The following is a 72,089-nucleotide window of genomic DNA, read 5'->3' as shown; positions in this document are numbered from 1 at the left end:
TAAATGAGTGTGGATGACCAACTTGGGGGGAAATTGATCTTTGTTTTGCCTTGCGAATTATTACCATATAGGAAATTTACCTTCAACAACTTCTAAGAACTTTTATCCATTTAGTTGAGCTTGTCTTTTATTTCACTCTTGTATGTGTTCAATTTCCGAGTTGATATTATGATTTTCCCTATCATTCACCAACATAGAAATTAACATGCCCATAGTTGTCAATCGCACGTAGCGTCTTGTAGCGCAAAATTTGACCGTGGCTAAAGCGAATAGTATAGCGAGGGCTATTTGAAAGCAAATCACCATAATTATATAAATATATAATATATGCCATGTAGAAACATCATTTCAATAGTTCATGCTTAAATAACAAAAATATAAGTTCAAAGCATATAAACTTTCAATTCTAAAACTAGAAAAACATAATCTAATTTTCATCTTTTCATCAAGATCGAGATCTTCTTCTTTTGAAATTGCGTAACACTTAACGTCATTTTCTTCTTCACTTTCTTCATCAAAGTCGAATTCATCCTCTTTCATCTACAAGATTAAGTGTAGCAGTCTAGTAGATATTCCAATTGACAACGTTGAATTGAAATAGAATTGGACATAAAAATTGTGCAAAATGGGCCTACAAAATATGCGTTACTTTAAAAAAATGTTATGTAGTTTTGCTTTCACCTCAACCTCTATCGCGACGATAGCGCTTGCTACTTTGAAGTGCAGTGCACGTAGCGCCCCGTTTAGCCACGGGGTTTGCTTCGCGTTGCTACGTGCAATAGCGAGCGTAGCGCTCGCTATTGACAACTATGAATGTGCCCATGTCGCATGGTCCTTTATTTGACGCCACTGTTATTCCTTTGTTGTTGGCACAACTCGTATGGCAATTATTTCTGTTCCACACGTTTGCTCTGCTGAATGAAAACCCTTATGTCACTTGATGAATGTTGGGAAAAATGTTCTCTTTCCTAAAACAGCCATATTTTTCAGCAAAAAGGTGTCTTCGATTTAAGTAATTATTTTGAGAAAATATTCGAAGGTAATTATTTTGAGAAAAGATTCAATGAAAATTTTACTGTTTTCCCCTCATCTTTGGCTTAAAAATTGGTTTACTACTTTCATATCTGGGTGAAGCCATGGGAGTAGTATCTTGTGAACAAGTTCGTTTTTCTTTTTCCTTAAATGAAAATGAATTCAACGCTCCATTTTCATACGACGAATATGTTTATAGAGTATTCCTGGATTGCCAATATAATCTCTGCCAAAATGTAAGACTTGTGCGTATAATGTGTTATATACATTGAAGCATTAGTTATAACATGGTTAATTACTTGAAAGAATTTCTATTTATAGATTGCTAATATAAGTTCTGCATTGTGATTTATGATGTTGAAAAGTGGCACATGCTTTCTTTCGTATGCAAGGCATGGAGGTAAGAAGTTAGTTTGAACCTATAAGGGATTGGTGCTTGGGTTTGAACCGCATGTCGGTTGTTGTCAATGTGCTTAACTTAATCTTCTTGCGATGATGTGGATGGATTGATAAACCTTGTGTACTGCATGCTGGTAACCTCGTGTAAATATTTTTGCATGTTCAGGTCACGTTTCAAAAGATCGGTGTCAGACGGGAATATTCTTCATGAGAGCTCCTCACCCACATCTACATCAAACATCAATAAAGGTTTTTCTAATGGTCACTTCTCCAAGGAGTCAAACAGAGGAACCATAATGCTTTCTGAGTCAACACCAGAAATATCAACTTCTGAAAGCGAGCTAGTGTGTCCAAGGTGCTTCCATTTCCTATTCGTAAATACATTATTTTAGGGCAATTGAGTTTATGATGACCTGAATACTTTTGATTTTCTTAACTGATTGGATGTATTAGATTGGTGTAGCTACATTTAATTGGGGGATCCTAAGATTCCTAACAAAGAGCGATAGAACTCTTCGTTAAGGGACTCTCTTTTCCATTTGTCCCTTGTTTGCAGAGAAGATGGAATTGTTGAGGTTAAGTTGACAGATGATGTTATATGAGGTTGGATTGATAACAAATAACAAATCCATCCGTGTGGGTTTCTCCTCACACTGGCCATCTGTCGAAATACACAATTTCTAGCAATAAAGTGTGCTCTAGGCGAGTATCAACAATACTACACTACTTATAAAATCAATATAATGACCAAACCGGGATGGAAACTAGTTATTTTACCAGGCGATACTGATTTACTTGTATATACAGCTGTTGCCTACATACTTATAGAATATTAAAAGATAAGAATACAAGGGAATTCTAATAACAGATGAGAAGTTTTATTCTCAACTTATTTCCATAAATATTGTGAAGTGTCTCTGTTGTTTAGATTAATGAAATCCTTAACAACGGTGGGGAGATCAGTATTTCTAAATAAATTTTTTATCACGGATATGATAAAATATAATATTAAATAATAGATTTATGGATAAGTATAAAAATGAATATGTAGTTTTAAATTCTCCCAAATGTACACACTGCTGAGACCCACTTAAATTCTGAAGATCCAAGGACATAGCAAAACCCCACTTGTAAGATTTGAACTAGACCAAATTCAGATGATTCATATCCTTCTTTCTTTTCTTTCAGTTTCCGCATCCCATCCTTAATTATTCTGCGAATTCCAAACTACATGCTGTATTCATATAATATTCACTAGCTTATGCATTTGTTTGTGTTTGTGTATATTGCAATCTCAGTAGGCGTATGGAAATAAACATGTATTAGTAAACAACATGCATAGAGAGCGAGGAAACAGAGAGGTGAGTGTGGGAAATAAACAAGAGTCCTCGGATGGTAGGGACTGGCAGTGAGAAGCATGAAGAGGTAATTCGCTGTAGTGATCATCTTTTGCAAGGGTTTGGGCTGCTTAGGATGCATGAATTGTGGGATGTTGATCTGATATTTCTTTAAGTATTTTAATGAGACTTATATTTATAAGTTGGATATAGCCATATATGTGATCCAGACCCATCATATGAATTTGTGGGTCTGAGTTGGGTTCTGGGTCCTGAACAGTTAACTAATATAGTGATTTAACTGGGTCAGGACTTGAATCTCAGATGCAAGGTCGGTCTGGACTACCTAGTCAGTCTACAGGCTTCTGCCTTTTATCTGATCTGACAGTTATAATATTTTCTTTTGTTTACCATTGTTTGTTTCCGTTCCTTGCTCACCAACTGGAACATGCTCGGTGGTGACCTTTGGAGTGAGTTTTTATTTACTGAGTGTTATCAGCTGTTGTGCTCTCCAAATAAACGAACAGAAAGAAGAACACAAAGGGAACTGAAATAATCGTATTGCAAAAATGAAAACAACCCAGAGTGAATCACCCTGTACAATGGTTTTCTCCCTAGCTAAGTGCTAGTCACTCTTTCCAAGTAAATCTCTAACTGAATGCTCACCTATACAATTCCTCTCAATTATATACCCCCACCCACTTCACGTGTATTTCTTTTGTGATCTCCTAACATGCACATTAACAATCTTGGGCTTCCCATGTCCACTTCCACTTGGGCTCTCATGACTTGATATCCCTGGCCTAATGACTCCCTGTTTTTCTCAGTTGGATCTGAATTCGTAACATTTCTAGCCTCCTCAAAAAACGACTTGTCCTCAAGGCGAAAATCAGGGAACTGTGCAGAAAAATCAACTAAGGTTTCCCACGTAGCATCCTCCTCCAATCTCCCTTTCCACTTGACCAATAGTTGCTTAGCATGCTCTCCCTTGATCCATTTAATTCACTCTGCTACCATGTAATCTGGTTCAAACGTCACAAACATGTCAGAATCCAGCTCCTGTGGCAGTCTTGCCTCCCCAAAACCCATACCCACGGCTCTTTTCAAACACGAAACATGAAAAACCGGATGCATCTTAAACCCCTCAGGTAACTGTAATCGATATGCCACTTTTTCCACCTTTTCGATCACTTTAAAGGGATCATAAAACTTGGCTGCCAACTTCTGAAAGACTCGTGTACAAACTGATGTTTGTCGATGCAAACGCAACTTTAAATAAACCATATCCCCCACCTGAAAATGAACCTCCCTTCTACGCTGATTAACATACTTCGACATATGTTGTTGAGCCCGCTGAAGATTGAATTTTAGCTGCTTCAAAAGCTCATCTCTGTCCCACAGTGCTTGTGAGACAGCAGGTACCATAGTTTCCCCAGGGAGAAAACGGATTATAGCTTGTGGTTTGCGCCCGTAGACCACCTCGAAAGGACATAAACCCGCAGAAGTCTGGTAGGAAGTGTTATACCAGAATTCTGCCCAATGCAACCACTGTGCCCAATTCGTCGGTTGCTCCGAACAAAAACACCTCAAATACGTCTCAACGCACTTATTCAATGCTACACTTTGGCCATCGGTTTCAGGATGGTCCGTTGTACTCATTTAAGTTGTGTACCTTATGGACCAAAAAGTTCCGACCAAAAGAAACTCATAAACACGGGAATCGGATATTCAGCCGCTACTGTAATCTCATTCAATGCTCTGTGATCCACACAGAACCGCCAACTCCGATCCTTATTTTTGACTAAAATAAATGGGCTCGAATAAGGCTATTGCTGGGCTGTATCACACCTGACTTCAGCATATCCCCGACCATGCGCTCAATCTCATCCTTCTGCCAGTGAGCGTATTGATAGGGGCAAACCGACACTGGCCCACAACCATCTCGAATAACTATTGCATGATCCTGGCTGCGATTCGGAGGTAGTCCTCGGGGTTCACGGAATACCCCTGCATAGGTATCAAGAATTTGATTCAGGACCTTATTAGGGGCTGGTGCATCAGCTGAAGGCTGCCCCTCATCTTTCTTCCATTTCACCAACACCGCCCCACAGAATTCAAAATCAGTCATCTTGACAATTGATTTGAGGGATACCACTAATCGATTGAGTGATGGAATCCCGTGTAATATCACCGTACGCCCCTCCCAGCTAAACTTCATCTGCATTTTCTCCTAGTTCAATAAGTCATCTCCCAAGGAGCGTAACTTATCGACTCCTAAAATCAAGTCGATCCCTCCTAAATCAAACATATAACCCTCCCAATTCAATAAGACATCTCCCAAGGTGCGTAACCAATCGACTCCTAATATTAGGTCGATCCCTCCTAAATCGAACATATAACCCTCAATCTTCATTGGGCACTGACCCAAATCAATGCTCAAGTTCTTGCACACTCCCTGGCACTGGCCCAAATCAATGCTCAAGTTCTTGCACACTCCCTGATAGGAAATGCGACCCCCGTCACCAAGGCACACCGTGAATCACACCTCCTCATCAACCACCAGGCCCAACTCCCTAATCAACCCCTTCGAAACAAAATTATGGCTTGCGCACTATCCACCATAGCGACCACCTCACGCCCCGCCAATCTCTCCTTCATTTTCAAGGTCTGAGATTGGTTAATGCCATTGACCGAATGTAAGAGCAATTCCAATGTATTAAATTCAACATTTGGAGTCCCCGCCCAAACCTCACCTTCCCCCGTCGGCTGCTCACTCTTCTCCTTCCCTGGCTCTGGTTCACATCCATCTCCTTCCCCTTCTTCTTTGGCCAGAATAGTGACTTATAGACTTTTATTTGCACAGATATGCATCGGATGGTAAGGCCCGCTCACATCTGTGAAGAAACTCTTTGAAAAAAATGATTCTGCCATCACGAGCCTTAAGAGCTGGTCTGCGCCATCATTCCCTCCATAGGTAGCCCGCCACCTCCACCAGCCGGTGTTGGGATGAGAGGTTTATGCGTGACTGGTTCTCTCAGATTCATCGTTTCAGCACTCCCAGGCGACGGTGGGTAAGTTTTCTTACGGTCTCTGTCACTGAATTGGGCCTGAGAAGCCCAACCCAATCCTGAAGATGTCTTTTGCTCTTGGCTCACACCCAAACCACTTCTGTGTCTTCCCCTATCCATAACCGCCCCATACAACTCCATCTCTAGGCCTCTCGCCAATATCATGGCGCGATCCACAGTACGGGGATTATGGACTATCATCCGCCACCATATCTCTGCTTTCAACCCACTCATAAAGTACCCAAGACATTTCCCGGGCCACCAGCATCTCGAACTTCTCGATGTAAGCATCAATCGACAACTGCCCCTGCTGCAGCGAAGCCATAATCTCAAACGGCTTCACATCATACCCACCATAACATTTAATGAGCTCGTCAGCCAATCTATTTCAATTCATATTTGGGGCCCTTGCTTTCATCCATCGGTACCAGTGCACCGTGGAACCGTGCATACAGATGTAGTCCAATTTGAGCTTACACTCCCCTGGTGTATCATGAACCTCAAAATATTGTTGCATCTTTCCCAACCGACCCATCGGGTCATCACCCTCAAGCAACTTAATCTTTTTCAATGCATCCTTCATCTCTTCAACAGCCCCATCCTTACCACCACCACCACCAATACCCACGGCACTCTCTCCCTTCTCCTTTATATCCTCAATTCGTATGTTATTGACAGTCTCCCCGCCCTGTCCTTTGATCATCTGCTCCCTTAAGGCTCTCAAATCCCCAGACCCTTTGAGAGCTCTATCGATTTTCTCCAATCTGCCCTGCACCTGTAGCATATTTTCCTGCAACCCACACACCGACCTCTCCATGGCTTCGAATTTCTCTTCTGCTCATGTGCTGGCCATCGGGAATCATCGCTCCTCGATCCGGCAGGTCGGACCACTGTTGTGCTCTCCAAATAAAGGAACAGAAAGATGAAGAACACAAAGGGGTATGAAATAATCGTACTGCAAAAATGAAAACAACCCAGAGTGAATCACCCTGTACTATGGTTTTCTCCCCATCTAAGTGCTAGTCACTCTTTCCACATAAAAATCTCTAACTGAATGCTCGCCTTTATAATTCCTCTCTATTATATACCCTCACCCACTTCACGTGTATTTCTGTTTTGATCTCCTAACATACACATTAACAATCTTGGGCTTCCCATGTCCACTTTCACTTGGGCTCTCATTATTTAATATCCCCAGGCCCAATGACTCCCTAGTTTTCTCAATTGGATCTGAATTCACATCATCAGTCTTTTTCTATTAAATTAAACTTGTTTCTCTGGGTTCAGTTTATTTAGTTGTGAGAAAATCAAGTGCTAGATCAAAGCTGTTAAGGTTGGTTTTTGTGACTTTTACAATGTACCATAATTCTTTGGCATATGGACTTTGTGACATGGAAAATGAGATCTATCAGTATGACCAATCAACTAGGTGATTGATGATTTATGCTGCCTACATCATAGATTGAAGCAACCAGGTTCCTTCATGTATATATTTTTTAATTCGATGTGTTGGGGCATGCATATTGCATGATAGAGCATTTTGATTAAAATATGGATTTGATGAGGGCAGTAGGCTACAGATGCGAGAAAATGTGATTTTTGCTCAGGAAGCATTTTCAATGTGTTTGACTTGATTTTTGATTAGAGATGCTTGTGAGTGGTCAATGGCTTAGAGTGGGTGAACTTGTGACACTCATCCTGATTCCTGGACTGGATTCTGGAGGATGAATAAGAGACCCTTGGATATTTGGTTAAGAAGCACGAGCCCCCATGACTATTTTGTTCCTGTTGGATGAACTCCAACCTTGTGGACAGGTTATGGTTAAGCTCAATTCCTTAATTGAAATTCATATTGCTTGCTTGCAGACATTGGTTACTCTAGTATCAAGTACTGGTTTTCTATCTTTTTAACATTTGACTGCTTATCTATGCTTTATGTATTAAGTTATTTATCTCTTACCTGTTAATTTGTTATCATCTGAGTGAGTTGCATGACTTGGCTGAGGAAGCTTTTATTTGGAGAGTAATTCCTTACCCTTATCATTTTCAATATTCGTGTGTGCAGAGAGACTCCAATTCCTACAAGAGTGCTGTATGCTGCAATGCAGAGAAGTAAATACATAGAACATGAAAATGGGGAAGCAATTGATTGGTCGAACTTTGTTGACTTGGATTGGCTCTCATCATCTACAAATTCATGCGAAGAGTTGTTGGATAGGTAATGTTTTTACTGACAGTTGAATTCTGTTTACACTATTATCTTAGAGGGGGAATTACAGAACTCAGTTACCTTTCAAGAATTGAGCATCAGGGGTTTCCTTGTTCTCGACAGAAACAGTCTCCAGATTTTTTTTCTTCAGATGTGCAGTGCGACACACTGGTTACTAATGAATGAACTCTATGTAATCACAAGGGTTCTTTGAATTTAATCTTATTTTCTTATGTTTTTACTTGTATTCAGAGCATCATAGACTTCACCCACCCTTGCACGCACCTTGCACACACGCAATGGCACTGAATGAATGACAAGAAATTTTTGTATGACTTGGGTTTCTTTGGGGAAGATTTTAATGTTTTTGTTTGCTGTGGCTAAGTTTGTGTACTTTTTATGCCTAGGTCAATGCTGTCAGCCTCTCCAACTGCTGTACTGTCTTCAGACAATGTTATCAATGAAATGGCTAGAGACACAACTTCGTCCGCCAGCGAATGTGGATCTAGCAATTGGGTCAGTATATGTTTCTATCCATCTTTTAGTCCTTGAAAGAACCAAGTGAGATACCAACGGTGCATTTTCCATTCCGAAATATACAAGATATTGTCCTTCCCCCGTGCCTTTTTATTTTTATTATAGTCCCAAGCATATTTTAGAATTTGTTTTGGTGGTTCAGTTCTTAGTATGGAATCTTTTTTGATAACCACTCCGTGCCAATTCTTGATACCATGCTCTGTATATGTAGGGAAGGGTGCACACTGGGTCTGACTTGCGCTACAGTGAAGCACGGAAAACTGAAGTTGTCGAGGGATTTTCAGATATTTTTGTGCATTGGGTAATGAATGGTGAAACACTGTATCATTGAGGAGCTCAATTCTGCCACCATACTTTAGAAGCAATAGGCTCTTGGCCAATTTATTGAGAGGTGATGCTAGGATTCTGGGGAAATCAAGGCGATGAGGAGAAACAAAATGTTTCTGCTCGGTATTCTTCGGATTAAAAATCTCCAAGTTAGAGCCACCCTCTGTTCTGCGGGATGATTTGTAACTATCCTGGATATTTCCTGCCCTTATACCACTAACGAGTAAATAGTCAACAGTTTAAGATTGGCTCCGGCCGCCTTTTCTTAGTCTTGTCCTTGTATTCAACTGTCGCCTGCTTAATGGAGTCTCTGAGTTTCTATTATGAAAATATGTATGGACGACGATCGGAGCTCGACTCTTGTAGAGACTTGTAGTAGTAGGCCATTGATTCTTTACATTTATTTTGCAGCTTCAAGTTTTGAGAAATAGTTGAATAAAGTACTTTAAAGACTCATGGTTACCCTTCGGGATAATTTTATGGTTAATTTTGGGATCTCAATCAGCATTTGCAATCTAGGTGTCTTTCAGGCAATATATAGAGGCTTCTAAATACGTACTTGAAAATTTGCGAAAAATTAAAAATTTTTCTTTTTAATTAATTGAAATGCCTCATTCATAAATAAATAACTGATAAAAGTTTAACCATTCAAAATAACAGCGGAAGTAAATGTTTGTTTGCAAGATAATAATTTAAAACAATTCAACAACGAAGAAATTTGTTTGAGTCAAAATAGTAAATGCTAAAAACATGAGGTCCTCGGGTTCCACTACTGTCGACCCAAGCTAGCTCACTGGTCCCTGCCCTCGGTCCTNACCCAAGCTAGCTCACTGGTCCCCGCCCTCGGTCCTTGCATCATCGGTACCTACAATAATTAAGTCTAGTGAGTCTAAAGACTCAGCATGCATATATCGTAAATAACGAGTAAATAAATAATAAAATTGCATGCAAGTGAAAATATCATGTCGTGAGGCATAACGTAAAATATCGTGTCATGATTAATTATAATACGTGCATAACTGAACTGAAAATCATAGTGAAAATGTTTGCTCCTTAGAGTCCTGTAGTGAAATAACTTGTAATAATTTTCTTGGTGAGATTATGGTCTATGCAAGTGGCCCCTAAACTGAATGGTAACTGACGACCAGGTGAAATAATAATCCCATGACCGGTAACTGACGACCGGGTGAAGTAATAATCCCATGATAGTAAAGTGGTCACAAGTAATATCGCATAAATCTAAAAAAAAATGAATATTTTGCACGTGATATAAATAAATAACATCATTAAGTATGAACAATTTCGATCTTCTTGCATTAAAATCATGTACTTGCGATATTTAAAAATACCTATATGGTTTGATTGAAGAGTGAAAGAAGATATAAACATGCCTTGGTTTGTTTTGACAGAAAACAAATGAAATAATGACGTGACGCGGCGGAGACGGAGTGCTCTTCATTTCTTACTTTTTCTCTCTTAATTCCTTTAAACCAACCATGCACCATAATTATTATAATAGCGAAAAAAAATCGTAAACATGATGCATGAACATTTAAAAATATCATGATTTGTGCTCAGGACGCTGCCATGACCGAAATCTCACCCAGGGTGCAAAATGACCATTTTACCCTTGAAAACCCAAAAATTATCGTTTTTCCACTAGACTTAAAATTTCACGTCTTTGACATTTTCTTAATCACATTGATCCTAACATGTCCCAAATAATTATTTAAGCCTACATTAATTTTCCCATATTTTTATTTGGCATAAATCGATGACTTTTAAATTAATCTTTAAATACAACATATTAATGCGTTTTAATCCCGAATTAAACCAAACATCATCATAAAATTCCCAAATTAAAAACTTAGACTTCTAATAATTATTTGAGCTTAAATATAATTTTTCATAATTTTATTAAGTTTAAATCTAGGCGTTTCAATTAATTTTTAAATTAACATTTCGTGCGGCGATTAAATCCCGAATAAATCCAAAACTCATTATTTTGATCCGAAACTTACCAAATTCTTAAAAATGTCTCAAAACATATTTAAAAGCATTCCCAGACATAAACTCGAGCCAATTTTACAACTTAACTGATTCTTTTTAAAACTTAGATCGGGGTTCCGGTTTTAACCCGAATCGACCCGAAACTTAACTAAATTTCTCCCAAATTTTTACCATATCTTAAAAACACTGTAATGATCCTAAAACATCAACCTCGGGCCCCCAATCCCTTGGCTGAAAATTCCAGAAACTCACCTAAAATTTGGCCCCTTCCTTATTTACACTCTAGCACCCTCATCTTCCCAAAAACTCACTTCCCTAGCCTACCCCGACCGCACCAGCCATGAACCGACCTTCCTTAAACCACCTTAGGACTCCACTGGACCCAATGATATAACGGCTACACTCCCATGCCACAAACGCAGCTCGCCTGATCGAAGGGCACCTCAAACGCACGCATGACCAACTTCCAACCCCTCGCTCGTTCGGCTTCGTGGTTGTTCCCAGCGATGGCCGACCCTTCCTAAGCCGTGGTTCAGACCTCTCAGGGCTGTTCCGTGGCTTGGTTTGGCCCTTGTAATGCTCGTCCCTGTCCCTCCACCGATATCCCCATCTACAAGCCCCAAAACCTCAATAACTCGGCCACACCTTACTCAACACTACAAGCCCTTACTCCCAGCTTATAAACCCTCTATTTTATGGTGATGGCAGTCCCTCAATGCACAACACAGCAGCCTTCTTGCATAAATTCAGAAAAACATGAGAAGAGAACAAAAGATGCATGTATTTAAACCAAAAACCGAGAGATTTCCATGGTATGCACCGGATTGAGAATTCCATTAACAAATAAACATATTACAGCAGGTATATAGCATATATGATGCAGCAATAAAAGTATGTGGCGTGCCTGAATGATGCAGAATGCGGGAGGGAATCCAGCCGAAAGCCGAAGAAATTCTTTATTGCAAGACAAGCCAGATCCGAGACCTTAGCTGATGGATTAAAATAATGAAACGAGAGAGGAAAGGTGGTGGGGAAATGGTTGGAACTGAGAGAATAAAGAGGAATGAAGAAGGTGTCGGTTGGTTTAAAGAATAATAGATATAGGGTCACCACTTGTACAATAAATAAATGGTTAAAAATTCAACTAATGCCCTTTATTTGTTAATTAAAGTTTAAAAAAATATTTAAGCCTGAAAAGTTTAAAAATAGACCCATTAAATTTAAACATAATCTCGAAAAATATTTCGTGTTGGAAAGATTTTGAAAATATTAGCCGAAGCCTCAAAAATTCTCCCGATTCGATAAAATTTGCATACCGTTAAAATTAAAATCCTGCGAGTAAAAATACCCAATAAAATCCCGTTTTTGAAAAATATGCTTAAAAACACCTTATTTTAATTAATAAAAATAAATTATGTAATTAAAAATAATTTTCCTGAAAATTCTCCGGTCTTCGTTCCTCGTTCGAGCGCGAAATGAAACTTAAAAATCTTTAATGCATGAACCTTTAAAATTCCCAAAATAATTCTACCATGCATGAATTATGCATAAAATATTTAAATACAAATTAATGAAATAAACATGCATTTAATGCTTTAAAACCATTAAATAAAATACCAAAGAAATTTATCCACTACTTGTCTTTAAATAATTAATTAAATTCTTAAACTTTCTTTTACATAAAAATTAACTTATTATTTAACTAAAATAAATTCTAAGAAAGTTTTCTTAAATTTTATCTCAATACTCCAACTCCAGTTCGGCCTCACTTATTTCACTGAAAAGGTGACAATTAAACTACTACGTAAAATACATAAATTTAAAGAAAAGAATTTAAATACTCATGCAATAAAAATCATTTTAATTTAAATACTAGAAATTATGAATGGCTTATACGCAGTCCAAGTTACGAGTTCTACACATTATGCTCGATTTTCGATATCCTCATAATCCTTTTTTTTTTTCCTTTTTTGGTATCGAGTAATCCATTTTTTTTAGTGAAGATTATTTTATAAGGGCAAACTTTCAATAACTCTCCATTTTCATTCTCAACTTTCTTCTTATTCCCCATCCCTTTATTTCTTTGTTTTAACTCCTCAATTTTCTAAAATTTTTAAAAACATCTTTAATCTTCATGGATTATAGCACGTGGTATTGTTATCGAGCTTGTTCTTAAAGCATATAACATCAAGACATACAACTATGTAAGATTTCTAGCTTATATATCATGATCAAGTTATCGATTTTTATATATATATATAAATGATCCATCATGTTTTCGTATAATAAATTGAACAGTTTACCTTTTTGACCAGAGTGTTGTCGGGTTATATCCATCGAGTTTTACAGACTGCTCCTCACAGTCCAACCACACGATCGCAACCGATGGTTTCTGACGTAGATTCTTTCAACCACACTTAGCACAACCCTGTTTTGTTTTCTACCTCAGGGTGTATAGTAAAGTAGTTCAATTTGAAAGTAATAAATGAGAGGGGCAAAAGCCTTGATCTTTTTATTCAAACATAACAAATTATTATTTCATAGTAACCTCCTGTAGAGGAGGATGAACTTGTTTAGCTACTTATTGTAGCTGAAATTAAAAAACACATAAACTAGATAGAAAATATTACAATGTTTTGAAAGAAAATGAAGAGGTTGAATGATGTCTTCATCTTCATTCTGTCTTGTTATTTATAGAAGCCCTTTGTGGATTTGATTTACGGACTTCAAACTCTTGCCATAGCTTTTTTTTTATTGTCATCCAGCTGTGTTTGGCACTATCTCTTGACTGGGTTTAGTGGGTGGTTGAGTGGTCCCTCGACTTTTCTTGAGTTGTCTTTTTCTAGATTGTTAATCTAGAAACATTTTGTTCTTCCAATTTTATCTCTTGACATAACCAGTAGATATGTGTTTGGATCATATCAGCTGAAATTTCATTCTCAGCTTCTTTTAACAGTTTGTATAGATCTTTGAAGATTACAAGCTGCTTTCTTATCACCTTAATCCGTTTTTTTGAAACTTGAGATATTTAGAATACATTTTCTTGGGTTCCAAACTTCGTTTTAATTCTTGAGTGATTTTCTTGTTCCCATTTACTCTATATTTATATGTTTATTTTGGGTCCAAGTCTTTCAGTTAGTGGGCAAATTGCATGTTTACTTACTTTTATCGGGGAATCTTTATCTTTTGTTATCCCAAGAAAAAGCGATGGTAGTCACATGTCCACTTATTTTTGTCGGGGAATCTTAAACTTTTGGTGTTTTCAAGAAAAACGTGGTTGTGGTCCTTCACCACTTGGTCCTGTTTCTGCAAGATACTTCTTATCTAATCTAGGTCTGAAGCCCTTGTCAAATTCTGACTTCTTTTGATTGGGCATTCTGGGCAGATCTGTTCTGATCATTTTCACACATGAGCCATGTTGCAGAATTTTCGACGAGTTTCTTTACTCCCCGGCAGCTTGCTATTCGACAAAAGATTTTTTTTCTTTTCAAATAGTTCTTCTGCAAAACTTGTTGTTTTTCCTGTCATAGTATTTAAAAAGAAAGATCTGTTCACTAAATTATGATAAAATTAAAATGAAAACTTGACTTTGTCTATCTCGGTTATACAGACCTATAGACTCCATGCTCTTCTGGTGGAAATGTCATCTTCAGTTATTGAAGCAACAAAAGGCGTTTCTTCTGTCGGAGGATCTTTGATTAATTTTTGAACATTAACATCTGGCCTCCTTAACTTGATGAAATGAAAGGCTTCCTGAGAGCCATTTCCTGCTTGTTCTGGTGCTGTAATAAATAGCTCCAGAATGTCTCCTCTGGACAAATAATCGTTATTTGTCCATGTCTCATGAACCGCTTCCTGAATCCATTTAGGTAGTCCTGAAATTTCGGAGAAGTTAGGTGATGTAGTATAAACCGAGGCAAGAGCCCGAATTCATACCAGGATTTTATTTCCTTTGGATATGAATTTAGTTTCATCCATATCTTAGGATATTTTTATGAAACATCAACCCTGATTGTGGCGGGGTTAATGCATATTCTTGTTTTTAATTTCTCCCACATTTGTTGATAGACCTGAAATGGAGAAATTGTAGCTTCATTAGTATCAACCTTAGATTTTCCCCTATCTGTATTAGGTCTAAGGTTGATCTTTTCCTCTTCGATCTCCGAGGTGAAGGGTTAACTTGAAGACTCGAGATATGAATCTGGAGTTTCAATTTTTGTTTCAGCCGACTCATTTGGAGATGATCTCGACTTAACACTTGTTCTAGGGGTATTTGAATCCCCTGCTCCAGGTATAGAGTCCTGTACTCGAAAACTCTCTATTTCGGAAACCAGTTGCTTCTCAATACCTTGGAGGATAGGTATTACAGACTATAGCTGAATCTAAGCCTGTAAACATCCTGTGATTCGATCAGAGACAATTCTCTTATCGGCTTGTTATAGCCTGCCCCCAACTTCTGCATTTAGAGCAAGCTTATTGAACTCGTTTTGAAGCATTTCAATGTGTTCCTTCAAATGCCTCTGCATTTTTATGATGGCATCAATATCACCACTGTCCATATCTTGTTAAAAAATATGCAAGAATATTTTCATGAGATTTAATGATCACAATATCAAAAATATAATTTTGACATAATGCTTGCCATCTTAATAATTTGGCCTTCTCAGGTTTAAATTCTATTATATTCCTCAAGAAAGCTTTACCCGTGTATTATCAATTTTTAAAATAAATTTCTTTGTAAGTAAAAATAATAGTAATTTTTCAAAAGCCTTTTTTACTGCATAAAATTCTTTTTCGCTGATATACTATCTTATGGCTTCTGCATCTGAGAAGAGTCCAATGCAATATCTGTATGGTTGTTCTCCTTCTGGTGTGAGCTTTGTTAAAACTGCCGCCCACCAATGATCACTGACATCTGTTTATAATACCAGATCATCTTCGTCCTGAGAAATAGCCATTTTCGGAAGATTTTTACAAATCTCTTTTAGTTGACTAAGTCCTTGTGTGTGTTCTTTCATCCATATAAATTTTGCATATTTTTTCAGTAATGGACTGAACACTTTACTGTGTTTTGCTAGGTTTTTAATAAACATCCCATCAAAATTAACAACTCCCAGAAAACTTTGAAGTTGTTTATTTTCTTTTAGCTCGTTTGGAAAATTTTGTACTTTTTCTACTAGATGATCCTGCAAAATTATATCAGACTCATCGATTTCTATTCCGAGGAATTCAATATTTCTTATGGCAATGACTGCTTTCTTTTCAGATAGAACTAGTCCTTCTTTTCTACAAACATTAGAGAAAATCTCTAAATGCTTAATATGTTTCTCCATATTTTTAGATGCTATTAAAACATCATAAATATAGATAAACATAAATTTGAAATAATCTTTAAATAGATTATCCATTTTTCTTTGAAATATCTAGGTAGGATTAGCCAATCCCATTAGAAATACTTCCCATATATAGTGTCCTTGTGGTGTGGAGAAAGCTGTGAATTTCTTGCTTTATTCCTGCATCCGAATATGATAAAAACTAGACTTACAATCAAATTTAGAGAATATCTTCGCATTGCGTATGCAACTAATTAGATGTTCTCTACTAGGTATAAAAAATCTATCAAACTTCAGAATCTTATTAATTTCTTAGTAATTAATAACTAATCTGGGTTTGTTTCTTTTTATTTCACTATGATTTCTTACAAGAAATCCCGGGCTATTTTATGGTGAAATTCCTGCCTTGATTAAACCAAGGTCCAGATGTTCCTTGATTATAATCTGGATATCCCTTTGATCTATTATATTCATTGAGATAGGCTTGCATCGGACAAATTCATACTCTTTTCACTCAATTTTAAGGCAGGCTTTGAGTTGATTTTTATCCCACCATGCCAAGAGATCTTCATTGTAATTTTCTTTAATCATTTTCTCGACATCTTCTAATGATACCCTTAATTCAAACCCTACCTCATTCTGATGTGGAGCTATCTTGATGCATTCTATTTATTCTTGTTGGAGCTGCTTATCTGTTCTTAATTGGAGCATTGTTTCTCCAAACCGTCTAGAATCTTTCATTTTTGGGTTCAGAAGCTTTTTTTATCACCATGCTTGCTGCGAAACTAAATTGACAATTTTCTGTAAAATGCCTCTTTTAGTCTCTGGACTATGATTTTGTGATCACAAGGTGTTGTGAACACTAATTGTCTAGTTTCATTTTCTTGCGTATAGGACTGAAACATTTTTAGGAAATTATTTCCGAACAAAATGTCAGCTCCTGTATCATGAAATAAATTGGTGGTGTTTTTACCTTATACCAAAGTATTTGTCAGCACCTCCAATCACGATTTCTGTCATTTTAATCCCTTTACATAAGATTAAAATCTTTTTAGAGAAATCTCTCACAGCAATTTTAGGTAGATCTTTTTCCAAATTGTTTAGAAAAACTCCTCTTTTTGCTGTACGGATTCTAGCGCCTGAATCAATATAAGCAGCAAAATATTCTGCCTTATATTTTTCGTACAACATTCCTACTGGAATGTATATCGAGAATGGGCTTGTGGTCACTGAATTTTTTACATTTTATCCTCAGCCATAAACTCCATTCCAAATTCTAGACGTTTCCAAGGTTTATGTTCCTCAAGAAACTCTAACCCAAGAACCAATCGATCTGATTCTTTTCCTGAAATTCCTTTTATATGAACTTCCAATTCTATGATGTTGATCATTATTTGGTAAGTTCCTATCATATGTTGTTCTAAATAGTATATGACATTACAAGGAAATTGATTCCTTTGTTTCATAATATCAAATATTATTTCTACTTCCTTCCACCCTTCTGGACATCTAAGCTTTCCTATTGACGAAAAGATTTTTAGCGTCTGTTGGGTTTCTTGGACATGTGTATTTCGCCACCTGTAGCTCGTAATTCTATCTCCTTGAAAAGATAGTTTTCTTGATTCCAATCTAAGACTTTGATTCTTCTGTAAAATCGATTTGTCTTGTATTTGGATATCTGTTTCCTGTATTAAAGGAAACTCAGCTCTTTTTGGATAAATTTCCTGAGCCAATTTTCCAAATATCTCCGGTATTTCAATAAACTCATTTCTAATAAATAATTATGAATGATGTGTATTAGATAGAGCATATGAAATTTGATAGGTAATAGAATATGGTCTATTACCCTCTTTCATCAGTTTTTTTCTTTGAAGTTCTGATGCAACGTCAAAGCTCGGCTGGTCTCGATCTGCCAGGTTGTAGGCAATTATTGGATAAATTACTCCTACAATTTTTCCTGCACAGAGATTTCCCGAGATTGTTCCTAGTACTGAATCTTGAAGGTTACCCATTCTTTTATCGCATATAGCGATATCAATCGGTAAATCTATCCCTTCTTTAAAAGTAGCTTTTATCATAATCTGGATTGCTCCTATATGAATCCAGGACATGGTTCGTGCTACTTCTATCTTGAATTTTTATAGTTCCTCCTTAATTTTTTCGGAAGGAATTAGTCGCGTCTCCATTGTATTTCCTGTAAGTTCCATTGGAATTGGCATTTCTCTTCTGGAAATTTTATAGATTAGATGATGCTTTATATTTCTTAAGCCAAGACTTCCTAAGAATTTTTCTACCTGTCCTGCAGAGAATCCCCGATAACTCTGAAGACTAAGATTTTGTCTCATGATCATTTGGATCATGTTATGGGATATTGTTGTCTGGCTAACGAAACAAGACAAATCTTCATATGTTTCGTGTCGAAACGCCTCGTCTTCAGTCAGATTCTGATTTAGTTTAATCAGATTTTTTCCTGACTTTAAACTTCTTCTTCTTCTTCTTCATATATACTTTCGTCTGAGGCAATATCCTCAAACTGTTATACTTGAATAAGGTCCTTATAATAAAATGCTTCTTCAATAACCGGGGTTGGATCGAAGCGTTTAATACCTCTTTTTTCATTTTCTGCACAGTTGATTAGATATGACCTCTTGCTCCACATGTCCAGTAGTTACAATCCTTAAAACTTTCATTAGCTCTTGTATGAGCTCTTCTGAAAGTTTTCTTTGTAGATTGTCTTCTTGTGCTTCGAGACGTACTCGATGCTTGAGATGATATCCTACTTGTTGATGGTCCACTTTTTTGCCCAGATTTATAAGATCTGGCCTTTTGTCTTGACCAAATAGTTCTTGGTTCCCAAGAACTTTTTCCACTTTTAGCATAAGGATGAGTCCTAAAACTTTTCCTCTTATGCCTATGTGGTTTACTTCCAATAATTGTTGGAAGATCATTTTCCTTACAACACAAAGGAATACGTTTGTTAATACCCCGTAATCGTTTGCAATTCTTTTGTAATGCTGCCAGATGACATCATTCTGTCAATTTTCCTTTGAGAAAAGAGGCTCTTCGTGCCAATGTAACTGGATTTCCAGGGACATAGTCCCTTATTAGCATTTCTCTCCAGGGACTTGACATTTTGGCGAAGAAAAGTTGCATAGCTATATCTTCTTCGACCCCTGAATTCCATCTATATTTAGTTAATAACATAATATATTCATCCACTAAACATATATCATGTAATTCAAGACTATACAGAGCTTGAGTATATTTCTTTTTCTTCTCTGTATCTTAACAGTTAAAATAATCTACTCCTATAAATTGTGCTTTTAAAAGGGTATCCATTCTTCCGGCTATCTCGCTAAGAGATTATTCGGCTATGACTGATTCTTTGGTTTCTACCGAACTCATGTCCCAAGCTATTTTAACTGATCCCATAAGACTCATTTCCAGAAGTTTAATGAATCCTTCTCTATTTAGATCGAGTGTGCCTGCTGCGATTCTCATAGCGGATGTCTAATCATCTATGAGATCTTCTATGTTTTTAAAATCTAATACATCTAGGTTAAGCATAACCCCATAAAGATGTATATGTTCTAAAACAGATTTCTCATAGGGTGTTTGATGTAAAAGAATTTGATTCTTCTTTGACCTTGTTCCCGCTGGGTGTGATTCTCCACCAGTGTAAAGGTCTGGTTGGGATTCTCTCCTATTTATATTCTGAGATCCCACACTTTTTCTTGGTGGTTCTTGCGAAGATGACCAGGTTATGGTGGGTTGTTCGTCTCCAGTTGTGTTCATCTTTAGATCTACAACCTTGAGATTCGCAAAAAATTCTGCAAGGTCTTGGAGATCATCTACACCAATCCTTTCTAAAGTTGTCATCAAATTAATTTTTTTTTCTCAGACTGTTTTGATTAGATTGATCATTTTTTCTTCTTCAGTTAAAGGTTTTGGCATCAATTTGGCATTTTCTCTTTGATGTGATAAGGGTTCAGTACCAAATGATGGTTGTAATCTTCTTTCTGAACTCGTCTTACTAGAACTTGGTTGTTGTTCTAGGTATTGAAGTCTTGTTCGAATTTCTTTTAATATTCCAAGAATTTCTTCCTGGTTCTCAAAGATTTTATCCACGTTTTGTGGTACATAATACTACATATTTCCGTACTATCTTTTGAACTTCTCTAAGATCTCCGAAAATTTTAGAGGAATCCGGTACTATTTCTAGGAACATGTTATTTTGAATCATAAATTTATCTTAGGACTCTGATAAGTTCTTCTGTTTTCTTGATATCTAACATTGGTTAGATCTTCCTGCTTCGAATATTACAAAGATTTGGAATATGTTCTGTAAATAATTAATCTCGAACATGGGTTCAGATTCATGTTATTTGAGAAAATTCTCCTCAAATATTTAATTACTTCATAATTATAAATTTGTATGTTTGAAATAATTTTACGTTGGCTCTAATGCCATTCTCCTAGGAAAATCAATCATTAAATATATAATGGTGCTTAGTCAATTTTTTATTTTTGAAAGAGTTTGGACAAAATTTTTTTAGGTGTAGGGAGTTAGGATAATTTTAGGTGTAGGGAGTTAGGATAAAATTAAGTTTGGGTTTGGAGATTTATTTCTAATTTTCTCTTATTATAATTGAGTCTCGAATATAATTGATTGAATGTAATAATTAATAATCAAGGAAGAGGGATGAATCATCTAATTTGAAATTAAGCCAGGCAAACCCGTGGAAAATACCCTTTTTGCAGTAAAATTATGCGCTATAAAGACAGTAAATACTCGTAGGACATGAATGACTAAACTTAATAAATTTATGAATCCTATTTTTGAACAGTGCAAATCCTCTTGGCACACTCTTTGATTTCAAGAAATAATAGACAAATATTTTTATATTTTAATTTGATAGGACAAATACATCCTTTTTATGTCTTAAAGTTAAGTGGCTGACGCTTCCTTGTATATAAAATTTCCTTCATCGAAACTTTATGATTTTGTTCAAAAAATGGAAACTACCATTTCAAATTCTACTTAGAAATATTTATATTACTAATATTTAAATATATAATATAAGAATCACTAATTTCTAGCACCGTATATCATATGCTTTAATCTCTCCATCCCATTTCGAATTTCTTCACTTTTATTTTCCCTCTGAATTTTCTCGTTTGGAGGAAGATACAACCCAGAATTCGTGCGTACATAAATATTAATTTGCGTATATTTCTTCTTTGTTCTTGTTTATTTATTATTCTAGTAATCCATAGCTTTTCTACGTGTTAATCTTTACAATACCCTGATCATATTAATTTCAACAAAAATTAATTCTTTAGTCCATTATTATAATATTTTTTTGTGTCTAATGCCATTTTTGTCAATCAGTTTTTATATTTCCAATTTGTCATCCTAAAATCTAGAAAACTATATATATTAAGAAAGGGGCCGAAATTTTGTTATCAAACTCATATTTTTCATCAGGACAAGGAAATCACCACCTCAACGTGTCCAAATAGGAAAGTGAGAAAATATTATTCATACATGATCTTTGTAGATCCCATGTGGAAACTTTATCTTATATTTTTAGAAATCAATTTGCATGCATGGATTTATGATACCACATTCAGAAATATTATGTGAATATGAGGTAACTTTCAGATATGATATCTCCGATCCCTCTTCCAACAATAAAAGAAAGCACTTGTTGCCCTCCAAGAAAACTAATTAAGAATTCGAGCGTATTCTGATTCTAAAGGTTCATTCAATTCTATTAAAACAATCGAGAAAAGCCGGAGGAGAGTGATTTCTGCCTGACGATTCGGCTTGGGTTTTGGTGTCACTGTTGGTGTACCGTTTTCTCGTATCCATGATGTAGCGAAAGTTTAAAAATTTTGTTTTGACATTCAAAATCTTCTTGAGCGTCGTATGATTTAAATAAACATTCACACAATATTTAGTTCAATTTACCTTTGTTTATATAAAGCCGACTCTTACTATTTTGAGTTTTAAGCATATATAGCTCTTCTTATAAATTCCTACGAACGGATCTCCTCATTTATTCGATCGTCTAATTAAGTTCACGATCAGAGACTGAATTCTCCATATAGATCGCATCAGAGATCTAAACGAAATTTGCGTCGAGGTTGAATGTCTGGAATTTTAGAAACATGATAGCTTTACGGTGCCGTCGGGGCGGCAGCGCGGTGGAATAGTAGTGGCCAAAATTTTTCTCTAAANTTGTATATTTATGTTTCTAATTAATTTAATCAATTAATTAATTAATCTATTCTAGACTCTTATAAAATGTTTAATAAGAATTTTTCACTTAGCATTCATCACTAATAATATTATTATTTAATTAGTAGATTCTAAATTTACAAATTAAATAGTTGTGATAATCATAACCCCAATCGAAAATCAGATAGCGCTGATGTGTCTAATGTACAAATCTCGTTCATATAATGAAAAATGAAAATTTCGAAGGACAATTTTTCACTAATCCATTTTTGGCAGCTGTCAGTTTTGTGAACTCCTTCACCAAAACATGTGGTTCCTTCAACTCTCATCACTTAATTAGCTGTTGAGCAAACTTTCACATTCTCTTACATGGATCAACTTATAAACTTCTTTATAGGCTATCTGTTTGATCTCTATCAAACACAATAGCCAAATTAAACATATTGAATTTGATTATCGTAACGGGAACACATAATCCAGTACTTGTGTGACTATCAATAGTTCATAGATACAACTAGTCGTGAGTTCACAACTTCATGTGATTCAGAACAATAGTTGTTCCTATTCGGGCTTACCCTAATTAGTCCCATTATTTTCATCAACCTTTGATCAAGAATGTCAGAACTCAAGTCTTATTGCACCCATCGGATCAGGATAAGAGCATATAGTAGAATCGCCTCATTATCCCCTAGGTATATAATTGATATGTCTGCAAGAATATTAAGTTATGGTTAGCGTACAGTACGGTCCCTTTAACTTATATATCCCCGATCGAATCTTCAACCATTAGTATATCAAGAGTTGCAAATGATTTTGATAAAGATGTGATATATATTTGAGTAATAACAATGACATGGTATATACAAACAAGGAAACACATTTCCAAAGTGCACATGTCTTACTCTGACCAAAGATTCATTACACTATTAACTCATCAGATCATATAGGATATCCACACCCGCATGTGAACGGTGACAAGGCATTGGCTCTAACGTATTACGAAACTACACTCAACCTCGTCACCTGATGACCCTCAATGGAGTCGATAAACGGATCAAAGTGCATGTTAGTACATAAATCCTTCATGTTGTCTCGGGTCAAAGGACTAATGGTGTACAACCATAACCGCAGACTATTCCACTCAATAAATAATAACCAATTGAAAAGTCCAAATGAAGATTGTTCAGTGCATCATCAAATGATCATTCATCTATATAAATGGACATATCCATGCCCTTACCCATGAAACGTGACATTTACCTCACATATGCTAGTCTCAACCGATCTTTATCCTTATTTTTGGTGGCTGAATCAACTAGGAACTTGTTTAGAATATACCGGTGGTTGAATCAACTAAGAACTTGTTTAGAATATACGCACGGTTCTTAACGAGTTTCATTATCTTATGTTGCGAGACAGACTTAATGGTACGTATTTTATATTCAAGTACTGTATTTATGCAGATTGCATGAGTATACTGATAAAATAAATGTCATAATTATATAAAACCATAAAATATAATTAAAATAAAGATTTGTTTAACATAAAAGTCAATAAAGCCCAAGTCAAAAGTTGGCTCGCGGGGCACCTACTCTAACAGTCACTCAAGAGTTCCAAATACCCCGAGCAAGCAATTAAGTAACTTCCGATGTTAGGATACAACATTGATCAAACGAGACTACCTGCTTACGCTCCGATACAACAACTGAGGGACCACATTGGATGCATCGGCATGCCAGTCGAGAAACAAATGACCACGAGCGACGTGGACGACGACCAATGCCGATTTTCGCTCAAAAAGTGTTTCGTTGAGAAATGTTATCTACCGATGTTGGATCACCCGAGAGAGGATGAGGTTGGGGGATCCCTGTCACGGTTCACGACCGTGATGGGAGAAAATTCAACATGGAATTTATGTTGGTCCTAGTGCGGCATCTTGATAAATAAATATGAGAATAAAGAATAAAATTGGAGATCGAAATTTACGTGGAATACCCCTAAAAATTATTAGGGTAAAACAACGAGCAAGATGAAAAGAATTCTATTATAATATTTTATGATATACAAACACTCGCTGTTTTTCCAAATATAACACATGCCTCACAAATATTATAAAACTACACGCTCAAAGAAGAATAGATGCTCGAGAGAAGAGCTGAATGAGAACTTGGGATACGAAAACTGATGAAATGAGAAACCTATTTATAGGATTTCTCCTCGTGTGAAATCCAATGTCAAAAGTCTAATATTGCTGCCTCTGTGACAATAATTAAATGTTACATATGAAATGAATTCCCACCTAACTTGCCCCATCAATCTACCTAATTTTCGACATTTCTCCCAATTGAAGATTTGATTGAGAATCAAACACATCTCCACACATAATTTATATCTTGTCATTCCTTGCTGCTTACGTTTATGTTAGGCCACTTGGAATCTACATCACTCAAACTTATCAGTGTCAACAAGCTTGGTCAGAATATCAGCTACGTTATCATTTGTATATATCTTCTGTATATCCACACTTCCTTCCTTTACTATTTCTCGCGCAAATTGAAATTGAACCCTAATGTGTTTAGTCCTAGAATGAAAGACTGGATTCCACGATTTGCAAGACAATCTGACTGTCAAAAACAAAGAAATCATTTCTTGTTTGTACTTGATCTCATTCAATAACCTTTTAATCCATATTGCATCCTTACAAGCTTGAGTAGCTGTCATATATTATGCATCCGTTGTAGATAACACTAGAACTGTTTATAATTTTGAACCCAGATTACTGTTATTCCTACCAGTTTAAACACATAACTAGTATTAGATTTCCTCTTATCAATATCATTTGCATAATCTGAATCGACACAGCCCCTTGGGTGTAAAATTCAATCATCCATAATATTATGCAGCATTTGAGGTACCCTTAATATATCTAAGGATCATCTTAACAATGTTCCAATGTTCTCGTCCAAGATTCACCATGTACCGACTAACAACTCCTATTGCTTGAGCAATATCCGGCATTGTATAGATAATGGCGAACATAAGATTTCTCACTACTGATGCATATGACACTCTAGACATCTCTATCACCTCTATTTTACTTTTAGGACACATCTTGGAGGATAACTTGAAGTTAACATGAATAGAGGTCGAGATTGGCTTACTATCTTGCATGTTGAACCGTTGAAAGACTTTCTTCAAATAATTTTCCAGGGAAAACCAAATAACACGTTTCTTCAATGACAAAAAGCAAACACGCTCAAAATATAGTCACGCCCCCGATTCGATGAAATAAAGAACGCTGTCTTGTCCCGATCTTTTGAAACAATCAACAGTTTGTTATATTCATCCCTAAACTATATAAAGCTTAGTAACAATTAATCACTATTGAAACAATTGAGATTCAAACAAAGCTTCAAAAAAATCGTATTTGACAATCTGTGTGAAAACAATCGACAAATACCACAAAAATTAAATCTTTGATAAGTTTTATTTTTATTTGAACAAAGAAACGCTTTGAAAACTTTTGAGAGAAAACTCACAAAAACTTTTGTATAAACTTAATAATGTGTTAGATAATGCTCAAAATTTGTCCATATATGTTTACAAATCAAAAGATATCAATAATCAAGTTCCCTAAATAGTTTGGACTCTAAACTAGGAAACAAATCTTTTTTCCTGGAAGAAGTGCGAGCGGGTGCACCGAAGTTCATGCAGGTGTGTGCGGGCTGCTATAATAATTCACTTCAGGCAGCAAGGGGCGCACAAGTGCACCGCGCTTTGAAATATTTGAAGGCCTAGAAAACATCTGATTTCTTCTCGATTGGATATACCCAATATCTTGTAGAGAAATCATCAATGAACGAAGCTTGCCAAACACCAAAATGAATCAGCTCCAATATGCTTTTGTTTTTGATAGTAAAAGTGTCAAATTTTAATCTGTGTTGTTTATTGTTAATACATCTCTCACAAAAGGATAAAGTCACTTTTGTAGGCCCTGAGAGTAGCTTCCGTTCTGAGAGAATTTTCAATCCTCGTTCTGACACATGCCCAAGATTTCTATGTCATAACACAGTTAATTCTTCTCCTAAACTAAACGATGCAATGAATAGTTCCAGATTTTTGTATGTTTCTTTCAAAAGAATATAAAGATTTGCAGCAACTATTTCCGCTTTCATAACCATAACCGTGCCCTTCTCAATTTTCATAATCTCATTCTCGATACGGGTTTTGCAGTTGATATCATCCAATTGTTCCAAGGACAAGGACAAAAGATTCTTCATTAGCCCCTTCACATGTTGTACAACTTGTATGGTGCGAACAGTGCCATCAAACACTTTTATTTTGATGGTACCAACCCAATAAATTTTGAATGCATGATCATTTCTCATGAATATAGATCCTCCTGAGATTGATTCATATTGATCGAACCATTCTCTTCGAAACCTCATATTCCACGTCGCTCCTGAATGCATAATCTATGTGTCACAAATTTTTTGTCTGCCTTCTACAGCTGTTGCTGCTTTGTTGAATAATATTTCACCACCGCTGAAGTACTGGCCACATTTCCTTGAGAAATTTTCTCGATACTCGTATATTCTTTCTTGTAATGCCCTTTACCGTCATATTTAAAACACTAAATATTTTTCTTATTACTTCTCGATTTTGATCTACCGCGTCTTTGACTCTCATTGGAATCATATTCCATTAATCTCCCTCTTATTATCGATAAATCATCTACCTGCTTCGAAGTTCTCAATATTTCTTCGTTATTCTTGCGCCAAATTTCTTATCCGAGAACCGTAGTTAAGACATCATCGATGTTTAAAAAGTATGTGAGAATATTGTTTGTTAAATTGATGATAAGTTGATAATATGAATTTGGTAGACTTTGAATTAGAAGCTCCTAACGTTCTTTTTCCCCTATTTTATTTCTTATAGAGGTGAGTTAGGCAAATATAGTATTTAGAGTGTTGATATGATCGGTCATTGATGAGGATTCCGCTATCCGAAGAGTGTAAAGTTTTCTCTTTGGAAAAATTTTATTGTGTATTGATTTGACTTCGTACATATTTGCCAAAGAATCTCAGATAACTTTTGGTGTCTTCATCTTAGAGATACTAGACAGTACTCCATCTGCTATGATCAAATGTAAATTGACAGCAATATTATCATTCATCTCATTCTACTTTCCATCATCTGTCATTTCTCTCGGTCTATCTCCAATAGACGCCTAGCAATTCTCTTTTCTTAAAACTATTTGTATCTTTATTTTTCATAGCATAAAATTGCTCACATTGAACTTTGATATCTCGTACCTGTCCGTCATTATGTCTACAAAAATTTAGTAGATTGGACAAAATAATCACGTCTTAATAAAAAAAAAATCTCAAAAAACTCTTTTCTGATGTGGGTTACAACCATAGAGCATACTTAAAATTTTAATAAATTTTAAACCAAATCTCTGATACCACTTGTTGGCCTCAGATGCGGTATCTTGATATATAAATATGAAAATAAATAATAAAATTGAACGCCGAGATTTACGTTGAAAATCCCTACAAAATATTAGTTTAAAAACCACGAACAAGATGAAAATAATTCCACTATATATTTTATGGTGTACAACTACTCACTATATTTCTAAATAGAACACACACTCTTTTACCATAAGAAAATAAGCACCTCACAATTATTATAGAATTAGATAATCAAAGAAGAAGAGATGATCCTGAGAAGAGCTGAATGATAACTTGGGATGCAAAAACTTATTAAAGGATAGCCCTATTTATAGGAGTTCTCCCCGTGTGAATTCCCATGTCAAAAGTCCAATATTGTAGCTTTCATGACAATAATTAAATGATACGAATGAAATATATTTAATGCATTTAATATTCCCACCTAATTTGGCCCATCAATCCATCTAATTGTCGACAATCTAAGCATTCGGTTAGTAAAATATATGCGCTCAACAGCGGATGGAAGACGTTTAAAGTGCAGCTTTTGGAAAACAATTTGGATGTTTTCCGACATGTCGAACCAGTTGTGTTTCGCTCTGACTTGGAAGATCATTCCCTAAACCACGAAATGCTTATCAAGGGAACCAAGATGATAAAAGCTACATAACCCTAGAAATATCAAAAACTCGTTGTGTCTCTCATGGTCTCAAATAATTAGGAAAATTCAATAATAGACGAACATGATTAGTTTTCCCCCAAATATGAATTTTAAAAATATAATATTAATTGTATTAATCAGTGTAAGTCAATAATTTGAAAGCTCTTCGCTTATTCAAGTTTATTTCAAATTTAATATATATAAGGTTTGTGTGTATACGACCGAGATCCATATTGTTGTAGTTAACTCAAGGGTGACTAATCATTTAAAAAAATAATCATGATATTTAGATAATGTTTAAAATAATTTGAATAATATCTTGTTTATAAATATTTATCAATCTAAATATATCAAAACCCAATAGATAAAAATACATTATGACGATAAATCATATATATTCACTTATTTATATAATATTTTTCAATTCGCATGATAATAACATATATTTTATGCATTATTACAATACTTGCAACAAGTCATTCCTAGTTTCTCCTTCCAGCCTCCACCGACATGCTCTTCGACTTGATCTCCTCCATCACTTCCCTCGCCTTCGGCGATGACTATGTAGTTTTTTTTTTTTTTTTTTTTTTTTTTTTTTTTTTTTTTTTTTTTTTTTTTTTTTTTTTTTTTTTTTTTTTTTTTTTTTTTTTTTTTTTTTTTTTTTTGCAGCATTACCTAATTAGTGTTTGAGTAATTTTGTTTTTGGGCATTATTTGATTCGTTTGTTTATCTTTTTTGAAAAATATTTAATTATTGAATAGTAAATTGTACATCTATTAAATTTTGTTATATTTAATTATTTTATTTGATATTCATATTTAATAGACAAAAATAACATTAATGGCACATTTTGGCCATGCTTTTATAGTGTAGGCAAATGAGGATGAATAAAAAATAGAAAAATAGGTAACGCCAAGAGCGTCACCAAATGTCTACTATTTTTGGTGATGAGGTTTTCGCGTCACCAAATAATTACAATAATATAGAAAAATCGAATCGAAAAATACATTTCGCGACGCAAGGACGTCGTCGTGCATGATTATACCTTTTGGCGACGCGTGCCTTTAGCATCGCGAAATACGTACACCGTTAGTTGCGTTTTACTTTCCGCATCGCCAAAGGATCGATTGACATTGGCCTACAAGCAATTTGCGACGTAGTGCAGTATGTTTTGCTTACATTTTGCTACGTTGTTCAGCGTCGCCAAATGTAAAATTTCTTATAGTGAGTTTTCTCAAATTAGCAAAGATATTTTTCATCCAAATATCATTCACAATTGAAAAACAATAAAAATAAAAATTAACAGAATAATGAGTTTTATCAAAACCAAAATCAAAATGTACACATGTCAAATAAATTTTTCTTAATTAGCTAAATTATCATAATAATGTTAAAATAAAAGCATTAAACTTTTTATTAAGTTAAATATTAATTGTGTTTTTGCTAACTTTCAACCCCTAATTTCTCTGTTTTTTTAGAATACATATTATAGATGGTTAATTTTATATCAGAATTAATCATTTGTAAATTAATATTGATGATTAATAATTTTATGTTAAATAAATTTTAAAATAATATCACTCAAATAAATATGCATAGTAAAACACATATATAAATAAAAAAATACGTAATACTCTGTTAAAAAATATCATATGTACAAATTTTAATTTCTAACAAACGATAATAAATTATCATTATAATTCATATTTATTATAAGGATTATCTCACAAATTTAATATAAAAGTAGAAAGTAATTTATATTCTTTTTAATTAATCATTAGTTTTTATTTCTATGAATAAAGTTGAAATAAATCAAACTAATCAAATTATACTGCAAATAAAATAAAATATTAGAAAAATTTGCAAAAAAATATAGAATCTACATGTTCTTAATGTTCATTTTCATTGGAAAAATATCATATCAAAAAATGATATTTTTTTAACATGTTCTTAAGTACACTTATAGAAAAGTGTAAGTTTGATATATATATTAAGACATTAATTAAATATCATAATTTATTAAATTAAAAATAAAACAAGTTATCATATTAAAGTATTTTGTAATATTTGTCGTCAATTTAACTAAAATAATGAAATAAAGTTATTCTCATTTCCAATCTCAATCCTTAAATCAAAAAATTGAAAAGTCACCTAAATAAATAAATAAAATATTAATTAAGTAATGGTGGGAAAAGAGTAACTAAGTAAATTCATAAATCAAACTCATATATTTATAGGTACTAGTAGCAAAGCACGTGCGATGCATGTGAGTAACAAGTTTGAGTGCACTATGAATATTAGTCATAATTTTGTAAATCAATGTAGACACTTAATTTTTTCAAAAAATTTTCAATAACAGATGTTATTTCATAGTTTATCTATTTTTTCAAACAATCATGATTTAATTTCTTCAATATTTTCCTTGTTTGATTTTTGAATCATTCAATATCTTTTTCATGTTTTTAAATTTTTTTACCTGCTTATTTGTTCGATTAAATTCAACAATAAATCATCATATTTGATTTTCATGTTTCTTTTACATTTTCGGATTTGATGTTGATTAATAGCTAATTTTATTTACAATTATCATTGTATTATGTTGATGCTATTTAAAGAAACTATATATGACTCGTATGGTATTTCTATGTTTTAACTTTTTTTAGATTTCAAATAATGTTTTTTTTTCTTTTTCATTCAAATAGAAAATTATATGATTGAATGAAATATTGAATTGCTAATTGATAATTTTTAATATTATTGATTCGATAAAAAAATATTGAGAAAATGTGATGTATTTGAAAAAATAAAAATATAGTTATTTTTTGATTTTTAATTATCTTCATTCCTTTCTTTTTTTCATCTCGTTTTCTTTTGAAACATGATTGTAAATCAAAGTTCGTACCAATGAATATGTGTGTGTTCATCTTTCTCACCCTTTATTATTTGTATTTAGACATGATAATATAAGATATATTTATATCCTATGATATTATATAATTGATTCATCTATTTCGAATTAGTTGATGTTGTCAAAGGTAGTGGCGATGCAAATATTGAACCTCAAGACTAACTTTGGAATTAAACCGACCGACCAAAAACAAAGAAAGAATAAAATTCAAATTTAAATAGACAAATGACAAAATAACCATATTAATATTTAAATACAAATGTATAATGATACCAAAAGATGAACATAAAGTATACCAAAAGACAAACACAAGACATGTGAGTAATTTAGTAAATAAACAATGATATCGACAAAAATTTGCATGGTTATTTATTTATTTATTTATGTAACTAATGCATATTATTCTTCTTATTATTCTTATAACGTAGATATATTCAATTATGTTTTTTTCATTGTATTATAACTTCATATGATGATTCAGGTAATTTAAATCATTTTTTTGTCAATCAATAAAGATTCCTCAACGCGATATCGTGTTGTTTTTCTTCATTTTTTCCCAAACAATTAAAATTTCTATAACATGTGTTAAATTATTTCCCCCCGAGATTGGATATGTAAAATTGCTTAATTTATTTTAAATTATCACTATGTTAAGTTGATATTATTTAAAAAAATTATGCGACACTTACGATTTCTCTATGCTTAAATTTTTTATATTTCAATTCAGAATTTTTCTTTTTCATTCAAATAGAAATGTATATATAATGATTATTCATATTATTATTAAGCAATTATACGTTGGAGTGGAATATTGAGTTGTCAATTGATAGTTTTTTTAAATATCATTGATTCCATGAAAATATCGAGAAAATGTTGTGTATTTCAAAAAATTAAAAAATATTTTTATTTTTTTTATTCTTAATTATCTTCATTTCTTCCTTTTTTTCCTCTCATTTTGTTTTGAAATATGATTATAAATCAAAGTTTGTATCCATGAATAATTGAACTACGACGTCGAAGTGAATTTCATTTCTTAAAAATAGAAACCATACAAGTAAAAAATGTAATTTATATTTTAGATTTGTTATATAGATATGTGTTCATCTTTTTCAACCTTTATTATTTGTATTTAGACATGATAAGATAAAATTCTATCATCTGATTTTAAATTATATCACTCTTATGATTTCTCTATATTAATTTTTTTTTCAGATTTCAAATCAGAGTTTTTATTTTTCATTCAAATAGATATAGATATATATATATATATATCATTGATTTGATAAAAATGTTGAGAAAATGTGATGTATTTGAAAAAATAAAAGATATAATTATTTCTTAATTCTTTTATTCATTTTTTTCATCTCATTTTGTTTCGAAACATGATGGTAAATCAAAGTTCATACCCATGAATAATTGGACTATGAAGTCGAAATGAATTTCATTAATTAAAAATAGAAACTATACAACTAAAAAATTTAATTTATAGTTTATATTTGCTATATAGATTTGTGTTCATCTTTCTCACTCTTTATTATTTGTATTTAGACATGATAAGATAAGATAAGATGAGATGGACTTATATAATTTGATTTTATATAATTAATTCCTCTATTTCGAATTAGTGGTTGCTGTCAAAGGTAGTGGCGATACAAATATTAAACCTCAAGATGTAACTCTGGAATTAAACCAACCAACCAAAAACAAAGAAAGAATAAAATTCAAAGTTAAATAGATAAATGACAAAATAACCATATTAATATCTGAAGAAAAACATATAGTGATACCAAAAGATGAACATAAAGCATAACAGAAAACAAACACAATACATGAGGGTAATTTATTGGATAAACAATGAAAACTCACACTTTTATAATAATAATAATAGATAATAGATAATAGATATATATAGATATAGATAGTGTAACGTCCAAAAACCAACCTACGTAAATCACATGCATGCAAATGATTTAGATTGGGTGCCGTTCACATGAAAAATGATCGAGTTATAGTATATGCGTGTAGACAATTGAAAATACATGAAAAAAATTATCCGATGCATGATCTTGAGCTTGCATCAGTCGTATTTGCGTTGAAAATTTGGACGCACTACTTGTATGGTGAGAAATGCAAGATCTTTACGGATCATAAAAGTCTTAAATATTTCTTCACCCAAAAAGATTTGAATACGAGACAAAGACGGTGGCTAGAGCTTGTTAAGGACTACGACTGTGACATTAGCTACCATCCCGACAAGGCTAATGTAGTTGCAGATGCTTTGAGTAGAAAAAAGGACAGTCTTGACACATTTATCAGTACAGAAGCTTTTAAAAATGGAAATTCAGTGTTTCGATTTTGAAGTTTATGCTAGAGGAGATGCCCCTAATCTCACTACATTGACAGTGCATTCCACTCTACGAGATCGAATTCGAGCTGGACAGTCTGCTGATGAGCAACTGCAGAAATGGAGACAACGAGATGAATCAAAGGGCATCATGTTATATTAAGTCGAGGATAGCATTGTTAGGTATCGAGGTCGACTATGGGTTCCTAGTGGTGATTCACTTAGAATTGACATTATGACGGAATCTCAAAGTACCCCCTATTCTGTCCATCCTAGAAGTACCAAGGTGTGCAAGGACTTGCAACTTCTATATTGGTGGTCGGGAATGAAACGAGACATTATGCGCTTTGTATCCGAATGCTTGACATGCCAACAAGTGAAGGCAGAGCATCAAAGACCAGCAGGAATGCTTCGACCACTCCCCATTCCCGAGTGGAAGTGGGAGAACATTACTATGGATTTCGTGATAGGATTGCCAAAGACAATGAAATGACTCAATGCTATTGGGTGATAGTGGACCGTCTTACTAAATCAGCACACTTCCTACCAGTGAAGATGACTTTTTCCATGACACAGTATGCGAAGCTATACATTCGACTTATAGTTAAACTGCATGGAATTCCAGTGTCTATAGTATCGGACAGAGACACGCGTTTCACTTCATCGTTATGGAAGAGTCTACATGTAGCATTGAGGACTAAACTACTATTCAGTACCGTGTTCCATCCTCAGACAGATGGTCAGTCTGAGAGAGTCATACAAATTTTAGAGGGACTGCTCCGAGCATGCGTGATTGATTTCCAAGGGAGTTCGAAATCGAAACTACCTCTAGTGGAATTCACTTACAATAACAGTTATCAGTCATCTATAGGAATGGCTCCATACGAGGCACTCTACGGAAGGAAATGTAGATCACCTATCCATTGGGGCGAGGTAGGAGAAAGGGCTACCTTAGGACCTGAGATAGTTCAGCACACCACATAAAAGGTCGCCAAGATCCGAGAATGAAAACAGCTCAGAGTCGACAAAAGAGCTACGAGGACCAAAGAAGACGGGATCTAAAGTTTGCAATCGGTGACCATGTAATTGTCAAAATAGCACCGATGAAGGGTGTTATGAGATTTGGAAAGAAATGCAAACTTAGTCCAAGATTCATTGGACCATTTGAGATACTCGAAAGAATGAGAGCATTAGCATATTGAGTGGCGTTGACACCTAATCTCGCAGGAGTCCACAATATCTTCCACATATCGATACTCTGCAAATACATGTCAAACCCTTCACATGTACTAATCTTTGAAGCACTGCAACTTACACCAAACCTGTCATATGAGGAGAAGCCTACTCAAATCTTGGGTAGACAAGAAAAAAAGCTGATGAACAAGGTGATAAAAATGGTCAAAGTCAAGTGGCTGAATCACTCGGAGGAAGAAGCCACATGGGAGACTGAGTCAGAGATGAGGAGTCGCTATCCCGAATTATTCGGTACGTCTTAATTTCAAGGGCGAAATTTTATTTAAGGGGGGAAGGATTTGTAAAGTCCAAAAACCAATCTACGTAAACCACGTACGTGCATGCAAATGATTTAAATTTCATATTTAACTTGCTTAATTGATTTTATATGCTTACATGATGCATACAACATGATTAAGGGACTAATTGCATGATGTTACGAAAACTTTAGATTTTACTCGAATATTCGATACTAGGTTGGGAAAAGGAGACCGAGGACGACCAAGATAAAATAAATATTTTTCGATAAATATTTTTAAGGCGCATTAATATTGTGCGGGCCCGTGCTCCTGATTAATATTTAATTACCAAACAACCAGGATTTATTAATGTAAACAGCGAAAACGATTAAAATTTTTCATTTTGGGCCTACAGAAATTTCGGCATGACCTATTCGTAAATAGGACTTCCCAAAAAAACAAAACATCACAAATAATATTTATATACTCGAAATAAAGTCATAACATCAATTCACAACCTATAGCCGCACTGGCCAGGACTAAATACATGCAGAGCCGGCAAGGCTCGATAACACAACTATCAATTCAAAACATCGTAAAGATAACAGTACAGCTACACGGGGCATCTCCCCTGTAAATGTATGACTCCATAATATAGTATATATATATGGGAACTCTCAACCATGACTCGACGACTGGGTACCACTACCTGACGCTCCACCAGACGCGTCAAATCCTCCTGGATAACCTGCTATGGCATCAAAAACAACCACAGCATAAAAAGAAACGAGGGGTCGGGCCCCAGTATGACGAACCAGTAATATTACGACAAATATAACTGACATGAAATAAAATCAAGTAAAATGCGATGCAATGCAATGTAATGCAATGCGTGAAAGGTAACAACCAATAACGGATACCAAACGGAGTCCAAATGAATCGCATCAACAACAGTAACAGCGGCCACCCGTGCCAGGAACGTAGCAACGCAACATCAAGTCGCCACTCATCCATGCACGTAGCATCGAGGGTACGGGAGCTACCTGCTCAGCCCTCAAATAAATGCATGAATGCAATCACGTATTCACAGTAGCACATAAAGCACGCTACAACTTATTACAAAATACTCAATGTCATCTCACGTCATAATAGACGTCGTAATGAAAACAGTTCGTACATACCTCAACTGACTTTAATTTACCACAAAATATCTTAAATATTTCTCGAAAACTCCAATCCTGTGGCAAAATTATTTATTGCACATCAATTCATATCTTAGTTAAATAATCAAGGAATTTATCGAAAGTAATTCCAAAATTCACACTAAATTTCCAAAACTTATAATTTCAAATCACGACATCTTAACGGTGTCCGACTAGCGCATGTACAGCTCAAAAGTCAAAATATCCCAATTTATAAATCTGAAAGTTCGAAATTCAGTAAACTAAATTCTGAAAAAGTCGATAAATACCTCGAATCGACTCAATAATTCACCTACAATCAATAATACAACATATATCCATTGTTGGAATTCGAATTATTCAAAATACTCAAAATTTCGAAACCCTAAATACCTCAAGGCTTCGAAGTAAAGTTCTAGGAAACTTAAACCGAGAGTTTCCTCACAAATTTCGGTGAAAACGAGCGATGGTTTCCGACGAGCTCGAAAATTATCGTGAGATTTCTGTGCAAAATAGGTATCAATGCGTAGCTTGCGACGAGAGCTATCCGAAAATGTATTTACTTTAATTTTTGGATGATCGAAACGGCCACAATCGATGAAAAGAATTTCGAAATTGAAAAAGAAGGAAAAAAACAGCTTTCGGTCGAGAAGATGGAGACGAGGGGAGAGAAACTTCTTTTCTTATTTGCTTAATTATCTTATTTGCTTAATAATAAAAAAAAAACATGGGCTGGGCTTCTTGTTTGGGCTGGACTCTCACAAATATGATTAAATATGATTAAATTTTTCTAAAAATCGTAGAGTCCAAATTTACGAGATGAGCTCGATTTTATCCGGAAAGCCGGTTTTGGGCAAACAAGGGACTTTTAAAAGATCAAAATCATTATTTTCGAAAACTAATTTTTATAAATTTTTCTTTTTCAATTAAATATGTGTTATTAGGCCTAATTCACTTAGGATAAATAGGCACAATTGCTCCTAAACCCCAAGGCCCAAAACCTAAGCCTATTAACATGCAAATTAAAATCTATAAAAATTGAAAAACTGGTCTTTTGTACCCATAACTAGCCGAAACATTGCACACACAACACACAAATATTTTCGAAAATCTCAAGGGAAGAAATAAGGAGTCTTTGTCGCCCGTCCGTAGATTCGAGCGTTCTAAAACGCAAAGACATGTTTCTAAATTCCTTTGACGCATCATTCAAACTATATTATGCATGTTTGATTATTTTTGCATGAAAAATAATTATGCTCGATTGGTTTAACGATAGAACGAATAATTCAAACGTTTTGACGATTTTACGCTTGTTTATTAAACGTTATGACTTCCAAGGGATAGGCTACCAACTTCGGACGTTTTATGGATAGAACAAGGACGGTTCAAGGTGGAAACAAGGCTGGAAATCGTGAGGGCTAGGGACGGTAAAGAGCCTAGGGTTTTCCAAAGGCTACTCGATGGTTAAGGGCTTGGCACAGTGCATGGCTCGGTCGGGGCTGGGCTGGACATTATTAGGTATTAGGAAGAGTCCTAGCCATGCTATGACTCCTTGATAGCAGCCGAGGAGGAGTCCATTAGGGTGAGGACTTTTCCGCGCATGCGTGCAGGCGCGCGAAGGGTTCGACGCTGGCTTAGGCTGGCGAGCAGGGTCTGGAACATGGTCTAGTGAAGGTCAGGAGGGTTTGGGCTCGGTGGTGGCTTGAGTGGAGGAGTCCTAGTCGAGCAAAAGAATCCTAAGCACATAAGGTACGGGTGCCGCGGCTTGTTGCTTGCGTAGCGGTCTTTGGCGCGGGCTGCAGGCTAGGTGCTGGTCCAAGTGGGTTCCGTAGGGTCCCTAGGAGGTCTGGTCAGGGGATGGCTCGAGGTGGCTCGACCATGGTCCAAGAAAGTCGAGAGATGGCTCGAAAATGGAGCTAGGGTTTGAAATATTAGCTAGGAAAAAGAAAAGGATTCGAACCATGGTCCACGGGGGTCGGTTCATGGTTCACGAGGGTCTTTTAGGTATAAAAAGTTCGTGTGTAAAATTTGGGGTTAAAATATTAAAGTTTGAATTAATTCGGGAATTAAACGCTTTAAGAATTAGTAAATAAGAAATTAAATAGAAAGTCTCGAAGTTAAGCTAAATAAAAATATTTAAAATTAAATTTAAGATTAAATAATTATTTGGGAAGGTCTAGATTCAATATAAGTAAGAAAAACTCAAAGTCGAGAAATTTTACGTCTAGGGGCTAAACGGTCATTTTACACCTGGATAGTACGAAAAGGGTTGGCAGCGTCCCGAAGGGTCATGACGTATATTAAATGATATTTTATGATGTTTATGATGAAAATACGAGATTTTATGATTTATGGTAAAGCTGTGCAATTTTTACTATTAAAATGTAATTTTTGAAAAGTCATGATATTTTGTGATTTAAAAGGAAAGAAAAAATGTTTTGAAAGATATGAATTGACTGTGACAAAGATGATATGATATATGATTTTTGGGAATATCGTGAGAGAAAAGGCCCAGAGGGAGCTCGTTTACGGGAAAAAGCCCAGAGGGAGCCCAACGAACGTATTTTCATTTTACGACGGTGCCTAGTGCTCGTCCTCATGCGCTATGGTGAGCTAAGACTGATAAGTCGACCAGAGCATAAAGGCTAGTCAATTTCAAATATCAAACTTCATCCAAAATGATAAATGATTGACAGTTTTACGGTTTTACGATTTATGATTTAATTATGATTACAAGCTTATTTTGAATAAAAATATGATTTTAATGCATGTGTTTGTATATGTATTATTTGCTACTCATGTTTAGGACGTGCTGAGTCATTAGACTCACTAGGTTTGAATGCTGCAAGTGATCATGTTAATGCATGATATGTATTATTTTAATGCTGCGGGTGATGATGTTAATGCATGATAGGTTTGAATAAAAAATATGATTTTAATGCATGATATATATTATTTTATGTTTTATTTTGAAGTTATTATGATCATGTTAAAGGTTGGAGATGAATTTTGTTAATTGACGATTTAGGGATTTTTATGCACTTGAGATTTTAAATGTTAAATTATTTTGATTTATGAAATGTTGAGTTATTTTAATGGTGAATTTCGAAATTTGAGGTTCTATAAAAAAAAAAATTAGTAAAGTTTTAAAGTTAAAAATACAGATATTGGGTGGCAAGTGTAATTCACACAATGTAAACTTCTCTGACATGCCGATCTCGATAATTTTCTGTTACAAGACAACGAAGTTCAAAGTTCAACACCTTATCATGAATCATCATGTACTTTCACAGATGCAAAAGATTAGATATCAAATTCCAACCCATCCACGTCTTCTTGTCACTAAGGGGAACAAAGTTGAGCTCGAACATTTCCCTCAAAATGGGTTGGCCCGATTCGCAGAAACCAACAATCTTGGCCACTACTTCTGCACTTTCCTTCACATGTTGCATATCGAGAGGATCGGTCCACAGTTTATTAACAAGCTGCAGTCGCCTCCTCTGTTTGCCTTCCGGTGGAATATCCCATTTCATGTACAAGATCTCTCTTTCTTCCACGGTTAATTTTGAACTCACTCTCTTTGCTAGATACTCTCTTTCTTGTTTAAGAGCCTTGATGCTGCGAAGATAAAAAAATCTTAATATCACAAGCTAATATGCATACAACTAGAAACATGAGAGATGATATGCATACAATACTAAAATATGCTTAAGTTTAATGTGTGAATGCAGAATTAGTTTATTAAAAAGTCTTGGAAAGTACCTTGATGATACTGAGCCAGCAGGGTCATCACCTAAGAGTGCGGGGCTGGCATTACCGAGGTCATCTAGATGTTGCTCCAACCATTTCAACCGTCGAAGTTCGACTTCCATATATATCTGATCAGAAGGATCTCCTCTAAATAACAAATAAAATTGAGTGCGGTGTATGATCGAAACATGACAGACATGCCACAACATTATAATCTCTTTCTTTTGATCCTCAAACACCACGTTCCATGGAATGGATGATTGTCGAACTAATGTTTCTGTGTCATCACTTGAAGCCTCGTTAGCCTCTTCTAACTCCAACACCTAAATTATTGATATGACTTTCGGTGAAGCGGGTTACAAATAAATATATCAAAAGTGAAGGTCTTAAAGAAAATTAATGTGCTAAAGCTGCACTTGATGCAACTTTCATCTCTTACTCGGTATGTAACAAATAAAAATACTTTACTAGATTAGCGTCGACCATATTCTGAACCATCAGTCAATAACTTTTGTTAAAAGTAACTCGCAAACTATACAACCATGCGCATCCCTGAAGGTAATCGACCAGTAGACCACGAATTTCTACATACTGTGATTCACATATTTTGCATCATAAAACTTTATCAGACAAACATTGAAGGTAAATCAAGCTGAATATATCTTGGCGTAATAATCACCTGGCAAACAAGAAGCTGCTTCTGATACTGTAGCTTTGCTACCCGTTCTTTCAGCTCGGTAACATAAGATTTAATGCTTTGAATGTTATCCTCAGTTGCTTTTTTAAACATCCTCTGCATTTTCTTCACATTGATTGAGCTTGAATGCTTTTGTGCAGAACATTTCCCTCCTGATGAGATGCTGCAAGTTTCTTCACTAGTAGGGGTGATGCACTTTTGCCTGGGGATTGCATCATGGACACCACTATTCCTCTCAGGGGCTCTGTTTTCAGTTTCAAGTTCCATTGATTTGCGTGTAGAAGATCTCGCTGAGCAAGGAGATCGTATTATATTAGGCATGTTGGCTGTATTACTTAAAGTAAAAGGGAGCCCTTTTCTCTTTTTTGCAGAAGTCTTTGGGTCTGGAGTCTCCTCACCATTTGGAAGATGCGTAACTAGTTCTTCTATAAATTTCTGAACTTTTTCAAGTTTCTTTTCTAAAACTGAAATGTCGCTTTCTTCGGAGTTCAATCGAGCGATCTCTTCTCTCAATGTAACCTTATCTTTTGTCTGCACCTCTGATGTGCAACTTGCTGCATGCATAACCTTTATTTCTGACAGCATCTTTGCAATTGATTCAGTAGCATCCTGACCTCCAAGCTTTTGAGAAACAACCTCCTTGTGAAGTAGTTCAAGTGCACGATTTGCCTCTTCGCCAAGTTGTCTTTGCCTCGTCTCCAGATTTCTGATTTCGTTAACCAGAACACCTGTAGAAGTCGGTATTTTTCTTGCTTTCTTCCTAATCTTGGCTTTTGAATTGCTTTTGCTGGAAAGCGAGTCATCGTCGTTATAAGAAAGACGTTTAACCACATGACATGAAGGCCCTTGATGCTCTGATGCCTGAAATGAACAAAGATTGCTCAAAGAAAAGTGTTCCCTGTTAAAGACGAAAACAAAACAGAGACGGGCATGTGGATGTCTAGGCAAATGAGCGGAAACAGCCCAGATGTCTGCAAACAAATTATACGTCATCTTGAGATAAAGTTAAACTATTTAATACACACTTGTCATCCATGCATATAACATCCTGAAATGAAAATTATTTTTGGTTGAAAAGATATAAGTTAAAACACTTGCATCTATGTATATAACATCATGAAATGAAACATTATTTTGGAATAAAAAGATCTGATGTTAGAATGAGGGGAAGACAGCATAGCAACGCATAAATATACCTTTCGCTCTTTGTGTGAACTTCTTTCCAACTCAAGCTGAGATTGAACCTGGTCTCTCTGACGCTTCAGCTCATGAATCTCTCTCTCCATCTGTATATGTAAAATTGTCATCCAAATATGTAGGAAGATAAAATATCATCCACTATTGAAATACGTGAACTCCCTCCACTAATGTCTTCTCAATTTGCTTTCTCTCCAAATAAAAGACCAATTGACCTCCCAAACCAGCTAATATTTTTTAATGGAAGGAATGCTGATGCCTGAACCAAAGACTAAAATGATTTGATGGAAGAACCAAAGACTAAAAGATTTGACGGCAGAATGCCAAGGGACTAGAGTTGATGGTGTGGATGCACATTTTAGAAACTCTCACATAAAACCAGGCACATTACCAGGAAAATTGACTGGTGAAAAAGTTCAGCTTATTTAAAGAAAGTTTCAGGGTACCACCTGCAGTATTTTCTTTTCCTTTTCCCTCAACAAAGACCTTAAGGATGAAGAATCAGACAATTCAGGGTTTAAAACCTCTGCTTCAAGTCTGGCAACTTCTTCTTGCAAATGCTTTACTAGTTGCTTCTTTTCAACAACCTAGATGAATAAAATAACTCTCAGCTCCAAACCTCAATACACGTAAGTGCACATTTCAGTTATTATTGCTGTAGTACTGAAGACACCATCTGATAAGCAATCTGTTAAGTTGGTGATAACACTAAACATTTGCATAGGAAATCAGTAAACCTTATTTTGTTAAAAATAAAAAAGATGATATTGTTAAATTGTACATGCAAATCAGTACTTCAATTTATGCACCCTCCAACTGTTTTTTGCAATGGTGACGCTATGCATATTTAATAATGTTTTAGATTCTCTTATATATAAGTTAAAGAACACTGCTGACAGTATGTTTTAAGTTATCACACGACATTCTAATGTAATGATCTAATTCATCTTTTCACTTGAAAAAGGGTTCAAAAATCAAAGAGAGAGACAGTTGATAAACATTGTTCTGCTTAACTATGGATTCCAATATTAACCTCACCAGAAACAAAAAATTGAATGTGGAAACATAATGCACTTCGCATGAGATACATAGAAAAAAAATGTTATATGAGATGAGAATTTTTTCTTACCATGTTTACTCGGGCAGTATTTGTTACTTCCTTTGCACTTGTAGCAAATAAAAGTGTGTTTCTTGATTGCTCTACATGGCTCAAAGCAGGGCTCATTGTGCAAATTATTGCTGTTCTGGCGTTTCCACCTAGTGAAGTCTGCAATATCCTCGTGAGTTTAGAATCTCGGTAAGGAATGTGGTTACTTTTCTTTCCACCACTGCAAATAAGCATACAAAATAGGAATATCATCAGGTTAGTTTGTCTTTTTATTGAACCTCTACAAATTAATTGCCAAGGCTTTTTGAGCGCAAAATTAATGAGAGTTAATAAGTAAGCAACAGAGTGCCAAGAGCCTCTGTCTCAGTCTTGAACGGATTCTCCCCTTAATGAAGAGGTGACTAGTTTGAATTCCCCACTGCATTGTTGCGTATTTATAAAATATACATAGTGGAGTAACAAAATTGTTGTCCCATTGATGAACATAAATACAAGTTTAACAATATAAGGTACTTAGTTGGCAAGTTTTTTTACTGAACATGTTTGAACTTCAGTATCACACATCATATTTTTGCTGTTTGTTTTCATATAATATCCAAACCTTAGCTTTCTGATGACAGTTGTCAATGTCAACAGGCTTCTGTTGATATGACTTCCTTCTTTCAGCCTTGCACCATCTGTATTTGTTTGAGCAGCACGTTCACTACCAGCTAGATCCACAAGATTCTGTAATTGTTATTGAATTTAATACTGAACAAGCAGTTATCAATGAGACAAAGATCTCAAGAGAGATAAAACAATACTAACCAAACTGGCAGAAAAAGATTTCACACTCTCTGAGTCTTCTCTGAGACTACTCTCGATGGTCTGAAAAATGAAGGTGGAAAACAAGGCATTCATGTGTCAAATATGCTACACATATTTGAACGAGGCGATGATGCTTTGCTAAACTAAGTACATAAAGAAAAAACCAAAAAGGACATTGGGAACTATAAGTGACTGGAAACATGGATGCAACATGATGGAAAGCATGTCCCGGGAGTTCAAAGTGTAAAGTGGATGGATAAGGATCTATTCTCTGGTATATGAGATGAAGATCAAGTATATTTCATTAAGGAAAGAATTACATGCGTATGGGTCAGTGTCATTTACTCAGAATCATGTGATTGAAGTAGCTGAAGCTTACCATCCTAATTATCTGATGTGACCTCGAGCTTTTATCATTTAGAGCAGTTTCACCAACCTGCCTTTGAGCTGCGAGAACAAGCGACTGTCAGATGATTTATCCTGGGTATAATTTTGACGTAATAAAACATTACAATTTCTCGAAGACGCAAAAAATTGGGGAATAAATTTGTTTGGAGTACAAAATATGCACTTCGAAATTTAAATCCTCCTCTTTTTTCAAAAAAAAAAAAACGAGGAAAGAAAATTAATTTATGTATTACCTTCACAAATGCTTATTAGATACCTCAGATGTTGAGCATCTTTCACGACCTCCTCAATCAACTTATCTATAAAGGTTCCTCTCTGCACATATGAGAAACATTTCAGACACAAAATAAGAGAGATCAAATGAATAACTTAATATTGGTGTTTTCACCTCGGGATCATCCAACAGGCGAAGTGATCCAGACTCTCTGTTCAAAAGATCTACCACAGTTTCATTATATATTTCTAAAGCAGAAAACTTGAGCACAAAATCCCTCTCTGGAGTCTGTCAAAGACAATAAAGGGTAAGACCACATAGATTGATTAAAACAAGATTCTCAAATTATATAAATACATAAATTTTCAAACTAATATATCTTACAAATTTGATGTGTTCATAAATGTCTTTGACAGCATGTTCCATCACACCCCTCATGGTGAAAGTCTTTCCACTACAAGTCTGCCCGTATGCAAAGATTGTCGCTGCACAAACATTGTAAAACAACTAATGGAAAGGCAACAAAATTTATAGACATACAGTCACAATTCACCATTAGTCTTTTACCATTAATTCCACTAAGAGCAGACAAAGCAACATCCTTAGCACCTTCTTCATAAACTTTCCAGGTAGGGCAAGCAGGATCAAAAACTTTATCTGGAAAACACGAACATTTACTTTAAGTTGTTAAGAAGTGATATGGATTAGCAGTTCATCCACAAGTTTATGATTAGAACAAATGTAGCAAGCGTTTCCTTAAAATTATGTAAAATATAGTTCATCTACCAAATGTGTATGATCCAGCATGCCGCTCGTGGTATAGATTCTTTGAAGCAATGGTATTTTCATCAGTAATGTCCCATGCAATGAGGTCATAAGAGGCTTGTTCTTTTGAACTCAATGGCCGCATTCGAACGGTCACTAAAATATTCTCCACCCTGACTTTTGTACTGCCAGGGGTGCATAGTGGCATCCTCCTGATCTTGGATGACGGTGTCACTGATGATCCTAATGTCATCTTCATCAAACCGAAGCTCTCCTACCAAAATTAATCTCTAAAGAAAAATAAAAATTATTATAAAATAACCAGGTACTTGTCGCAAAATTCACTTGCAAGCGTATATTTTCGTGGGCAGGGAAATTCATCTTTTTACTGATGGAGCAGGAAAAAAAATTCAACAGAACCCATTTGAAATCCATATTGCCGTCCTTGTTTTTCCAACAAATAAATCAATTAAATATCTTGACAACAAATACAAAATTAACCAGTTGGTTAAGATTCACTACATAGCAGATACCTCATATCCGTGATCATAAATAATAAATACTGGGGCGCAAAGAGTTAAAATTCAAAGAAGTGCGCCAAAAATGAGATTACAGTTTTTTCGATAGAAGATAATCATCAGGAAAATCACAATAATCGAACTGCCTCTAAGCCAGAACATCAAATTAACAGAAAAAAATATAACACTCACAATATACCAAATGGTTCTTCTGAAGCAGATAAATACATGAAGCAGAACAATAAATCTCTAAACTACAAAGAAATAAAAATAGATGAAATTTTTGAATAATACACTTAATTTTTCAGAAATTAATCATGCACTTACCTTCAAAAAAAACCCCGAACTTCTTGAAATCACCTGCAAGATTGACCGTTGTTTGCCAAGATTCTGGAACAATGTTCAACAAAATCAGTTTCTGTGTACTTTACATTCCTTTCCAATTTTAAACAAGCACGAGAATTCGTTGATTTTCAGGAAAATTCCTTCGAAAGAGCTCCTGAAATGAGAGGAGTTTCTGTATTTCTTTCCTTTTTCTTCTTTTTTAAATTTGGGAAGACGAATCGAAAACGGCTAGTTTTTAGTGGGATTAAATGTTGCCGTTTCACCTGAAGAGTAATTTGAAATGTGGGCCTGCTGGGCTTAATTGTAAAAGTCAACCCAAGTTTATTTTTAAGCCCAATTAGTTATTAGGAAAGCCCACGACCTTGTAGGCTGTTTGGTTTTTAGTGGACATATATGTTGTCCACTAATCATGCTGACTCTTGTACACATTGTTTAGGTGACACTCATCTATTGAAAGTGATGAATTATATCAAAATTGTATATTATTATGTGAGTGACAAATCAACGATAGTCAAATAGGAGAACATAATATCAAATTATATATATAATGCAAAATAACATGGCTATTTAGTGATAAAATCTGATGTATTAATAGTGTCTAATAGATTTTTTTTAATTGAAATCTCTGTAAAACTTGTGTTATTTATTTTTAGTGTATTTCATATGGCCATCCATTCAAACATTTTTCCTTGTTGTTTCTTGAAGGGAAATATAATTTCCGTATTAAATTTATTTCCCCAGATCAATTTTTCTTTGTTGATATGATTTTGAATGAGGAACGGAAGAGTTGGAACAGGAGCAGTTCTGGGACTGGAGAAGAATGGAAGGAAGGATTAATAATGCCGGATGTCACCGACGTCTCGGTCTCGGGGCGTGACATTTAAGTGGTATCAGAGCCGCCGGGTTCATAATCCGGTTGGGAGTTTGATAGACAAAATTTGGCGAAGTCAAATTTTGGCAAATGTCCGCCTTTCTATCCAAATCATTCTGATACATCATACTCATCTCTGTTTGTTTAAATATTCAAATTCAAGTTATTGCCATAATTGGATGACTTATACTTTCTCCTAGAATCTCGAAATTCAATCTCATATAAGTGCTTTCAATCTATGCAAAAATTGCTAAACTTCCCACTTTTGTAAAATTCCACTATGTTCGATCCAAATAGCTTGCTTATCTGATAATGTAACTTTGATCCCTTTTTCATTCGATATGTATTGGAAATGACCACCCCTCGTACTCGTGTTCAAGCCACCCTTCGCATCCGTCAACTTACCATTGAAAACAAAACACGAGAGATTGCAACCTAAAGGCTCAACTCGCTAGAGGAAAACAAGAGAAACAAGAACTCATGGAGATTAAGAACTTGTTTCAAAATGATATACAACGTCTCACCCATTACCTTGATCGAGCAAAGAGCCAGCTCGCCCTAACACTACGTAACCCATCTCACGTGGTATGACTAGTTTCCCCTAATCTAAAGTTGTTGGAATTATAATTTCGGAGTTTGACAAATTAAGTGTGAAAAGATTGAAGAATTGATCAAGACAACTGAAGATAATTGAACTGAAGATGTGTAACTGATAGTTGTCGAACTGAAGATTAATGTGCCAATTATTAAAGGCAACTGAACTCTTCAAAGCTAACTGAAGCTGTGTGGTCAACTGGACGATCAGTTGAGACAGATCAGTTACACAGCAATCAGTTAATCATATCAGCTATAAAGAGTCAATTGATAAATCAGCTTGATACGTCATCAATTAAAGAACGTAGCTATCAAGCGACAATTTGTACATAAGCAGACTGCAACTTATAGTGGGAATGTTGCATTTCATAAAAGCTACAGTGTATGATTGTCAGCAGAAAATTGACGTGTTTAACGGATATAGAGATTCAAATGCATTCATTATTACCGTTGGAAGCAAAAGATATAAATAGCCGAGAAGATCAGCTGAGAAAGAGTTACGCTACCGAGTTACACATTCAGTTGCCAAGTTAGCAAGAACTCTGCGTATATTCATTCTAAGTTAATGTAATGACCCGATTTAATTATATGTTATTTGGCGATAATTAAGATTAATTATTTTAAATTGAGGAATTTAAAATAATTAAGTCAAATAATTAAATCATGTGTTTAAAACATGTATTAGAACATATCGGTTTATAGACGATATTAAAATGCATATTTAAATTTTATAGCACATGAGAGTTGGAATAAAATAGACCGAGTCAAGTTTCGAACCCCAAATAAATAAAAGATAAACACTATATATATATATGATAATGATAATACACACTCTCTCTCACACACTACACCTATTCACACACACGAATCCACTCTTTCTTCCCGTAACTTTATGTACAAATCTTCAAACCCATTTCGCCACGTTTGATTGTCGATTGTTGCCGCATCGATTGCCGAAAAATTCAAATAAATATATGGTTTGAAAGCTCTCGACGAGAGCTACATTTTGGTACCCATATTGAAGTGTTTCTCGACACTTTTCGAAAACCCGTCGCCTCTTTCTCCGCTGAATCGTCACCGTACGTCGCCGGAGTTGGGNGAGGTATAAATTATGATTCCAGAAAGGGTTTAAGGGTTGCTCCATTTTTTGTTAAATTTGATATCAATATTGATATTGGTTATATTTTTTGATGTAGGTACAAACTTTGAGTTGAATCGAGGTATCGATCAAAGTTTAGAAATCTTTTAGCGATTTTCAAAATATTTAATTAGATATTTTGAAGTATTGAGATGTAGAAATCGAGTATTAGTTTGTTTGATGCCTTAGAATTATTAATTATAATTGTTAGACAATATTATGTAAAACTTTGATATAAAATGTAAAGTTTAGGAAATTAGAAAAGTTAGTCGCTTGAAAGAATCTTTTGCGACAAATTAAAATAAAAATGATTTATTTTAGACATTTAAGAGAATATTGAGATTTTAGACATTTAAAATGTCTAAATAGTTGAATTTAAATGGTTGTGGAATTTTTATATGATAATAAGACCATTTAAATTAATATTCATGTGATTTGTCTGAGTTGGCATTTCCAGGACTTTCTTGAGGATTTAAGATACTGGTAAATTAGTTGAGGTACGTAGAGATCAGTTATTTTCACGATGTCTGACAGAGACATCTGATGATCCTGTGTATGATTTATGTGCTATTTTTTTATTTATGTGATATTATATGCTGACTCGCCTATTATCAGTTGGTAATTGATGTGCAAAAAAAATAAAATATTTTTTTTGTTCACACACATTTTATTTTAGTTAGACACATCAATACCACTGAACATATCATATTGAGCCTATCTGTTATTGAGATCTAGTTATATTTCGGTTGAGATCCGTTATATATATGATATGATATGGTGTTCTGGAGATGTTTGGCTACCTTGATTCGGTCCGGCTTAGGTAGTTGCTGGCTTCGAGGCTGGGCCATATCCCAAGCACGGTCCGCTGAGTCGTGGACCAGCTCGAGTATATATGTATGATTGTTGATATCGATCGTTTGACTCCTGATATCCTGATATCTTGCACCTATACATGCATTGCATTCATGCATGGCATCATTTCATTTCTATGTCATATACCGTGGTTTCTTGATGTCTCGTACTGGGGTTTCTGACCCGCGAGAGGGGGCTGTCATGTTATTTGTGTGTGGACATGACAGGTGGTACAAGTGGTTCGACCTCAGGTGCTCGAGAGGAAGCCTCAGGAAGTACAGAGCTCCTTGAGAGTGGGTTCTGTTTTATTTAGGTACTACGCGGTGTTGCTATCTCCCAGTTACTATATGTATATATTTGGAGGATTGTATTATGGTATTATCAAGCCTTGTCGGCTCTATGATATTTTGGTTTGTATTTGTCATGATTGTGTGTCTGGCTGACACATGTTTATGTTGTTGTGTTTATTGAGGGCATATGTTGTTTATTTTGAGTATTTGATTTTCTGGTATGTCCTATTTATGGAAGGTCATGCCGAAATTTTTATAGGTCCAAACGAAAATTTTTAACTCATTTTTCGCTGTTTACTGATTAATCATGATTGCATATTAATAAATTGTGATTAGGATAACGGGCCCTCACAGTTAACCTTCGAGTTAAAGCTCTAAAAAGCTCACGTTTATCATACATATTGATAGCTTTCAGGCTATATTTTGAGCTTAAACACAAACATTCATTGTTGTAATATTCGATCTTTTAGAGATAAGTTGTGCTTAGAAATTACATCAGCTGAGTACTGATAAAATTGTATTGATACTAATAGAAAGGGTGACGTAAGAGCGTTTAAAGTCTCCGAACATCCACAAATCTTGCGTTTTTTATTCTCAGTTTTATTCTATCTGTCATTCAGTTTATTTTTACACTTTCATTAGTTAACTTATTGACATTGACAGCAAGATTCGTGAATTCAGTCTATCACTAAACTGATTTATCCATCGAAAAGTTGTGAAAATTGTCAAGTGTTTATTCAACCATACCTTCTAAACAATTTGTCACACCCAACCGATCCTAACAAGTGGTATCAGAGCAGTTGAATCTTGTTTCTGAATATTTCCATCATTACATCTGAATACCATGTCTTCCTTCAATAAGATTCCAATGTTCTCCAGAGAAAAATTCGTTGATTGAAAGATAAGAATGCAGGCTCATTTAGCTGCACAAGACGATGATGTGTGGTACTTCATAACTGACGGACCAATGAGAATAGTGAAAGCAAATACTGTTGTTGCCATAACTGATGGTGCACCACACCGCATCGACAAACCACGTGAAGAATGGACAAACTTATAAAGTGTGACACTTTATTGCTGACTGTCCAAAATTAAAGAAGGACAGTATACATTCAACAGAAAAGAGAAGAAATGAGTTGAATTCAAAAAAAGAGAGAGGAATGATAAAAGATCATTCAAGAATAAAGATGAAGTCCTGTTTTTTATTCTGAGATTCTTTTATTCTTTCATTCTTTGTACGAATCTGTACAGTGAAAGATTTTTCAATAAAAGATTATTTTATCTACAAAAGTTCAGTTTGATAAGTTCATAAATTCTAAGTTTTGTCAAACACCAAAAAGAGAGAAATTGTTGGAATTAGAATTTCGGAGTTTGACAAATTAAGCGTGAAAAGATTGAAGAACTAATCAAGACAACTGAAGATAACTGAACTGAAGATGTGTAACTGATAGTTGCCCGAACTGAAGATTAATGCGCAAATTATTAAAGGCAATTGAATTGTTTAAAGCTAACTGAAGCTGTGTAGTCAACAGGACGATCAGTTGAGACTGATCAGTTACACAACAATCAATTAATCCTATCAACTATAAAGAGTCAACTGACAAATCAGCTTGACTCGTCATCAGTTAAGGAACGTAGCTATCAAGCGACAATTTGTACATAAAACGACTGCAACTTGTAGTGGGGACGCCGCATTTCAGAAAAGCTACAGTGTATGATTGTCAGCAGAATGTTGATGTGTCTAACAAATATAAAGATTCAAATGCATTCATTATTACCGTTGGAAGTAAAGCCTATAAATAACCGAGAAGATCAGCTGAGAAAGAGTTAGTTACCAAGTTACACAGTCAGTTACTAAGTTAGCAAGAACTCTGTGTATATTCATTCTAAGTTAACCTTCGAGTTAAAGCTCTAAAAAGCTCACGTTTATCATACTTATACATAGCTTTCAGGCTATATTTTGAGCTTAAGCACAAACATTCATTGTTGTAATATTCGATCTTTTAAAGATCATTTGTGCTTAGAAATTACATCATCTGAGTACTGATAAAATTGTATTGATACTAAGAGTTTCAGTTTTGGCAGTGTTAAGTCCAAACTGAAGTGAGTTTACACAAAGTGTTGTATAAATCAAAGTCTTTTAGTAAATATCATATCCTTGAGATAAAAGGGGTGACGAAGGAGCATTTGAAGTCTCCGAACATTCACAAATCTTACGTTCTTTATTCTCGGTTTTATTCTATCTGTCATTCAGTTTATTTCCGCACTTTCATTAGTTAACTGATTGACATTGACAACAAGATTCGTGAATTCAGTTTATCACTAAACTGATTCATCCATCAAAAAGTTGTGAAAATTGTCAAGTATTTATTTAACCTCATCTTCTAAACACTTTATCACACCCAACCGATCCTAACAAAAGTTGATAGTAAGGATTGAAACTGAGAAGAATCTTGCTAACTGATCTCGTCATCAACATGAAGACCTTGCTAGCAAGCAAGAACGTTAAATAGCCAAGCTTCATGGTGCTATGGATAGAATGCAAGAACAAAATGACTATATGCACCTTGTCGTGGAAAACAAGGAAGAAGAAGAAGAAGAAGAAGCACTTATGGTTGTATTGGAAAAAGAACAATAATGATGGAGAGATAATAAGGTAGGCTAGACTGGTATTATGTTTATATGATACGAAAAGAAAGAATTGTAACATTTCTTTGGGAATGTACAAAGATAAGTTGAAATATATTTTTGGGAATGTACCTATCAGATATAAGTTGACTTATATTTTTTAGAATACAGCTATCTAATATAAGTTGACTTAAATATTTGAGAATTTATTTATCGAAGATAAGCTTCTGACTTAAGATGAAATGTTTAACTCGGGGATAATAAATTATTTATGAAAATTTGAGATAAAAATTATATAAGCTTTAATATTCAGATGTAGAAGTTGATTTTTGTGTCAATAAATAACGATATGTACATTAAATTTGAGATGCTAAATGCTAAATTTAAATATGAAGGATTTTGTAATATTTTATGAAGGTAAAAAATAATATCTATTAAGGAAATTATATTATTTTTAGGTCACTTCTTTATGAAAATAAAATAAGATATTGATGGGCGTCGAGGAAGTATAGCATACATAATAAGTTCTGACTCTTCTTATAGTACAGAAAAAGGGATGATTTGAGGATAAAGACATCCAACGAAACTTGTTAAAGCATGCAAGGCTTATAGACTTAATTAAAGAAAGATTTAGTAAAAGAAGAATTGTTTGAGAAATTATTTTCTTCCGTACAAGGTTGAAATTTTTTTTTAACTAAGTTATAATTAATGAGACTTAATTCAATATGCTGATAAGGAGTTATGTTCTAAGATTCTATATTGTTTTAAGTTTTGAGATAGTAATCGTGATAATTTTAAGATAGAATGAAATAAGTATGGATACACATATATTAAGTGCCGATTTTATTCAGTATACTATGGGAATTGATTGATTGGACAAAAATCATGCAATGGTAGATTGCCGGGGTAAGAATGCCAAACTCCAATCCAAGAATAAATCGTATTTCATGGCAAGGATAAGGAACATAAATCCTTTCTTTATGCTTCTCAGACTTAGAAATCCATGGAGTATGGCTAAGAAGTCTAACCAGCGATAATGAGAAAAGAAAAAGAAAGAATTGAGCTCAAAATATAAAATATTCATGTGGTACGAGAGCTTCAGAAGCGTTACTTTGAATTATCTCAGACTGTGAAGTAGAATTCGAAAGTAACTTCATAGCTCGTGCTGCACCAATATCTAAGGAACCATAGCGAATGGCTTCAGTTGAACTCAATGAGCTAAAAGATCAATTCCAAGAATTTTTAGACAAAAACCAATCAGACCAAGTGCCTCTCTTTGTGGAGCTTCAGTCTTATTGGTACAGAAGAATGGTGAAAGTACAAGATAATCTATCGATCTACAAAGAGCTCAATAAGATCAAGAACAAATGTCATCTTTCAAGTATAGATGACCTTTAAATAAGTTAAAAGGATCTAAGTCTTTTCGAATCTCGATCTAAGGTCAGGCTACCACAACTATAACTGAAACGACCTCGACCTTTTTTTTTTTTTATCATAAATCATAAACTCGAAAATACTAAATAAAATAACTTAAAATTTTCATAAATCATAATTAATCAACCTTTGAAATCTCAAGTGCGTAAGATAAATCCCTAAATCGTCAACTAACCAAAGTCATACGCCGACCTTTCAAGAAGATCAACTAACAATAAAATAAAGCATAAAATATCTCTAACAAATTCCTTAACATAAATCCTTTAAATCTTTTATAACAAGCTAGTACGGAAACATAAAGGTCTCTCGGGAGTGTACTGCAACACTCGATCCACTTAATCATCAACGCCTCCCATAAATCATCAAATCCTTCATCATACAAATCTAGTGAGTCTAATGACTCAGCACGTTCTAAACATGAATAACAAATAATACATATACATTCACATGCATTTAAAAATCATATTTTTATTTAAAATAGATTTAAACATAAATAAACCATTTAAAATTATTTTGAGCATAAATAAATCATTTTAAAAATATCTTTCAAGCATATATCATAAAATCATTTTAATCGTAAAGCTTTCAATCATTTATCATTTTTGGTGAAATTTGATCCTCGAAATTGACTAGCTTTAATCCTCCGGTCGACTGATCAGTCTTCAGCTCCACATGGTCCATGGGGATGGGCACTAGGCACCGCCATGAAAATACGATCGTCATGCTCCTTCTGGGGCCTTTTCCCTCACGACATCCCCATAAATAAAATTTTAAGTTCACCGTTCCTTCTTAAAACGGATTCCCCACCTATCCTCTTTATCACAGTCAATTCACATTCCTCAAAATATTTTTCTTTTTCCTTTTAAATCATAAAAATATCATTTCCTTTTCTTTTAAAACGTAAAATAGCATAGCTTTTCAAAAATAGCATTTTAAACAGCAAAAATTGCACAGATGTACCATAAATCATAAAATCTCATATTTTCATAAAAATCATCATTTTAAATCATAAAATATCATTTATCATGCATTATGATCCTTTGGAACGCTGCCAAGCTTTAACGTATTTTTTCAAGTGTAAAATGACCGTTTTGCCCCGACGTAAAAATTCTCGATTTTATCTTTTTCTTACTTTTAATGACATGGGTTTATTCCAAATAATTATTTAAGCTTAAATATAATTTTTCATAATTTTATTCGGCTTAATTCGATGTTTTTCGATTAATTCTTTAATTAATTATTCGAGAAACAATTAAATCCCAGATAAATTCAAAACTCCATATTTTGATCCCAAATTTTAAACATAACATTTTATTACCTAAACTACCCTTTTGAGCCATGAACCACACCCGTGGACCCATGGTTCCAATTTTAGTTTATTGAATCTCGAAATCGACCCTCACTCGAACACACCGAGCCGTCTCCCAAATTACTAGAGCCATGGTCAAGCCACCTCAAGCCAAACCCAAGCCAACCCATCTAGAAACCCTACTGACCAAGCCCAGCCCCTAGAACCAGACCCTAGCTCGCACAGACACCCCTGGAACCAGACCCCAAAGCTGCGCATGGTTGATACTCATGCCTATAGACTCCAAGCAGACCTAGGACACTTCCAGCCGAGCCACCCCCGAACAAACCTGACCCTAACCAACCCTGGACCACGCCCAGACCCAACCAAGCCCAGCCCAGACCCTTGAACCCACGCACGAGCCACCTGCAAGCCTGCTGCCCACAACAGCTGCGCGAGTTGCACTTCATGTGTCCTCCACGTTTGGCTCGAGCCACGTCGAGCCACCCTGTACCAACCCATGACTCAACCCCTGGCCAACCTCCCTAGACCATACTGGACCAACCTAGTCCTCCCAAGCCCTAGCAGCGAGCCACTAGTTCGAAAAACCAGCAGTTGCATGCGCATGGAGCTTCCCTCACGTTTGCTTGAGCCACCAACGAACCCAGCTGCACCGACCCTTGGCCCAGACCTTAACCCTCTTCCTTAGACCCTATAGGACCAACCACAAGCCACATAGCCCTAGCAGTGATCCTCCTTGGCAGCTACCAACCCATCTTGCTCGCGTGAGGTGTCCATGCTCCACGGGACTCCTCCAAAGTTGCAACCAAGGAGTCCTAGCCATGCTAGGACTCTTACTGACCCTGACTCAGACCCACGTCCTGTAAGAGCCCTCCTCCAGACCTGGTAGAGCCCCATGACCCCATGCACCCTAGCCAACCCCATGACTCAAGTGCAACCCCAAGCAAACCTTCGGTTCTTCTCCTTGGCAATACCTACGGTTCCAGCTTGTTTTTATATTGATTTTCCTCATGCTTTAATCACAATTCATTCATATAAAATTCCACATTGGCAGCGTACTCGTTGGATTCAAAAACATTTTTAAAACAAGCGTAAAATCGTGAAAACATTGAAAATACGTAACATATTGTAAAATAATCGAACACCCATATTTGTTTCATGCATAATCAATTAAACACGCATATTATGATTTGTATAATGTTTTAAAAAGTTTAGAAAACATTCCATTGCGTTTATAACGCTCGAATATGTGATCGTCTGCGAGGAAGGACGAACGAGCGACGAAGACTCCTAACTTTTCTTTCCTTGTAAATTTCGAAAGTATTGTGTGTGTGTGTGTGTGTGTGTGTGTGCTATGAGATTTCGGCTGCCACAAGGTGAAAATATGGTGTTTTGAAAGCTTAGGAGTCCTATTTATAATTTAATCAACATGTTAATGGGCTTGAGTTTTGGGCTTGTAAGCTTAAGGATAATTGGGCCTACTTTAAATAATTAAATTGGGTCCAATAACTCTTATTTCATTAAAACATAAAAGTTTATAAAATTAGTTTCCCATAAATAATATTTTTGATCTTTTAAAACTCCTTGTTTGCCTAAAACCGGCTTCCAGAGAAAAATCGAGCTCGACTCGTAAAATAATTCGACCTCTAAAATTTTTAGGAAAATTAAATCATTTTTAATCATATTAGGAAACCTTAAAAACATTTAATGAAAAATAATTATTCTTGTCTTGGTCGTCCCCGGTCTCCTTTTCCCTGCCTATTATCGAATATTTGAGAAAATCCTTCAATTTCATGAAATCATGTCATATAATCATTTAATCATGTAATCATATTTTTAATCATTTAATAAATATTATGCAAGTATTAAAAGTAATTAAATAAAAAAATTAAGCAATTAAAATAATTTTTGCATGCATGTGGTTTACTCGCTTCTAAGCTAGTATTAGTGTGGGGACCCGGACGCTAATCATGTTCTTAATCATCATTGGGACAATTTAATCAATTTTAACAAACAGGGTCTAAATTTTTTTTTTTAAAAATACAAAGCGAAAACGTAATGTAAATCAATCCGAAATACATATTAAACGTAAACCTACAAATCTTGTATTGTCTATAATAATTCAACTAGGTTCAACGACATATCAGTGATGAATCCTAATTTACTTCTGAGCCGGGATCTCCACGCTAACTAGTCCTGTCTCGTTCTCTTCATGACCCAGATCATGTCCCACCTGTTGTCATGCACACATACAAACAAGACAACAGCCGGATAACTCCGGTGAGAATTAAATTCCCAGTATAAACCAAATATACATGTATTCATATAAACAATATAAAAGCATGCATCAGATATACATACATGTATCTCAATCAAGACATGAATCAATACTCTAAACAAGTACCAAAATCAGGAATATAATTCAATATCAAATAAGGAATCACACTCGGTGACTCTCAGACTCAAACTCGACTCATTTCTAATCTAGGGATCCCGATCTGAATAAGAACGCAACAATCTCCCACCTACTCTCCCGATCGTGGTGGCGGTACGTTCTTATTTACGGACTTTGGTCCTCTCTATATCGATTATCTACAATAGAAGTCGCTCTTCTTCTAAGCACATCGATATGACCAAACGTCCGGTGTCTTGGCTGTTCTGCCAAAGACGAGGTATATCTACCTGAACTCTAACTCTGACAATGTGCAATGGGCCATTAACAACTCTGTCCTAATCTGGCCCTTCTGTCAGTGACTCTCACTCAATAGCTATCTACTACTCTATGCTTTTCTATAAATCAATAAACAAAGCATATTCATTCAAATGATATAAATGTATGAAAAGCGATAACATACAAGTATGTGATTTAGGGAAACTCAAGTCCAATCTGACTTAAGTCGATCTCCCGATTCACATTGATTTATACCTTTGTCTTCTCGGTCTGACGAAGACGAAGTCTTGCACTCCAATCTGTCCATACCCAATCTGGCAATGGCAATATCAATATGCACAATATCAATGTACAACTCAATTTAAGGCCTGTTCTGATCAATACTCAAATCAAACACGATCTGATCAATGTCAATCAACATACGGTACAACAATATAATCTCAATCAATACTGAATCTGATCAATAACAATCTACTGATGTTTCGACGGCATAATAATACAATCTCAATAACCCCGTCAATCTCAACATTACAGATATAATACCAGAACTCATAATCTCAAAGATAATACAAATCTGATATCGAATCTCAATCAAATCAACTCCGAAAATCATAACAATTACATAAACACTCTGTTCTTCGATCTGACTTCGATTATATAATGATCAGTATGTCTAGAACACATAACATCAGTCAAATCACAATTCCCCCAATATCATACATTCAAACGATATCAGAATTCGATACAACTTACGTCCTGTTGTAGCTGTCGTCAATAGGGGCACGGTACTGAAGTCGGATTTACAATCGGACGGGCGGATCTTGAACAAATCAAATTTTAAAGTAGGCACGGTTCCCTTGGAGCTTTCTCGTTTCTTTCCTTCTTCTAATTCTAAAGAATGAAGTCTTGTGATATATATATATATATATACTTACACGTTGCATGCTGAAGACAAGTGGTTCATTCCCATGCTGCATGCCGCGCGCATATGCGCCTGGCTTCTGAATTTATCCACTCGCGCACATGCGCGCACTCTCTCCGCGCACATGCGCCACAATCTCTGGAATCAACATTCTGAAATCCAGCCTCTCGCGCAAATGCGCGAGAAGTTCTGTCTCGCACATACTTTTCCCGAGCAACTGGCGCATATGCGCGCACCACTTCCGCGCATATGCGCCAGAATCTCTGGCCTCACTTTTTAAGCACCCACATGCCAACTCACATAATTCAAAATCCAATCGCGAAGTGGTCCGTCTATAATCATATCAATTAATCATCTCAGATTAACAGGCTAAAAATCTCGGGCATTACAATCAGTACTTCTCGAAGAAGGAAAGAATTTCACAATTTACAATGATGCACCAAATGAGGATTGTGATGTGTTCATATTAAAGAGGGGCAAGAAATTAAAAGCATGTGAGCAAAATTATCCAACACATGATATTGAATTAGCCACATTTGTATTTGTGTCAAAGATCCGTAGAATCAAATTATTTGGTACCAAATGTTAGATATTTATCGATCATCAAAGCCTCAAATATCGTTCACACAAAAGGAATTAAACATGAAGCAAAGACGGTGGATCGAACTATTGGAAGATTATGAACTAAGGCTAAAAAGATAGCTGATACGCTAAGCCAAAAGGATTACATAGTGTTATGGCAAGCATTTTGTCCAATAGAGAAACAAAGTTCTTTCCGATTTTGGAAATGTTTTCAAGAAGCTACGGGTACCAAGATCACTCTCAGCACGGATTGTCAATCCAAAACTGATGCATAAACTGAGAATAAAAATACAGGCTCTTGAAAATATTCTTAGGGCATGTGCCATAAACTTCAGAGGAAATTGAAGTAAACACCCCCCCCCCTTTGATTGAATTTGTCGATAACAATAATTATCATGGAAGTATTGAATCGAAGATAAAGCTATCATGGTACCTGAATTGTTCAAGTAACTGTTGATAAAATAATTATCATCTGGGATAAACTCAAGGCAGTACAAGATCGACGAAAGAGCTGCGCTGACTTGAAAAGAAGAACGTTAGAGTTCGAAGTCGGTGAAAAGGTTTATGTCAAGGTTTCACCTATGAAAGGAGTAGTTCGCTTCAGCAAATTCGGAAAATTAAACCCAAGAAACGTCAGAACCTTCGAAATTCTTGAAAGAATTGGAACCTTAGCTTATCGACTAGCCTTGCCACCGGACATGTCAAGAATCCACAACGTTTTCCAAGTTTCGCAACTAAGAACATACATTCCCGACTCGAGTCATATCCTTGAGGTCGCACCTCTACTACTTGACGACAACCTGAATGAAGAATTGAGATACGAAGAAGTCCCTATCCGTATAGTGGACACCAAAGAACAAGTGCTAAGACACCAGATCATTCCATATGTAAAGTACAATGGTCAAACCATACTAAGCGAGAATCAACATGGGAGCTAGAGGAGAAGATGCGCACCCTGTATCCCTATCTTTTCGAAGAATAAGAAAACTCAAGTTTCAAGGATGAAACTTCCAATAAGGAGGGTGAGATATGAGGATCCGTATTTTCGAAGCAGATCACCTCAAAGAGCTCGAAAAGAAGCTCCAAGGGAACCAATGCAATGAAGGAAGAAAACCCTTAGCTCAGAAGCCAAAACCCTCAGATCAAGAAAGCTCATTCATTTTTGGGAGAAAACCCCTAGCTCATGAGCTTAAACCCTCAGCTCAAAGGAGCTCATTGATGTTTGTCCTAAAAGAGACAAAAATATAGCCATAAAAAGAGCTAAAAGTTGGACATAATCAATGTGTAAGAAGTGACCATTGAGTGAACCAAAGTGACCTTTGGTTTTGGATAAACTTTGACCATTTGGAAGCCACTTGGACCATCAAATTTGGGGGCATTTCAAGGGTCTTGGACGGCTGAATGAAGGGGAGGATAAGGGTCACTTTTCTCCTATAAATATTCCCATGAGCTGTAGCAAAAAACACACTCAAATCTCCCCTCAATTCTCTCCATATTTCGGCCAAGGCAAGGGAAAAAGGAGAAAGCTTTGTGCGGCTATTCGTGCTCAACAAAAATACGTCGAAGTGCTACTGAAATGACTCAAGACTCTACTCAAAAAGTCGGCAAAACGCTGCCCAAACTTCGGCTAAGACTTCGTCCGATTAGCAAGCAAGTTCAAGCCGAAATTCTGAATTAAGCGTAAGTGGGTTTATATGTTTTAAAGATTATGTATGTTTTAAAAATATGGTCGTCTATTGTATGTATTATATAAATATGGTGTTTGAAATCACTAAGTTGCTTCATGTGTTTTATTTCATTTGTTTGTTCGTTTGTGCTCTTTAGTTTCGTCTACGTTCTTGTCCTTCTGTCCAAATTGGTCCATCTCCGAATGATAAGTTATAAGTTTGAATCTGATAATGATGCATCAGGAAGACCTGTGAGGGAAAAGGCCCCAGAGGGAACCTGTCTATGGAAGAAGGCCCCAGAAGGAGTTCGGATACGGGAAAAGGCCCTAGAAGGAGCCCATTAACAAGAGAAGGCCCCAGAGAGAGCCCAAGATCAAGGATAGCCCATGATCATTATAATCTGTTTGTTTGATACTGTTATGAAATGTTCTGATTCGAAGTTCTGATTTGTTCTAAGTCTTATTTCTGTTCATCCAACTCTGAAGCTCTGATTTGTTCAATGTTTGACTTCTGTTCATTCGACTCTGATATACTATGCTATGTAAAGAGAAGAAGGTTTTAAAAGTATTATGTATCAAATGTTTTTCTGGTATGCGATCGGCCCCATTTGCTGAGTGTTTCCCAAAACTCTCACTCCCCTTACGTCCCTCTCTAGATGAGAATGAGGAACAAGTGGAAGAAAAGGAACAGGAGCAGTACTGGGGCTGGTGAAGAATGGAAGGAAAGACTTCAAGTTCTGGATGTTTAAGCCCCTTTAGCGTTCCTTCGTTGTTCTTTGTAAATGTTTGTACTTTCCGTTTCCGCAACTCTGTACTTTTCTTGTAAAGACGATGAAATTTTATGAAATAGACTGGTATTTGGCTAATTGCTACAAGGATTACTGTTATTTTATTAACAATGCCGGATGTCACCGACGTCTCGGTCTCGGGGCATGACAGGTACACTCAAGAAACTAACTCCAATTTGGTAGATTTTTCTAATGTTGATTGGTCTGATGAGTTAGACGATAGAAAAAGTACATCTGGATGTTGTTTTTATCTTGGCAATAATTTAATCTTGTGGCATAGTAGGAAACAAAATTGTATTTCACTTTCAACTACTGAATCTGAATATGTGGCAGCTAGAAGTTGTTGCTCTCAACTCTTGTGGATGAACCAAATGGTAGAAGACTGTGGATTTAATAGTGAAACCCTACTTGTGTAATGTGATAATTCTAGTGCGATTGATATTTCAAAAAATCCAGTACAACACTTTCGAACAAAACACATTGACATCCGACAACATTTTATTCGAGATCTAATAGAAAAAGGTTTGATCCACATGGAATTTGTTGATACAAATAACCAACTGACCGGCATATTCACAAAAGCATTAGATTTTAAGAGATTTTCCAACCTTAGGAAGTCTCTCAGCATGTGTTCTGCCTAAACCGTCATAGATGTTGTCTTAGATGTTCCACATCTCGGACAACACCTAACAAGCATGTGCATTTTTAGGACTTAGGCATTCTGCATTTCATTCATACTGTGATACAATGTGTTAGAATAATGTTGCATAATCTTCTGGTGAATTTACAATTTCTTGTTCTAATTAACTTAACACAGTTGGACATGATTAATAATATGATCAAATCACAAAGTAGTTGAAGGATGATTATGTACTCCATGACCTTGTCCCATGTGACAGGTGATTTGAGAAGATTGAGCAAAAAAAAATTATAAATGTGTTATGTGTCAGAAGAAAATATTGGAAAAAGATACATAAAAGAGTCCAATGAATATTGTGTTTTTAGTGTGAAAGCTACCTCTTCTGAATTTAATACATAAGCAAAGATAGAAGAAATTAGAAAAAACTACTTAGAGGAGTCTTAAAGAAGACCTTTCTTCTAGTGTGGAAGCTACCACTTCTATGATCAGGAATTTGATAAGCCTCTAAGTGTGCAGAAAAATCAAAATAAATTTTCATCATAGATGTTGTCTTAGATGTTCCACATCTCGGACAACACCTAACAAGCATGTGCATTTTTAGGACTTAGGCATTCTGCATTTCATTCATACTGTGATACAATGTGTTAGAATAATGTTGCATAATCTTCTGGTGAATTTACAATTTCTTGTTCTAATTAACTTAACACAGTTGGACATGATTAATAATCTGATCAAATCACAAAGTAGAAGAAGGATGATTATGTACTCTATGACCTTGTCCCATGTGACAGGTGATTTGAGAAGACTGAGCAAAAAAAAAAAATTATAAATGTGTTCTGTGTCAGAAGAAAATATTGGAAAAAGCTACCTAAAAGAGTCCAATGAAGATTGTGTTTTTAGTGTGAAAGCTACCTTTTCTGAATTTAATAGAGAAGCAAAGATATAAGAAATTAGAAAAAACTACTTAGAGGAGTCTTGAAGAAGACCTTTCTTCTAGTGTGGAAGCTACCACTTCTATGATCAGGAAGTTGATAAGCCTCTAAGTGTGCAGAAAAATCAAAATAAATGTTTGGAATTGGACGTCTTGTCAGGAGATGTTGCCAACATTTATGCAAACACTTCATCTGTGAACATGTCTCATACTTTTTTTCATGTTTCTAATTTCGTTACATTCTGTTGATAGGCATAATTAGGACATGCATATACATATTACTGTGAATATTGTTGAGTCAAGAGGGTATGAGTACTTAAACAAAGAAAATTTTTGTTAAAAACATGTTTTGCTATAATTCTAATTTCTATGATTTTCGATGGCTTTGTGGGTTGACTGATGAGGAGTTTAAATATGGAATTAATTTTTGAAATCAATTATGCTAGATAAAATCATGTAGCAAGATTCGAGAAGATATTCACCCGTTAGAATTTTTTTTTACTGTTGGAAACTAACCGAACATTTTGTTAGGATTTGATGGGTGTTTAATTTTGTTACCGCTATACTGAATTTTTTAACCCACAACGGCTCACACCATTACTCACGTTCTCTGCAAATCCTCAGCCAAATTCTCTGTTATTCCCTCGGTTTCTCTTCGAAATAGTTTCGAAATACTCTTCACCCTCATTTTACCCCTCCGAATTCTACAATGGCAGGACACAATTACGATCCACTGGACATCCGAAGTGAGATGGATCATAGGGATGATGTTGCCCCTGCTCCCGAAACATTTGCTGAAACACCCACTACTCTGAGTCTGAAAATCGTCCATGTTGCAGAGGCTCATGTTCTTCTCAAAACCATAGCCCCAGGCTAGCCGAGAAATGAATTTGATGTGGAAAATCCTCCAAATTATGCGGTCTTAAATCGAGTATTTCCATAGGAAAAAATTTCCAGACGATCGAAGAGTCAGGTTGGGTACAACCCCGACCTCACACCCAACAAAAGGTTTCGTCGAAGGGTGAGCCCTCAACTCGAACCTCACTTTATGATCCGTACAACACCTCAAGCGATGACTCAGACGACGCAGACTACAAGTTGGTGGCCCGTAAAAAGACCACATCGAAAACATCGAAAAAGATCTCCTCCTCCTCGTCTGATGAGAAAGATTCGAGCTCTACTGATGATGCTCCACAATCTGAATAGAAAGAACCAACATTCTCTGATGATGAAGAGGTTTCCTTGGCCCAAGTGCTAACCAATTTGAAGAAGGCCAAGCACTCTGCCCCTGCACCTCCTGCTCAAGTATCTGATGATGAACCTGACCCTGAGATGATGTGAGGATTTGAAGAGAATCACCTCACAGGTTCCACCGACTCATCTTCCAAAAGCATTGATGACATGTTTGAGGAAGGCACAAAAGCTTCCTCTGATAGTGACAGTGTCGTGCCAGATGTTGAAGACCTCCCGGACAACACTGATCTTAGCAACTATGACTTGGACGGAACCTTCAGTACTAAGTTCTACACCGAGAAGGCTCTCTCACAGTGGTCACTCTATGCAAACCAGGACCTTGTTGAAGAAAGAAATATCAACATGGAAGCATTTTTAAGAAATAATCTGATTAATTTCCTCAAATCGTGAGGTATGTTCTCTACAGTCTCTGCTGTGCTTCCATTCTGTTGCAAACCCGTGCTTGAGTTCTACACCAACACATCACCAGGAGTAGGTGATGAGGGTCTGCAAAGTTCGGCCGAGTATTTGTTCACAACAGGGTGTACAATTTCAATCTCAAGATCATCAACGCCTATTACAACACCCCCAAGATCGATGATGGCCCTCAACCAGCCCTTAACGAGTTAATTTCAGTCCTGACACGAGGATTGATTCAGCGATTTCCTACGCACTCAGAAAGCCTCTCTGCCGCAAATCTCACCTCACTTTACTATGTGCATCATAAAGTTGCCATCCGGAACTGGACCCCCTCTACGGTGGTAACAAAATCTCAAGCGTTGACATTGTTTGCAATTGGACTAGCATGCTTAACTTTGGACGGCTGGCATTCAAGACAGTGCTCCAGTTTGCTGAAGGCAGAATGAAGTCCTCTAAGCTCCCATTTCCCTCGCTTATTTATGGCATCATTGAATCTCAAAGATTCATTCGCGATATTGACGAGCAATCATCCAATTTCAGCAAACTGCTGAATATTGTTCCTGCCACTTTCAAAGGAAACAAGAAGATCAACCTACCCTGGTGATATGAATCTGGCAGGGCATGGCCTGCAAAAAATTGGAAGGAAGTTCAAGGATAACTCCAAGACATCACACATAATTTAGGCTAGAGACATCCGTGCCCGGGTGGTCAAATATTACCGCCCGAGCGCCATACTTACTACCAAGATGAGAATTCCAAAGCACCCGGCGCCCGAGCGGTAACATCTTACCGCCCGAGCACCACACGTACTGTACAAGTTGGCGAAATGTCCAGAATACTTGGCGCTCGAGCGATAACATCTTATCGCCCGAGAGCGCCGCCAGCGTGAAGAAGACTTACTTTCCTAGTTTAGATTTTTAATTAGTTTGGTAACTAGATTTTGTAATCTTTTGGTTTTGTAAACAATATATACACGAATTGTACACACTTTAAATTAGATCATTGAGTTTTATGATATTTTGTGAGTTTTTCTCTCAATTTCAAAGCTTGGCTTTGTATACACCTTTGTGTGTTTCTCAAATCAAACTTATCAAAGTTAATATTTGTGACGTTTGTCGATTGTTCTTCACTAGGATTATCAAAGACTAGTTCTTTGAAGGTTTGTTTAAATTTTGATTGTTTATCTCGTTAATATTTGTTGCTAAATTCTTCGTAATTTAGAAGTGAATATTACAACCTTACTTGTTCAAAAAGATCGAGACAATACAACTTTTTTTTTTATTTCATCGAATCGAGGGCGTGACTCCGTTTTTAGCGTGTTTTCATTTCGTAGTCGAAGAATCGCATCATTTGGTATCAGAGCTTTTGGTTCCTTTTGATTCAAGTAAGTTTACCCTTCTTATTATCATATCTTTGTTTATCTTTCGTTGGTTATCAGATCTGTTTTATCCTATCGTTCTTCTTCTTTTCGTGAATCTTGCGATTCTCAAAATTTCTGAGTCGTGACAATTTTTTTTCTTTTTTTTTCGAGTGCACAAAGAATCCTTGTGAAAATAAAAAGAAAAAAAAAGTACAAAAAATTCTAAATTTTCCACAAATTGATTTTGCTATTTTGTTCTATTCTCTTGTGGGAGCGATATTCAAGTGTCTCTCACAATTAAAAAATAAAATAAAATTGTGCTATTATCTAGCATTGAATCTTGTTTTTTTTCTCTTTTGTGAGTCATATTCAAGTAACTCTCACAATCAAAAAAAAATTTCAAAATTTCTTGTTTTTACGCGGTTCGTGTAAGTTAGTTTGCAACTGTCGTGAAGTTTGAGCTTGTGAATTTGATGCACACAAGCTACAAAGCCTGAAACTGTACTCTACGAGAGGATTCTCAAAATTGAGTGAAATACTTGAGGGCGCGCGTTTATTTTTTGGAGTGACATGCGAGGTTTTGTAGTGAGGACCAAAAAAAAGAGAGACAAAAAAAAGAGAGTCGAGTGATTTTTCATTGGACTGACTAGCGAGAATTTGTGGTGAGGAAACTTTATTCTTTTATTGCTTTATACTAACCTTTTCTTGCAGGTATAATGATTGACGATCGTAAATTTCAAACGTTGCTAAGAGGGTTGGATAGAATATGGGAGAAGGAGTTTAAGCCTCTACGTGAAAGGTATAGGCGGTGCGAGGAAGAGGAGACATATGACAATCAGGTTGGTGAGAATAAGCGAGGTAAAAGAGTTGATGTAAATAGAGCGTTGCATTTGGATCGAGATGCTGATAGGCAATGTGAGGAGAATCGAGGTTGTAGGAGAGATGAGAGTGGCTTGTATGATGATTCGGTGGCATCCACCTGTCGGTCCAACAGAAACGAGAAAATCGTGGAAAGTCCAATGGTTGAGTCGAGGCATGAAGCTACAAGGCATGGACATCGAGGTACATCTAAAAATTCTATTCATCATATTGTTGATATAATATATTGTTGGTGTCTAGAGGTCGGGCATGATATCAACCAATGTCCACGTGAGGAGGTGACTGTAGTAGAATCGTCCGTTGAGCTTGATCCTCAAATTGTGGTTGAGGTTTAAGTTGAACCTAAATCTGAAGTTGAGGTTGGGGAGACTGAGTATGATAATAATACACTGGTTCTTGATGTGAGTGTTGAGCAGTATGTGGTGGAAGGTGAATTGATAGATGATGGTACTTCACTAGTTGATGATACGAGTACTGTTGAACAAAACATAGTGGAACCTGAACCATTAGGTGGAGGAGAAATGCCTACTTTCTGTACTATGGAGGAGTAGAATAGGCAAGGAGAAATTATTGTGCATAAACTTCTTGAGTAACAAACTGTTTCATTGGTTCAATTGAATCCAAATGTTCTTGAGGATCAATTGAAATTTATTCATGAATTGAGCGAAAAGAAATGTGAAATGGCTGAAAGAAAGAGTGAATAAAAGAGTGAGATGGCCATAGAAAATAAAAAAGAGAGAAAAGATGAAAAATAAAAAGAGACCGAAGAAAAGAAAAAAAAAATAAATTAAAAGCCCAAAAGATTGAAAAGAGTAAGGTTGAGAGTTGCTTATTCTTGCATAAACCCTTTCATATACCTTTGTACAAAGTGGTTTATTCTCATTATGATGATATAGCCGGTTCAATCCCGAGCAATGTTATTGCCTATTTGTAGGATTTGGAAGTTGTCATGATGGGAAGACAAACGAGTCTTGTTAAAGGGAGAACCCCATGGTTTGAGCCACAAGAATTCAAGTGCAATTGCAATGAGGTAAAGTTAGTTGGCAACGCAGCATGATAGGTATGGTTTTTACGTGTTTTATTGCATTAGTTTTGTGTGTGTTTGCATTGCGCATGCGTACATTTCCTTTACATTTTGTTCGTTTTAGAGTAAGCTTTTGCATTTGACCATGTCTCACTAGGGCGTGATGCATTTGCAGGAAAATGACCGGGAAACTGAAATCAGAGCAAAAGATGCAAGCCGAGGAGAAAAACATACAGAAAGGCTGGCGCCCGAGCGGTGAATTTCAGAAAGGCTGGCGCCCGAGCGGTAGAAATTCACCGTTCGGGCGCGAGAGGTGATCCGCGCAGCAAAATTCCAGAGAGGATGGCGCTCGAGTGGTAATATTTTACCGCTCGAGCGCGAGAAATGCTTTCCGAGAAGAAAATTTACAGAAGACTCGGCGCTCGGGCGGTAATTTTCTACCGCTCGAGCGCAACTGCCGCATTCTCCAAGAAATTTACAGAATGTGTGGCGCTCGAGCGGTAATTTTCTACCGCCCGAGCGCCACCTATTTTTGGAATAATTTCTTTGCCGATTCCTTACCTTATTCTGGGGATGGGGATGAAATGGAGGGGAGCTTTGAACGTTTGGAGGGATTCAGACTTGATTGGAGAGCCGCCACAAGCTTTGGAGAGGACTTTTGCGCTTGGAGTTGAAGAGTCGAAGATTTCCGGACATCGTTCATCGCATTTTTATCACGACTAGTATTTCTAATCTAGTTTCTTTCATTCAAACATTGTTTTGTTTAATTTTAAAGATGAATTCGAGTAGCTAAACTTTAACTATTTTGTTGGGATTTAAGGGGATCCTACCCCAAACTTTGATTTAATTAATTTATATTTCGATTGTTGCTTTATTCTTGAATGTGACTGTTTTTCATGGTGTTGTTAGAGCGTAGCTGTGAGGGCCCGTATTTTCGTATTCATAATTTTGCGGAATTATTAAAAATTTTCTCTTTAAATAAACAAACTTGCAACGTATAAAAATTTTCGTAAAATAACCCAACGGTTTAACATAAACATAGCAGCGGAAACTGAATAATGTTTTAAACAATAACTTAAAATATATAAAATTTATAACAAGAGTTTGAACATAAAACTGAATAACTAAACGTGAGGTCCTCGGGTTCATACTACCGCCGATCCGAGCTAACTCACTGGTCCCCGCCCTCAGCCTCTGCATCGTCAGTACCTACATCAATCAAGTCTAGAGAGTCTAAAGACTCAGCATGCATATATCGTGAATAACAAGTAAATATATCATAAAATCGCATGCAACGTAAAAATATTGTATCGTAAAGCGTAACGTGAAATCGTATCATGAGTAATTATAAATACGTGCATATCTGAAAATCATACGTAAAAGCTTTGCTCGATAGAGCTCTGTCATAACATATTATATCGTAATTTTTACTGTAGAGATAATGTTCTACGCAAGTGGCCCATAACATAACATGCACGTCTGATCAGACTAAACAACAGTATACTGGGCGGTAAAGATCATCACAGCCCTTGGACTGGATATCCGTACCATACATAATCGTAAACTGGTCGTAAGTCACCGGGTGAAGCAATCTCATAAGCGTAAGGTGGCCACAAGACATATCGCATATATCTCAAAAATAAACATTTTATATTTTTATGCACGTAATATAATTATTATCCTGTTTTAATTTACCAATTGAGTTGGATCGTTCCCAGGCTCGCTGTGACCTAATTCTAACATGAGACACATGCAAATAATCTCAACTTGACCAACACTTCATAATCGAACTAAAAAGGAGACAATTACGCCCAACAAACTTAGTATATAACCATGACTCCGTACCAACCCGAACCATCGTTTAGTCATGATTAAAATACACCGAAAATACTGGAAAACATAACCCTATGGCTGTAATACACGAAAAATGTGAATGGAGGCCAAAAATCGTGAAACGCTCTTTCGAGAGTCACTTTGGCACATTGCACCGTAAATTCTTGTACGACCTCTAAACTTAGCCAAATCACAAACGGCCAAAAACATGACCTTCATAACTTATTGAGGTACTGTCCAGTCCAAGTCCATAGGCTAAAAGCCAACCAAGAACTCGAAACAGCCCTCTGAACCGAAGCTCAAAGCTGCTGTCCAGAAAATGCAGCAGCGGCTGCTGTGATTCCTTGGCTTCGTTTTCAAGGCTTTGGCCATTGGGGGCTTGAACCACAAACCAGAGCCTCTTACCAACATTCTAAGGAGTGGCTGAGACCATGGCTAAGGGCTAAAAGCCAACCAAAATCCAAGCAAACACCCAAAACAATCCAAAGCTTCACCCGAGAACACATATGCTGTACCGTGGGGAGTGTTGCTTGTTCTTGCTGTCATGTATCATTCCAGTGGCCATATGATTGACCATGGCATGATCTAAATATCATGAGGTGTTGTGTGAACCATGGCTAAGGGCTAGAAGCCAACCAAGATCCACCCAAGCACCTAGGACAACACAAAGCTCAAACCGAGAACACAAGAAAATTCTGTACCATGCGCTTGTTTGGATCGCTTGCTGTCAAATGAAGGATCCAATGGTTATGAGGTTAACCATGGTCCATGCTAGCCACTCTAAGGTGTTGTATGAGTCATGGCTAAGGGCTAGAAGCCAACCACAACCCACCTAACACCCCAAACCGAAACTCATCACACTCAACAATACCAGCATTTTAAAACCGAAGGGGCGCTGTTCTTTGTTTGTTTTAAAAATCGATGGGGACATGAACCAAACCGTGAAAGGGCATCTTGGTCACGTCCTAGACATGTCAAGGAGGGATTCTAACCATGGTTACAGGCCCAAAAGCCAACCAAGATTCGACCCTCCCTGTACAAACCGAAAACCAGAATTTTGAGACACAAAATGCACCATGGACGAGTAGCTGTCCATTCGTGTTGCTGGGGGGGGAAAGGGCTTTAACCAACGGACTAACACCTTCCTAGCACACCCTATATCATGTCTATAAGCAGCCTTGAGCCCCTGTAAATCGAGCCAACCTTGAAACCACAAAAACATCAAAACCGTGAGGTGCACAAGTGAAGAGTCGAAAAATCTGCACAATGTTTTTCGAAAGTTCTTGACATGATTTCGGTTTTGTCATAGATCAAGAACATGTAATGGTTTAAAAATAGATATATAACTTGATTGAAGAGCAAAGAAATAATATAGACATGCCTTAAGTTGTTTTTACAATAAACAACACAATACGTTGGATCGGGAGACACGGCAATGGAAATGAAGACACCTTGCTATTGTTGTTGTCTTTGCCAAGAATGGGAGCTGCCAAATCTCCTAATTTTCGTGCTAGGGAGAATGAAGAAGGTGGTGAAGGGTTGTGGTCAAATAAGGTGGTGCATGGGGGAGTAAATGATGCCAAGTTGGGGGGGGGGGGGGGGGGGGGGGGGGACGGACATGCATGATGAATGAGTGGCCTTTGTTTTCTTGTTAGGGGAGTTAAATGGTATCAAGTTGGGATTGTGTGGAGTGGAGATGA

General features: G+C 35.8%; 2 protein-coding genes and 1 long non-coding RNA gene across 5 annotated transcripts in view; 1 reads left to right on the top strand and 2 right to left on the bottom strand.

The window, feature by feature from the left end:
* Positions 1-9,402, top strand: part of LOC140963514 (phosphoinositide phosphatase SAC2-like) — an 18,124-nt gene extending 8,722 nt beyond the window's left edge. For all 3 annotated transcript variants that reach the window (XM_073422866.1, XM_073422867.1, XM_073422865.1), the window contains exons 14-17: positions 1,598-1,786; positions 7,902-8,054; positions 8,453-8,561; positions 8,794-9,402. In XM_073422866.1, the coding sequence (XP_073278967.1) occupies positions 1,598-1,786; positions 7,902-8,054; positions 8,453-8,561; positions 8,794-8,913 (571 nt within the window). In that variant the 3' untranslated portion in view covers positions 8,914-9,402. The remainder of the gene's footprint in view (positions 1-1,597; positions 1,787-7,901; positions 8,055-8,452; positions 8,562-8,793) is intronic.
* A 26,387-nt stretch (positions 9,403-35,789) lies between these two features.
* Positions 35,790-37,125, bottom strand: LOC140963584 (uncharacterized). Its single transcript, XR_012172711.1, has 4 exons — positions 36,909-37,125; positions 36,806-36,828; positions 36,516-36,572; positions 35,790-36,082 (listed from the first exon to the last, which is right to left on the bottom strand). It is a non-coding gene; the product is annotated as an uncharacterized lncRNA (long non-coding RNA).
* Positions 37,126-39,699: 2,574 nt separating this feature from the next.
* Positions 39,700-46,547, bottom strand: LOC140962321 (kinesin-like protein NACK2). The gene is made up of 15 exons (XM_073421184.1): positions 46,307-46,547; positions 45,483-45,751; positions 45,264-45,353; positions 45,081-45,181; positions 44,871-44,984; positions 44,716-44,797; positions 44,454-44,521; positions 44,075-44,134; positions 43,869-43,993; positions 43,289-43,487; positions 42,609-42,746; positions 42,159-42,248; positions 40,945-41,823; positions 40,278-40,588; positions 39,700-40,133 (listed from the first exon to the last, which is right to left on the bottom strand). The coding sequence occupies exons 2-15, from the start codon at positions 45,718-45,720 to the stop codon at positions 39,803-39,805; spliced, it is 2,826 nt and encodes a 941-aa protein (XP_073277285.1). The 5' UTR covers positions 45,721-45,751; positions 46,307-46,547; the 3' UTR covers positions 39,700-39,802.
* Between the last annotated feature and the right edge of the window lie 25,542 nt (positions 46,548-72,089).

Source organism: Primulina huaijiensis, chromosome 17, assembly GCF_012295235.1.
Source record: "Primulina huaijiensis isolate GDHJ02 chromosome 17, ASM1229523v2, whole genome shotgun sequence".
NCBI lineage: Eukaryota > Viridiplantae > Streptophyta > Magnoliopsida > Lamiales > Gesneriaceae > Primulina > Primulina huaijiensis.
This window is presented reverse-complemented; position numbering and strand designations above follow the sequence as displayed.

Bases quoted from the DNA above. Each gene is read 5' to 3' on its own strand.
- LOC140962321 (XM_073421184.1), bottom strand. From the start codon at position 45,720: ATGAAGATGACATTAGGATCATCAGTGACACCGTCATCCAAGATCAGG. The intron at 44,798-44,870 runs GTGAAAACACCA...TCATATGTGCAG, and splicing joins GCCTGTTGGATGATCCCGAG to AGAGGAACCTTTATAGATAA. The intron at 43,994-44,074 runs GTTAGTATTGTT...TAACAATTACAG, and splicing joins AATCTTTTTCTGCCAGTTTG to AATCTTGTGGATCTAGCTGG.